Source organism: Eubalaena glacialis, chromosome 2 (assembly GCF_028564815.1).
Source record: "Eubalaena glacialis isolate mEubGla1 chromosome 2, mEubGla1.1.hap2.+ XY, whole genome shotgun sequence".
Taxonomy (NCBI): Eukaryota; Metazoa; Chordata; class Mammalia; order Artiodactyla; family Balaenidae; genus Eubalaena; species Eubalaena glacialis.
Window position 1 is genome coordinate 188873205 of NC_083717.1, and position 72089 is coordinate 188945293.

Consider the following 72089-nt stretch of genomic DNA (forward strand, 5'->3'; position numbering starts at 1 on the left):
GGGGTTGTTGTTTGAGGATTCCCACCCCTGCCCCTACCAGTATTTCTTTTTATGATATTCATGGCAGGTGACAATTTATTTTCTTTTTCTTTTTCCTTTTTTCTTTCTTAACTCTAACTGAAAGAACACCAGGCCTGGGTTGCTTATTCGTAATGTTTGATGCCAATGGCAGATAAGTGACCATCTATTAGAAAGAGCCTCAGAAGATCCCAGGTCCAAAAGACAAATGTTCTGTCCAGCTCCAGTCATGGATTTTTCCTGTGTGAACTTTACCCCTAGCAAGAAATCAGTTCTGAGAACAAACAGACAAGCGGACAGGCTAAGGAATCACGCCGGTTCACCTGCATCTCTGGGACTTAGTCAATGGAGCATCATGACCAAGCGGGCTTTACCTTATTTACCTGCTCGGCTTGACACACAAGAATGGTGCTTCTGTGTGGCTGGCAGTGTGCAGAGGGGCCACAGGGGAGTGGGCGGAGTCTGCACTCCTAGGGATGAGGCAGGTGGGATAAGAGCTATAATAGAGGGACCGGCGACACAATATGCTGTGGGCAAAGGAGGGCAGAGCAGATTCCTTCTCTCTGAGAGAGTCTGGGGTGCCTGCCTGGAGGAGGTGCCACTTGAACTGCTCAAAAGCAGGTAACTTACATTTTAGTTGGATCAGGTCACTTATCTTTTGCTATGACTCTCCCAGGCAAATGAAACCTGGAGGATGGTAATAGCTCACATACAGGGAAGGTCAACTATACACCAGGTGCTTTCCCAATGATTGCATTTCCTATACATCACCTTGCTTCATCCCCATGACCTTGGAGTGGTTGATTTCTAAACGAGGACGCTGAGGCACAGAAAGGGTTGAAACATACCCAAGGATTCTCAGGGAGAGGGGGGCAAGGTCAGGATTTGAACCCTGACAGTTTTGCCATGGAGGCCCCGCTCTACCAGATAACTGGGTTGGAGGGTGTAGTCACCACCGCAGACCCTGACACCCTGACAGGGAGTAGAGAGAGAAATGCACTTCAAAGCTTCATTCAAGGAGCGATTGCATCACAGGACATCCTCCGCCGGGACTGAAATGCCTCCTTCACAGCAGTTTGCAGTCAACTTTGGTTTACTTCCATGCAGTCCAAGAGCCGAGCACAACTTTGGTTAGGTGCTTAAACTCAAACCAGGTTGCTGAAAAAAAAGAAATCTTAATGCAACTTAAGGGCATGTTTCCCCTTTATTGCATGAACTAGGGGACTTCCGCTCTAATGAGTGAAATGTCACCTCATCTTTAATTCTTAGAGTTCCCGGAACCCTGTGTGTCTGGACCGGTGTGCGTGCGTGTGTGCGCACAAGCGTGAGCTCACTCTTCCAGTGGTATGTTTCTGTGAACTCTAAGAATTAAAGATGATATATGTTATCTTTATATATATACACATCATACACATATACAGGAGAGAGAGAACCAAACTGTGATGTCAGATCAACTTCAGAGGGTTGAGCTTGTTCTGAAATTTGTTCTGACTTGTCCCTGGCATTTGCCGTATTGTCACATGCTTGGAAATCTCCTCGTGGGCATTTCTGAGTTTTTAGCCAATGTGGTTGCATAGGGTGCTTTGTGTTCAAATGGACAGACTAAAAAAAAAAAAAATTGAATAAAAACTACGTACTGAAGCTCTCTAGAAGGGAGAGAAAAGACAGTTCTGGAGTGTTCTGAAGCATGTCTTTCCTCCTTCTGGGTCCAGAAAGGCTGGGAGCCTCGGCAGACACAGTTCCTCGGAATAAAAAGGATGGCTTGGAGTTGGCACCATTTCACGTATAAATCTTGAACTATTCATCAGAAGTCCTGTTTAGAATCTTGTTCTCTTATATTGATATTTCAACGTACTTTGTTATTTCAGGGAAGAACAACATTTAGACCCCATGAGAGGGTACATACCATGCCACAGAAAAAGCCAGTCATGAAATGAAGAACCAGCTTCCGATTTGTGAAATCCTGTCTTGGTGTGCCAAAGAAACTGTGTGCCTCCACTTAGTGGAGCTTTATCATGAATGACAAGACAACCCTATAGGACAGGATGGGGGCTTCATTGATGATAGTCTGGTACCTGAGAGCTTGGTTATCAAGAGTTCATTTCCTTGAGCCTGTTTCTGTTTCGCAAATCAATTCATTTGTATCATTTCGTTAAGATTCCACATAAAAGTGGTATCACATATTTGTCTTTGTCTGACTTACTTGCGGGGTAAATGTGAGTGTGGGAGATAAATTAGGAGTTGGGGATTAACATCCACACACTACTATATATATATATATATACACATATATAAAATAGATAATCAACAGGAACCTACTGTATAGCACAGGGAACTCTACTCAATATTCTGTAATAACCTATATGGGAAAAGAATCTGGAAAAGAATGGATATACGTATATATACAATTGAATCACTTTGCTGTACACCTGAACCTAACACAACATTGTAAATCAACTATATTCCAATATAAAATAAAAATTAAATTAAAGAAAGAGTTCATTTCTTACACTAGGTGTTAATTATTCAAACAATGTTGGCTTCCTTGTATATCATGGTGTTTAAAGATAGGAGTGACTGATGGCTCTAGATATGAGCTCTTTGCAAAGGAGCTCTGTTTGTCAGACACGAATGTAAAAGGGTGCAGTGGAGACTATGAAATAATTTCTAACAACCTCTCCTTTAAAACAGAATGAACAACCAGAGCTGTTTGCTGATATTTAATGAACCCTCATGACATCTCCTTTTGCCCTCTCCACTTGGCCTGGGAAGCATGGCTACGCAGAAAATATTCATTCAAAAGACTGTCCCAAGGTCTGTCCTTGCTGTAAAATACTGCCCTCTATGGCAAAGTCCAGGGCTCCCACCTGCTCCCAGGAAAGGCTGCTGCCTGGCTCCTGGGAGATTTCTTCTGGAATCGTTTCCTACAAACCCCAAGCATATTGAATACGCTCTGTGGGTCTGTGACTTTCCCCACCCATCTCATAGGAAGGTGAACAAAGGTTAAAGCCATGTGTGGTCACAAAACCAGACGTATTTCCTGCCACCTGCTCTTCTCCTCTGCCACCTTGGATGGATTTTCACACAACTTTGATGACAATATCAAGAAGAGCAAAAGCTGGGAAGATCCTCTTTACAAAGTCCAAAATTACCCGTACAGCTGAGGACCCCAGAATTCTTGGTGGACACACCTGCCCGCGAGGCCACCAAGATGGGACCAAAGTGCTCGGCATGTGGTGAGGACTGAGTGAGTTACTGTGTCTAAGTGCTTTGGGAAGAGTTCAGAGCACAGCGGAAACATATAGTAAGCGTCACTATTATTATTATTATTTGAAAGGATGCGAAGAGATATTCTTTGTCACTCTGCCTTAGAATTCACTCTTCTTTTATCATTTCCTTTACCATAAAAAGCGTTCTCTTTTTTCAAAAATACCTTTTTTTTTTTTTCACACGCCTTGAAGTTGAATCATAGAAAACCAAAGCAGTTGCTATGAACAGCTACATAAACACCAGATCACAGATCAACTCCTTCACTTTTCTTTCAGAAGGGAACTGGCTACTGAAATCCAGACCCTGTGATTTGTCCACCTGGACATTTTCAGTGAACAACAGGGAAAATCAAGGAATCTACCAAAACCAAACACGTCTATTCTTGGGTTATCAGCCTGTTGCTCTGGCTTCCCAATCAATAAAAAAAGACCTTATTGCATATGTGAAAAACTCTTCTTAAGATGAAAACGGTGTCACCCCAGCAAAAAGTCTGCCTTTATCCACTGTGATGGGAAGTCCAACACACTAGACATTCTTTGTAACGGTCTCCAAGCATCGTGAGAGCAGGGAATTTATCTTCTTAATCAATGCGTCCCAGCACAGTGGGAAGTTTCAACTGTTGATAAAAATAGCATCCTAAGCTGGGAGGCGTAAGTGGTTGTTTAAAGGGTAAAATGATTTAAAGAGCAAGACCCAGGTTCCAGCTTAGTTTTCATCTTTACCAGTGTTTCCAAGGGTCTGTCCCCTGTTGGACCTTCTTGGAAATTCTTACTGAACTTGGAGGTACACTGTCGTAGATTCTTTCAGAAGTCTAAATTTGCTCACTACAAGGATTGGCCTTCTTTCTGATATTATCTCCTTTGGAGTTAACATTGATGGGTTCCTGTAGCCTTGATTTTTCACTATCCTAGACCTGAGCTGCCCTTATTTTGTTGTCCACTTATGTTAATTCTTAACCTTGAATCATAATGGCAAAGAACATTTTCCTTCTTGTTCATATTGTAATTCTGGTGCTTAGCCAAGGGCTTAATAGTTATTGACTGGTAGAGAAAAAGAAGGAAGGAAGGGATGGAGGGAAGGAAGGGAGGAAAGAAGGAAAGAAAGAAAGATCTTTAATTTGTGTCAGGAGAGAATTTCCCAGCAATTTCTCTAATGATGCTTTAGATAACTTTGCCATGTGAGAATAGAACAAAGGGCACTGGTTAGAGGGTTTGAAGACATGGGTTTGAGTCTACAATCTGAACATTCTCAACAAACTTTATTTAGGGGGCTGCAAGCTTAACCCCTGTGCCAAGTGCTAGAGAAACAGCATCAGTTACTACTCTTGACACTGAGGACCCAGGAGTTCAGGATGCAGCTTCCTCTCGCATACATCAAGGAGCTGCCTGCGTGAGAAAACACTGATATGTATATACAGGAGGGAGAGATGCCAGCTGACTGGCCTTGAGCAAGACTCAAACTCTAAGGCCATGTATGACTGTGTGAAAACACTGGCTGAAGGGCTAAGTCTTTGTAATTAAGAAGAAATTATTATGTAGCATATGTTATGATTGCATTTATTAACATTATGTATTATAAGTTCTTACATCTACATTTTCACCTGGTCCAGAGACTCTCTCTTGAAATGCAACAGAAAAGATTCCCTAGCCTTGTTTGAATGTCTCCAGACAGCTTGCTACCTTCTGGGGCAGCCTTTCTGAGCAATGGATGGCCCTAGAGAGAAGTCCTTTCTTTGACTGAGTTTGTAATGACCTCCTTCTCATTCTCCTCCTGTTCTCTGTGACTACAGGAGCCACACATTACAGATCTTTGCGTCTTTGACAGGAGGAAATCTTTGCATGTTCTCCCTGGTGGACTGGTTACAAGTCACCTGTCCCATTGATCTTGACTGGGGAGATGGGCCTTAGCAACCTGAAGGTTAGCATGTTTAGGGGGCTCTGGTGATGGGAAGTGGCAAAAAGACACCATTTCTGACATTGATTTCATGGGTACTGTAGATTACACATATGGCCGGGAGCCCGGATATAACTTGAAACTGATGCCCACTTATGATTTGTAGTCCAAGGAAGAGCTGCCCAGCCTATGAAGGTAGGGAGAGTCGAGAAATTCTTTGGTCACATCCTGCTTCTACCAATTAGCACCTGTGCTCCTGGTCAGTGTAACTTCACAGCCAAAAGGAGAGTAGTGACCTCCTTGGAAGATCATTAAAACTGCAACAATTAAATAAAGTGAAGTATGAGAAAATGCCACCGATGAAGCTGGCATTTAAGAATCTTCCCTATGTAAGAGTGTTAGCTCACTCTTCTTCCTTTCCCAATTAGACTGTAGTATCCTTAGTCTGGGGGTTTTGCAGCATACACAGCAAATGTAGGACCACTCCTCACCATATAAGATGACAGGCTCTGTAGTTGGAACAGCACTTCACAGTTTACAAAGAAGTTTCATACAAATTACATTATCACGCGGCAGCCTTATAGCTGCCTGGGGCTGGGGGCTGGCAGTAGAGAGTGGGCACTGTTATTATCTTCGTCTTATTTTTATAAAAGACGGAAATGAGTCTCAGGGGGAATTCAGGAGTGTCCCCAGGCTACAGTGCTAGTAAATGGTACCTAGATGTTCTGCATCTTCACTTTTCATTGGAAAAATATCTTTCTGCAGCTGGTCTAGCCAGCCACATACTCCTTCCATGCTGGGGGTGAAGTTTTGCTACCTCCTGCCACTGCCAGGGTGGGACGTGCATTCTCTGATTCTTCATCCACCCTCCTGGCCCCTGACTTGGACATCCAACTTTGTCCTGGCCACACTCCGGAGTCTGAGCTTAGCTTCCTTGTCTGGAGGCTCAGTGGAGCTGTAGTGAGTTCCCAGCTAAACTCTCAGGACCCTTCTCTCATTAAGCCATAGGGTCGTTCCTCCTTGACATGCACCCTGCAGACTCAATACTGCTACCATCACCAACAACCTGCATGTGATTTTTCTCCCCATAAGCACAGTCTGTCCAGCTCCTTATGGCTTATTGACCTTTGAAGACAAGTCAGTACATTCTCAGTTAAGTGGTTGCTAACAGGACTGCCTTGATCAAGGCATTGTGTAGGCAAATAAACAGAGGACAGAGACCAAGTTCTATCCATGGCGTCTGTCTTTCTTAGGAGATTCTCAGATGCACTTTAGCAATCTCGCATATTTGATTCCTGAACCCATAGGTCACTAATTAATCTCTTGTTCTTTCAGGCAGGACCGAGTTTTCAAACTGGACAAAACACCAGAGCCCTTCTGGCCTTGGGGGAATTATTTGTCTTGTTAGGGATCCTCAGTCTTGGAGGCTGGGTTATAAGGATCAGTGTGATTAAGACTTGGCACCTTGGTCTGTTGAACTATTTCCTGGGACCCCCTCACTCACAGTACTTCCTGACCTGCTTCTGGTCTTACAATCTCAATCCATATTTGCTGAGGGCTGACAGTTTGGGGGTTGGAGTAGAATAAGGCACAATCTCTGCCATGGATGGATGTGAGGGAGTGTCTACGGGGCAGCTTGAAACCTATTTTGGTAAATAGCTGCAGGAATACTCTCCACTTCTGGGTGACAGGTGTCTTGCACCTAAGAAGACCCAGGCTTTGGAAAATGTAAGGAGTCATGTATGGAAAAAAAAAAAAAAAATGCTCCAAGTATATATTTTCTTTTAAGAGTGTGATAACAAAAATAGAGTCACGCATAAAAGGAAGAAGACGAAATGAAAACATGCAGTGAAAGACAACATCCGTTCTCATTTCAGTTTCCTGGAAGCGGAATGTGGTTGTGCAGATGGTGTTCTTTTGTTTCACTAGAAGAAACGATAAGATGTAAATATGCAGGGCCATATTCAGCAGGGCAGGATGGAGAAGAGGCGCATTTCCCTGTGCTCGCTGATTTCTAGGCTTGTCAGGGTTTTTCTTCTTTGAGTTGATCATCCCTGCTGAGTTCCAAAGATGCTGCCTTAGATCAACAGCTCTCAATGAGGGCTTAAGAGTTCTCCAGCATTCCATAAATGGGCCACCAAGAGGCCTGTGAACTCCCTGACATTGTTTGAAAAATGTTGCTGGTTTGTTCGTTTCCTACAGTGGCTTCTATATTTTTCAAGAGATTAGTAGACGATTCAATGTCCATTGCCTTCTTGCCTGTTCACTCCACACTGTTCACAATTTGCATAAAGTTCCACGTAGCTTTGCAGAGTTGTTTCATACCATCACCCCACATTTGCATGGTGTTGGAGACTTTTCAAACCTCTTTCACATAAAACTAACTCTTTTGATTCAGCGACAGGAGCAGTTACCAATAGCCCCATTTCACAGCCCAGGAACTGAAACTGAGAGCCACAACCTGGTTGGCTTGTGGACCCACATATGTCGGGCAGGGGTAGGGCAGACACTCCTCATCACCCCTGATGTTTCCTAGTTCAGTGATCCTTCCAGCCCTGCTTTTGTCCTCATTTTGGGTATTTGGGCAAAAGAAAATTGCCACTGGTAGTTGATATCATTGAGGATTGGGGGCATTTGAGTCTAAGACATATACGAAATGAGAAAGGGAAACATAAGAAAAGAAGTCACGTGCTTCTCATTCTAGGTAATTATATACATGCTTGACTCCCCCACAAAGTTGTTTTGAAGCCAAAATTTTATTTTACTCTGTATTTTCAGTGCCAAAACAGTATATTCTTGTACATAATAGATGCTCAAATATTTGAGGTATGTGTGAGCGATTGTTAAGTATGAATAAAGAACTGGAGCTAGGAGTACAAGGAATAAATTGCCTGGTTTCCAGAAACCTACCAGAATTCTATCGTGTGTTCTCAGAAGGGCCTTTGCTAAAGCTTTTGAGATGGTCATACATAAGTACAGGAAGATGGCAAGGTTTGCTAGAAGACTTTTGGTCAGTGAATAGTAAAATTCACTGACAGAATGGTTCCCATTTCCCATGTCCCTAGATCAGAGGTATCCATGCCATCCCATCTGGATGCCACTATTAAACTAGCTCTCTAGGTTATTAAGCCTAGTGAGTTGTGCTCTTAGTTAAATAAGCTATTCTTAAGCCAGTCACACACCCCTAGGTGCGAGAGACAGAAAGATCTCTTGTCTCAAAAAGAGAAACTAAAAGCCAACTACCAAATTCCAACAAGCAAAAACTGGATGAGATGGAGCTGTGAAAGCATGCCACAAAGAGCACTTGAGAGGGTGAGGTGGGGGATGGGAAGAGGCCACAATGAGATTGTATATAAGTCCAGATTCCAAATGAAACAGGTGTCAGATGAATGGCACACAGAGTCTCAAGGAGTGTGGTACTAACCCCAGTCTAACCCCTGGATACAGCAGGAATCCCATTTGGGCTGCCTTTTTTCACACAGTTGGAAGAGTCAGTCTTACACATTTAAATGTGTTTGTGAAAAACAAATCATTTATTTTTATAATGAATCTTGGCATTATATGGTATGGGATACATTTCTAAAAATGGAACCCCCATTGAGAGTCTTGTACATCTTAAAAGTAAAAATTTTTCTTCCACCATTGATGAGCACAGACCTTTCACCCCAGCACCAATTATTCATCAAGATGGGCTCACCTATATTAACTCTGGGGCAAAAATCCTTGGGAATGGGACAGACTGTTTTAAATCTTTAAATGTGAGAAGGTAGTTAAAAGACATGGTTAGGCAAAAGCAAAGTTTGTTGAAAAATACGTCACATTACAAAAGGGAAACTTTCATAGTTGTAGGTCTGCCCTCCATCGCCTCAGAGGTGTTGGCACCTGAAAGTAGCATGTCAATAGATGTATATAGTTACTTGTTACCAGTAAGCATTGACATTAGTACAACATGTAAGTCTCAACTTTCTTCTCTTTCTGAGGGACAACATTTTTTTTTTTCCTTAACAAATAGATTGCCAAGATAATACTAAAGACAAATCTAATGCACCTTGCCCATGCTCTGGTCAATAAACTTAAAAGGAGAGAGACTGGGAACAAATGAAAATAAACATAATGAACTAGAATTTTCAGAGACCTAGCATTGAACATCCTGGCTGTGGTTGGGGGCGTAGACAGGAGTTCTTGAATTATTTCTCCTACAGAAATAATGTTACAAGAGCAGAAGTCTTAGAAAGCATCTTTTCTAAAACATTTGCTACTGAGCTTTTAGCCAAACCCCAAGGATTTACCAGAGATACAGTGAAGGGGCACCAAAAATGAGGATGTCATGGAGACAAATCCTCATCATTTGACTCAGAGACAGGCTCCCCAAATCTTGTACCCTCGATATTGTATTTGCTCCTGAGAACAACCCAATGAGCTAGCAAGTCACATTTGCTCCCACCGTACAGAAAGGGAACTAAGGCATTGCCATTCATGCTTATCGCCTGTATATTCTTGCCTCGATACTCAAGGCTCTCGAAAAGCACCTAGGTAAGCAATGACTGGTTTTCCTAAATTTATTCTTTAAAATGAACCTTAATGACCACCAACTCTTCATTCTACAGACAATGTCTCCCAAACATTTCTCTGGTCTTCCCCAACAACGCACATATTTTTTTTGAAAAATATTGCTAAGAATTAGAAAACATAGGTTCTAGAGCTTTGACTTGATCTCACTCACCAGCCCAGAACTTGTTTCCTCATCTGTACATTCAGATAATAAGATCTATTTTGCATAACTTAAAAGGTCTTTGTGGTCATGAAACAAAATACTGAATCCCGTTTCCACTATAAAATATATATTACACACCTACTCTGGGCTAGGTATGGTATACTAAGTTCTGAGAGGACAATGGTGAACAAGACTTAGTCACTCACTCCTCCTAATGAAGTCTACAGTCTAATGATGAACACAGACATTAAACATATGCCCACATGCTTAAAGAAAGCAATGGAAAGGTAGGTGTGGGATAGTCTGGGGATCATGAAAGAAAGTGCAAAGGGCATTAATAATATTGAGAAGAGGAAGCTGGGAAGCTTTCCATGAGGAGACTGAGGGAAATGAAATCTGAGCTGAAACATTCAAGTACAGGAACATAAAGCCATATTCTTAGCATGTGCTAGCATTGACCTTAGAGTCAGCCTTGACATTCTGTTAGTATGAAGATCTGTATCATCTCAGTATCCAGTTCTGGCAGTGCTCCAAGCATCTTCCAATACGGGCATGGGAGCAAGCAGCACATCGTCTGATCATCTCAACCCCACATCAACATAGATGTTTAAGATTTAGAGAACTTAGGGTGGTCGGTTGGATGGCATGGCTGGAACCACCCACTCCTCACTGGCATTGTGTGGAATGGAGGAAGAAAAGAGAGTGTTGCAGCACCCACACTTCCAAAAGGAAGAAACATGTCACCTGTATCCACTCATGTCCTATCTACTTGGTGACAGCAGAAGAACGCCCACTCCTGGTGGCCCAGACTCCAGAAGGAAAGGGATGCTAGAGCTGCCCACACTCTCAAGGACAGCCTGGGAGATGGGTCAAGGCACCTCCTTACATCTCCAAGGGCTGAGGAAAAAGGAAGTGTTTAAGTCAAGTATAATGAGCCAATGTCCATATCTTTTTCTGAACTAGGGGATCCTTGAGATCAGAGAGGATCAGGAAGTAATCACCTCTGAAACACCAACATGAGACACAGGGCCCGGCGCAAAGCAGAATTTTAATGCAGATACAACAACTACAACAAAAAAAAATGTGGTTATCATTGTTGAACTGAATCTGACACATGGTGAGTAAAGAGATAGATGAGAAACAGATCCAGGAGGGACATTTTATTTAGAATCATAACTAATTTTATTTTAGAATAGTAACTTTATTATTTCAATGAAACTGATTCATGTCCATTACCAAAGTTCTAAGCAACGTCAGAAGTTTGTGGAAGAAGGCAGACAAAAAAACAAGGAAACCCTAAATCCAAATACATGCAAACTCATGAGAGCAGCAGATGAGGACTTGGGGACAGAACAGGCAGGCATGGCTCCTGTTAGGAAGACCAAGCTGGCCCGTAAGTGTCCCCAAGGTCACCCTGGCAATGCCAATGTGGCTCTCCAAGGCTGGCAAAGGCTTTTCAACTTCCAAATTGGCTAAAGATATTTATGTCTGTCGTTTGGTTACCAGGGGCATGTTGAGGGTCAGGGCATCTTCCTAATCAGAACTGGACCGAAAGCTAAAGGCAACATGGGAGGTTGAGACACTGATGGAGGAGGATGTGTCTGTAGGAATCATCGAGAATAAGCAGAAAAGCCCTCTGTGACAGAAGGGCTTCCCCGTGGACTGATCCGGCAGAAATGCCACAGGACCCAACGGACGAGAGGAAAAGTCCTGTTCTGTGGTTAAATTCAGCACTGGAGCCTCTTGCTTATTTGAAGAATCACAGATAGTCTGAACTCTCTATGAAAAGCCACCTTTATTATAAAGAGTTCAACCTCTCACCTGCCCAAAACACCATTAAAGATCAAATCACTGGGTATTCCTTTATGTGTCATTCAGAATTCCACAAAAAGTCCCTGGAATTCTACTTATAGACCTACCACACCTGACTGGCCCAAGAATGAGTGAGTACAGAAAATAAGGAACCAGGGACTTCCCTGGCAGCTAGTGGTTAGGACTCCGCACTTCCACTGCAAGGGGCACAGGTTCCATCCCTGAACGGGGAACTAAGATCCTGCAAGCCGCTTGGCCAAAATAATTTTTAAAAAAGGGAACCCATCCAGTGACTCCAGTGCCATGTTTGCAAGCAACAAGTATCTCTTCAAAATCTTGAACTAGTAACTCAAGGCTAAGAACATCTAGAAAACCAGTACAGATCCTGGTGGTATACACATTGTTCTGAGAAAATGGGCAGAGAAGAGAGGTGGCATTTAGAATAGCATGGAGCTAAAAGAAGTTAATGATTGATTTTCACTTTTATTTGTAAATATTGTGAGTTTTTAGAGAATAACTGAATCATGTAACATATGGTCTATGCATATAGGTAAGGCTGGGGAGATGAATAATCACTTATAAGGGATCCTTGCAGTTAAATTTCTTGTTATTGTAAACTAGGGAAAATATTTGAAGAGCAATGTCTTAACACTTGGGCTATTATCTAATAACCTAGGTTAGGAGCCTATGAAAACAGGGAAGTGAATTTGTAACCTAAGCATTCTAGAGCCAAACGAATGTTGCTTTGTATTTGCCTCTGTTGAGTTCCACCTATTCAACATAACATTATCTAAAGCTACAGATTCGATGATAGTCATAATTTCATTTACAAAATGGAGTCCAACTTGCCATATTCAACAAAGTGGACCTAAAAGAATGGTTCAACCGAAGAGGCATTTAAGGCTATTGCAAGTGAAGTAAAAACAAGAGCTGAGTCGAGAGCACACTGGCTTCCTTCCACCTCGTGGGCCAAAAGCAAGTCTTCTTGGAGGAAGTGACGTTTGAGCTGGGCCTTCCAACTCAGGCAGACTTTTACTTAAAATACAATAGAAGGATACTGAAAGTGGGAAAACAGTGATAGCAATAGAATTTAGTGTGGAAAAATGGGGGCCCATGCTAGAACATCTCATGGTCTAGTTGACCTGGTGAGGTATGCAGGCCCCTGGACCCCTTGGAAGCCAGGTCAAAACAGTTGAACTTCTGTAAATGGCAGGGAGCCCTGGAGTGTTTTCAGTGGAGAAATGACATGTTTAGAGATATATATCCTTTGCGAAGATCAAGCTGTTAGTGCGGTGGGGAACGCCAGAAGGAGCCAATCCCAAGACAGGGCAGTAATGAGGCTCTCACAACAGGACTGGGGAAAGATAAGGAGGAGACTCCATGGCTTTTGGAGGTGAAAATTCCAGGCTGGTTAGACCCCAGACTCCTGATTCCTAGACACCCAAGGGGAGAAATTAGTGTGTCTATGTTTGACTCCTTTTGTGATTTTCCTTATGTTAACTTTATCCTTTCTTCTTGGCTAGAAAGAGGTACCAGTAAATTTGGAATGCCAGAATGAGCTGCTTTCTTGGCCCCTGTAAACCACTTTGATTGTTAAGCTATTCCTAGACCCCCCAGTTGACAGTCATGGGTTTTAGTCTGATGTCTTGGTTCAGAAAGTAAGCTCTGGAGTTGGAGAGAGAGAGAGCAGACCTCACCCTACTAGTTGTTACCCATGTGACCCTCGCTAAGCCTTGGCTTCCCTCTTACAACTTGGGGGTGAAAGCAACACCAGCCTTGCATGGCACTTGGGAAGCAGTGACTGGGCACACTTGGCACAGAGGCTGGCACTGGTTATGCAATCAATGCTGGTTATTATCATAGGTCTGCAGCTCCTTATCTACAATTCTGAAAGTTCAAACACTCTGAAAACCTAAATTTTGGAACTAACTTGGCTGTAACACCTGACCTGAGCTGAACTCATCTGGCAGCAAAGTTTGACCTGGGCTGACAGGAGGCTATTTATAGTCCTTATTGATCCCAGTTCGTGCTCATATTCATACATTTTCCTGCAGAAATACTCATGTGTTTGATGGCAGGGTGCTGCCCCAGGCCCCACTGGGCATGTTAAATAAAACTGAGCATGCAACATACTACCATCTGAAATCTGAAACTTTCAGAACACCAAAGTGCATGTGGTCCCAAGGCTTTTAATACGGCACGTGGATTCACATTGCAAAATTCACTTCTTTTCAAGGAGTGGTTGATGGCCTCCGCCTTTAGATGAAAAGAAGAAACTGCCAATGTTGATTTTCTTTTTTTAATTCTTCAGATGCTTGCGGAGGGAAATAAGAAGTGGGCTACTAAAATACCTATGGGTAGTGATGGAAGCACAGAGTGTGAAGCCCACCTCCTACCTAAGGAGTTTCAGTTTCAAAAACCTGTCTCTGTGTTACTCCTTCTATCATATCAGCTTCCTGTTGAGAGAACATGAATGGGGAGGAGTGATTATTCTTTTTTATTTTTATTCTTTTTTTATTTTTTATTGAAGTATATTTAATTTACAATGTTGTGTTAGTTCACAGCAAAGTGATTCATGAAAGAATATGAAAAAGAATATATATATTTATACATGTATATTCTTTTTCATATTCTTTCATGAATCACTTTCAAGAATAACAACAAAGTCCTACTATGTAGCACAGGGAACTGTATTCGGTATCCTATAATAAATTCTTTTTCATATTTTTTTCCATTATGGTTTATTATAGGATACCGAATACAGTTCCCTGTGCTACATAGTAGGATTTTTTTGTTTATCTATTTTATATACAGTATTGTGTATCTGTTAATCCCAAACTCCTAATTTATCCTTCCCCCACCACTTTCGCCTTCGGCAACCATAAGTTCGTTTTCTATGTCTGTGAATCTGTTTCTGTTTTGTAAATAAGTTCAGTTGTATCATATTTAAATTCTACATGTAAGTGATATCATATAATATTTGTCTTTGTCTGGCTTACTTCACTTAATATGATCATCTCTAGGTCTATCCATGTTGCTGCCAATGGTAATATTTCATTCGTTTTTATAACTGGGTAGTATTCCATTGTATACGTGTACCACATCTTCCTTATTTATTCTTAAGGTGATTATTGATAGATATGTATTTATTGCCATTTTAAACCTTATTGTCCAGTTGATTTTGTTATTTCTTCTCTGTTCCTTCCTAAAGATGGGAAACAGAGGCTCAGGGAATGACTTTCCAGAGATGGGACCCACAGGTAAGGGAGCAGTCCTAGGCAGTCCTAACTGCCTTGGAGTCTTATACCCGACTGGAGAGGCATGAGGCCAGGAGCTACAAGTGAGGAGGTGGTCCCAGGACCTTCTCCTTTTATGCCCTGAGTCGGGCACAGCACATAGTAGGTGCTCAATAAGCATGCACAAGATTGGAGTGAGTCTTTCTGACATTTTTTCCTCTGTCGTTCTTCTCCCCTCCCTTTCTACTTTCTTCAGCAGCAGGAGGGGGCACACTGAGCAGTACAGAGAAGCCCAGCTCCCTTTCATCTCTTGAAAGCGGCTGGCAGAAGTTTGACGGGGGTGATTTGCCTTGTACAATCGGCACTTCAGCAAAGTCTGTTCGTTGGCTGTTCTGTTTTGTTCTGTGTCCTGAAAAATTGGTCAAGGTTTGCCTCTCCAGGTTTCCACCCTGCAGGATGGGACTTCCATGAGACTCTTGGGACTAGAGGTTTTGACTTCTAAGTGGGGATGTCAGGAAACAAACCACCTGAAGTGAAACATGTCTTCAAATTGAAGACAACCATGCTTTCTGGGTGAAAGTCCATGTGGTGGACCAGGTAGAAAGGATCCGGGCCCAAGTTTCCTTTAGCTCAAGTATCATCAAAGGCTCATGAAACAGGGGACATTTCAGAAATGTTGTGGGTTCCTGGAATCTTCTTCTTTTTTCTTTCTACATAAGCTACGTTTGAGAATAAGCATGCACCATTGTTCCAGGAATGCCTCAAGTCCCGCCTCATCCGTAAAGCCCCTGTCCCTTCCTCCGTCATTGTTTGGCCACCTACAATTTCCCCCAGTTCTCTACTCCCTGGAACTACTCTCCGGGTCTACATTGCCCTACACTGTCACTGGTCTGTACGTTGAAATTCCCCACAGTCCAGTCCTTGGTGGGACCTGATTGGTGCCTCTTACTTTTCCTGGGACGTTGCCATTCAGATACCTTGCTGTCCACCCACATTTCTGGGTCTTCACCTGTTTAAACAGAAGTCCTCATTCCTCCCCCACGCCCACCCCCCACCCCCACCAGCAGGGCCACCACATTTCCCGAGGAGGACAGGCCCCAATCATTGGAGTCCTTATCAACCCCCCATCTTTCCACCTCTGTGTCCTGGTTCTAAGTTCTTTGGGGGTCAGAGGTCTCTCTGGGACTCTATGACACCCACCTCAAACACACACAGGTGATAATACCCTTTTTACTCTTTCCAGTGGTCACTGATCCTCTGAACGTCACCTGTGGACCCCCTAATGCAAGGCTTTTCAGTGTGGTCCTTGGACTAGTGCCTGAGCCACCCCCTGGGTGGGTTTGTTTGTCTGAATGCATATTCTCAGACCACCCCCAGACCTCCTGAAACAATGGACAGTCAGGGAGGTCAGATGAGCCGCCCAAACCACACAGCCACCACACGGCGACAGTGCCATTCCAACCCAGGGTATTGACTCTCAAGGTCGTGTTCTGATTAACTAAGCAATCTGACCTCGCTAGTTTTCCAAGAAGAAAATTAACAAGATAATGGGGTGTGTGTGTATGTGTGTTGGGGGAGGGGAGGGGCAGAATTAGGGTAACAAAATTTGGGGAGATGATTGTGTGTGTGTAATAGCGGGAAGGGAGGAACAGAGTTAGGGTGACTTAAGATTTGGGGAGGAAATGGGTGGTATCAAAATATTCCTGGGCTCCATTCCAAATTGTCCGAGCCCAAGGTGGGGAAGACACAGCTAAGACACCCCCTCAGGGGATGCACTTTCCACCATGTGGTTTGTCCCAGCTTCCCTTCTGCCCTTTTAAAGCTGCCCAAGAAAAAGCAATGACAACCACTTGTCTGAAAGACCTACACCCTTGAAACCTGAAGTCACTGAAACTCTTTAAAACATTAAAGATTCAAGGTCTGCAGCCCCCAAGAGAAGCTCCCTGCACATGGGGAGGGGGACGGGAGCCAGAGTCCTCAGCCAGGTGGGACTTTCCAGGCCCGTCTCTGTGAGAACCTGATAACCAGGCCGGCTGCCCCGGGCAAGATGCCTGGAGCCACGAAGTGCTGTATCACCCTTTTCTCCCGCGGTTCGGCTGCAGGCTCCTGGGCTGGGCTCCAAAGGAACTGGTGGTTAGTTTGTGGTCACCCAGCAGTTTTATGAAGGCCCTTGAGGTGTTTCAAGTACCAGGTGGCCCCTGTGTGGTTTAACTGTCTGGGGGCCCGAACTCTCTCAGTGGCCACCTAAGTAGCACAGACAACCTTGCTGTGAGAATTGTTCAGTTGGCCGTGACAATTACATAATGCACCAGAGGAGCCAGTTTCACCTTAGCTAGAGAGTAATATATTATAAATGCATATTTTAAGAATTAATAAATTAACACCTCTGCCGTACCTGGCTGTCTATAAAGCACTCGGGTGTGGGGGGGGGGACATTGTCTCATTTGAGGAGTTACAATAACCCCCTTTGGTGCCTCATTGGTCCCATTTTGCAGATGTGGATACTGAGGGTCATCAAGGTCAAGGACCCTTCCTATGAACAGACCAGAAAACTGGCTGAGAGACTCTCACAGATGATGTCAGATTGTTCGTCAATAACCCCTCAAGGCTGCGAGTGTCCCCATTTTGCAGACAATGACACCTCCCATCTTCCAGCCCAGCCTTGTTTCCCAGCCAGCGCCTCCTTCTCCCTGGGACGTCTCTGAGAGCCACAGCTCACAGCTCTCCAGCAGGTAGGAACAAGATGGCTATATTTTCTCTTGGTCTTGTTCCCAGATGCTCTGACAGCGAGCAATTCTTCGAACAAATGCAGAATACAAAATAACTCATACTGCCTTTCAAAAGCCCTCAGGAAGCTTTGGGGTGACATTTTAACTGCCTCTTGTCTTATCTTGGCCCTTGCTTTTCTTTCATTAGGCATCCATCGTAGTCTGGGTACCAAGGATATGACTGGGTGTGGACCAGGAACCCTTGGAAGGCAGAAGATTGAAGACACACACAAGCACGCAGACACACACGCACATGTGTTCACGCGCACGTACACACACACATACGCACACCTTCCACCTCTGGAAAGAATGGTCTACCAGGAAGCCAAACCAACCAGCTCACTGAATGTTTATTACACACACACCAAACGTGGTGTAAGGGACTTCACTTTTTTGCACACGTAACTTCATGAATCCCCATTACGGTAATTCCTTCTACTATCATCTGTTGTACAACTGACCATCCCAGTGTGTATGGATTTGTTTATAGTTCCATTTTCCTTACCAGGCTATTCACAAGGTTTGGACAGAAGAGCCCTGTCTTCTTTTTTTTTTTTTTTTTTTTTTTAAAGATCAAATTTATAAAGAGAATGTTTTGTTTTCTCTTTTAAATTTTATTTATTTATTTATGGCTGTGTTGGGTCTTCATTTCTGTGCGAGGGCTTTCTCCAGTTGCGGCGAGCGGGGGCCACTCTTCATCGCGGTGCGCGGGCCTCTCACTAGCGCGGCATCTCTTGTTGCGGAGCGCAGGCTCCAGACGCGCAGGCTCAGTAGTTGTGGCTCACAGGCCCAGCTGCTCCGCGGCATGTGGGATCTTCCGGGACCAGGGCTCGAACCCATGTCCCCTGCATTGGCAGGCGGATTCTTAACCACTGCGCCACCAGGGAAGCCCGAGCCCTGTCTTCTTAATCATGACGTTTTTGTTCATTTCACCCAGTCAATGTTTATTGAGTGTCTAGTATATACCAGGTTGATGCCAATCACAGGAGAAGAGCCAGCTTGGGGACATGCTTTTGTATGAATAAATAAGTGAATGAAGAAATGAATGGTTTTTTGGATGCTGCGGAGACCAGGGGACGACTGTGGGTGGGGGAAGCTGCCGCTTGGCATTGCTGAGAGAGGATGCAGAGAGGCAGTAAGAGGGGGTGATGGAGGCGGTTTAATACTATGTGCAGGGTTACAAGGAGTCCAGCTCTCTGCCAGGAGCCCTGGGACCATCAGCAGGCCTATCCCCTTCCTCCACCATCAGTACTCACAACTGTAAACTGATGGGGATAAGACCCCCATGGAGGTCATTTCAACATTAAATAAGCTCATGCATGTGAAACACCCTAGTGCCTAGAAGGTCTCCACTAAAATCTAGTAATTATTCAGAGTGTAAGTAGACCCAGAGCAGACCAAGCAAGCATTTGGAAATACAGGCATATGCATAAACATTTTGGTAATTAAACACAAAAGCAAGAAACAGGAGAGAATGATGTAATCAAATCTGGCCTTTCATGATTGCCACTCTCTCCTGTCTTCTGGAAGAAGTCCTTGTAAATTCTGCAAGAGGCCCCTGGCCCATTATGAGAAGCCAGGTTTCTGGAATCATTTGGGTGTCCCTGTGTTCCCTGTCCCTGCCTGCAGCATCCCCTGTAGGGGCAGCATCTTCTCTCCTTTAGGGCTGGTAGCCGGAGCCATCTAGCTCCAGGTCCCCTGAGCTGGAGGGTAATCCAACCTGCCAATTATTGGAAATTAAAGCCAGGTAGTTTGAACCCATCTGCTGGGCACCTGACCACAAACCACCTCTTAGCTAACCCCGAGCTGGATCTTGTTACTCCGCCTGTGCCTGCCCGGCTTCGTTACCATGGCCATGGGAAGGAAGGAAACCAAGAGGTTACTGGGGTCTTCGGTTAGAGCTTCATCATTAGTGTGGTTATGACCCAAGTCCTCTCTCTCTGGAGACTTCAAGATACGAGCACTCAGAGGGCGATTTGGTAACAGAACCCAGAGGCTCCCAGATCTCACCTGATGGAGTCAGGGGGCCTCATCAGATGAGCCAGCAAGTTGTGGGGCGGGTGTCACCTGATGGGGGTGGGCAGATTCCAGGAGGTCAGTCCACAGTTCTGTTGGCAGCTCAGTGACTCTGGCTTGGATGCGACACAGACGGCTCCTGGGGCAATTATGGTGACTGGGCAAAGCTTGGACATTGGCATCAAACAAGCTTGGGTTTGAAAAATAAATCTGCTCCTTGCTAGATCTTGGGGAAGTTTCTTAAACCCCAAAGCCTCAAGTTCCCTGACAATACAATGAAGAAAAAAATCTCCGTCTCAGCCAACTTTCACCACCGTTAGCTTGTACTACCTTTCTAGAACCAGAGTAGGATCAGAAACCTCCATCAAGGCTGAATGGACCTAGGCAGTATCATAGAAGCCAAGAGAGAGAGTTTCAACCATCTGATGAATCCTGGGCCTCGGGGGCCACCGAGCCCAGCTGTGGTCTTTCTAAATCCCACATCCTTTCTCTGAGGGTGGGGAGCATCTTTGTCCCTGTTCTGCAGATTGGGAATCCAGGCTCGCAGAGGTTGTGTGCCCTGCTCAAGGAAGCACATGCGCTGGATGGAAAATTCGCTGCATAGATGCAGATGTATCCACACCGGGTACCAGTGCTGTGAAAGCAAATACACACCTGAGTCCGGAAATGTAGCTGAGAATGATGTGGCCCAATGTACCTGCTTGTATTTCATCCCCTGAGTGTGAGAGGGGCAGACGGGCCCTCAACCCTGTGGTCCCATTCTTGGTAGCAGAGTTTTCTTGGGGAAATCTTCAATACTAAGTTAAGTATGAAGACTCCTCTCCCCAAAGTGATGAATTATTCAACCACATTCTCCATTTTTTTCTCTAGAAAACTGAGCACCTTGTGCTGAAAACTAAGTCCATTTGACTTCGCTAGGGCAGAACTAAGAGAGTTTGAAAATGGAGATTAAATTGATGTGTCAGTAGCTGCGGTCATGGTGATACAACATCAGGACAATCGTCAAGTAGTGGCTCTGACTACCAGCATCTTACCAAAGTTCTAGTCTAGTGCAGAGGGCTTTTTGATACATCAAAGAGATCGTGCTGCCTTTCAAACTGTGTTCATATTCTAATGTCCTATCATCAGCGTAGAATCAGGGCAGGCCTAACATAAAATCATTTTAATTTACTGATTTATCTTTTAATGGTTTTAGTAATCATTGGGAGGGTGGCCATTAGCTATAAATGAGGCACGTCGTATGCTCCACCGACGTCCACCGCATCTGCTGGACCCCATCCTGGCCTCTCCTTGGTTGGTATTTGCACTGAAACCCACTCCCCCACCACCATAGTAAGCGTGCCTCAATATTGGCAAAGTGTCCAATCAGATCTGCTAGGAGAGGAAACTTCAGATGTCTCCAGTCCCAGAAAAGTGAACATTTTTATGTCAAATATGGATCAGGCTTTCAGCCATTGCTCTTGTATGTCTTCCTCAGCCTCCCACATCTAATATTCAAGCCCCTCTTCGACATGCCTGAAACATGATCATTCTCTCTTTGCATTCTTCCGTTGACGGGAAGCTCACCACATCTCAGACAGCTCATTAGGTCCACTCTCCTTAAGCTTAGATGTTGACTTGTGCAGCATCTCCTTAAGCTTAGGTGCTGCACAAGTCAACATTTGCCCATCTTTCTAACTTCACTTCTCATCACTTCCATAAGCACCTTGATCTCCAGCCATGTTAACCTTGTCTTCAGCAATGCTAAGATTTGTCCAGACTCAATGAGGGTGAATGGAGACTCCCCTGGCTGAGGGGGAGCTCTAGGCATCGCTGTTCATCGCTGCTCTTTGGTCTCAGCTCAGGTGACATGTCTTCAGGGACACCTTCCCTGACCACCCTGTCTACAATGTTTCCTCACTGCCCCATCACCTCCACTCACCCCCCATCCTGTTACCACACCTTATTCATTCCTTTCATGGCACTGCCCACTGTGTGAATGGATCTGACTAATGAACATATGTGTTTACCTCTGTGTGATTACCTACCACTTACGTACATGTTTATCTGTGTGCTATTACGCACTGTTTATGTACACGTTTACCTGCGTACAGTTACCTACTGCCTATAAACATGCTTATGGGTGTGATTATGTACTATTGATGCATGAATTTACCTATATTATCATGTACTATTTCTGTACCCACTTACCTGTATGTGATCATGTACTGCTGTTGCATGTGTTTACTTGTGTACCATTATGCATAATTTATGTACACACTCTCCTGTGTGATTATGTACTGTTTAGATATGTGTTTACCTGTGCATTATTATGTACAACTGATATGCACGTGTTTACCTGTGTATTCTTATATACTTTTTATGTCCATTAGTACCTGTGCGTGATTATATACTATTCATGTATACACTTACCTGCCTGTGATCATGTAATGTTTACGTACACACTTACCTGTGTGTGATGATGTTACATTTATGCACACAGTTACCTGTGTACTATTATGTATTGTTTCTGCACGTGTTTACCTGGGCACCGTTATGAACGTGCTTCCTGTATGATTATGAACTATGTAAGCACATATTTACCTGTGTCCTATTATGCATCTCTTCCTCCAGAACACATGACTGGGAGAGAAGAGGTGTGTCCACTTTGGCCACTGCTGCTTCCTCAGGACCAGGCAGATTGGGTCCTGCAGGAACACCTGCTCAATGAACAAATGTCCGGCTGAGCCTGCTGTAAAGTGCCCCTTACTGAGACTAAATATGTGCCTCACAGCAATGCCCACCACTGCTCATGGCTGTGACCTTGGCATTAAGTCTGGTTCCTTTTGTCCCTGAGAGCCAGTCTGATATCACAAGCCTGGGATCTGTGACTTTTGAAGGCAGAAGTCAAGTCATCCCCATGTCTCCCCTGCTACAGCTGGAACATCTTCAATTTCTTCATAGGAAAAATGTCATTTCAGACTCAGCTCAGCTATCATCTCTTCTAAGAGGAAAATCTACTCAAATGTAGTTCATCATTCCAGTTTCTTGGCATCTTTTTAGGACTGGATCACATCTACCATCTTCCTCTCCCTCTGGGCTATGCACACACTGGGTGGGATTGTCCTTGTCTTTATCTAGGCCATCGACAGAAACTTTGAATGGAACCTACCTAAGGATTAATTCCTAAAGGTCCCATGAGACCGATTTTATTAGGAGTTTGGGAATAACAGATACACACTACTGTATATAAAATAGATAACCAACAAGGACCTACTATATAGCAAGGACCTACTATATAGGGAATTATACTCAATATCTTGTAATAACCTATAATGGAAAAGAATCTGAGAAAAGAATATATATGAAAAAAGAATATATGTATATAACTGAATCACTTTGCTGTACACCTGAAACTAACACAACATTGTAAATCAACTATGCTTCAATGAAAAAATTTTTAAAAATCAAGAAAAAAAGAACACAATAAATAAAAGACAGTCTTTGAGTCTTGAACCTTTCTGAGGTCACTTGGAGAGAAGATATCCCGAATATTCAGTCATTAAAAAAGATGTAATAGAAGCAGGAGGGGCCCTTACAAGCATGAGGCTCAACAACATCATTTTCGAAATGAGAAAACACTGTGGTCCAGTAGGAAGCTGATCACGTGCAGAGGAGCAGGGCCAGGAGTATGGGCAGGTGACGGATTACTGGGATCAAGCTCGGAAGTCCAGGTCACACACCACAGAGAAGAGGGGCTGACCCTGACTTTGGGGGCCCGAAGGTGCCAGGGTAGAAAGTGAGAGCCCTGTCCCTCTTGCTGCAAGCCTGTGGGATCAGGAGCCCAAGTCCACTTCAAACACGCTGAGCTTTAAAGCTGGAGAAGCATGCCTTGTGCGCCAAAACATCAGTGATTGCCTGGGTTTGGTAGAGGCAGCTGAGGTGCAAAGCCAAGGGTCAGAGGTCAGAGGGCCTGAATGGATGAAATGCCTGCACTGAGGGGTGAATAGCAGAGACGGAAGCTGCGGCCAGCTCTGGCCAATACTAGCAGAGTCTGGGACAGAGCATTAGAGCCAGACAAAACCACGAACCAAACTGCTGAGTCTTAACCACCGAGGGGACCCTGGCCAACCTTTTGGAGATCCCTGGAGACCTGTGGAGAGAGGTCAGAAGCTCAATTGCATTAAGTCAACGGAGTGCCATTTAGGAGGTTGGGAGTGGGGAGACGTGGGTGTGGAGCGGCTGGTGGATCCAGGGAAGGTGAAGTTAGAGAGGATGCTTGAAGGACGAAGAGGTGTAGACCAGCTGATACGTAAGGAGGGAGACCACCAAGTCAGAGGAACAGCATAAGCAAAGACACAAAAATAAGATGGAAGGGGAGGTACGGACGGGGGCAGGGAGTGGAGCATGGCAGGGGGTGTTGGAATCTTTGTGCTTTACCTTTCCTGCCTCGGCCACTCAGATGCAGAAAATTAACTTACAAATTCTCCTCTTCCCTATTGTGATCACAGCTTGAAACCTCAGCCAAGAATTGAAGGAAAAATTTGGGAGAGAAAGACATTCATTCGTATAGACATGGAGGGAAAGATTATTGGATTTTTCTTCATCTTTACAAGGCAAACTGAAAAAGAAGGGGATCATTGGTCAGCCTCCTGCTTCCCCCTCCCCTCACCCTGCTGCCAATCACCTAAGTACAGTCTGGAGTGGGCATGGCATGTCCTCAATGTCTGTGGCCTTGGCTCTTAATCCACAGAACCCAGACTGGACCTCTCGTACAAGGTGGGGCATCTGTGAGCAACAATGCTGCTGGACAGTCCACGGACCCACCTGGGCAGGCTTGACAAGTCATGAAAGCCAACCAGACCTCAGTTTCTAGATCTGTAAAATGGGTGTAATACCTTCTCACTGAGATTGTTGTAAATGTTACATGAGATTACATTTGTTTAAGGGTTCCAAAAACTGGGACGTGCTCCATGACAGTGAGGGCCAATCCGCCCATCTTTTCCCCCTACCTTCCTCTTCATCACTATTATTGAAAATTAGTTCTGGGAAAAACAAGAGAGGATAAGCACTTCTAAAATCAACTTCTGTTTTCCAAAAGTGCCAGACCTTGGGATGCAGTAGTAGCTCATTTCATGCTCACCATTATCCTGAGAGGCAGGTATTATTTTCTCTGGAAATGAGAAAATCAATGCTCTAGAACATTCTTAGCTTTGCGCTGTGTCTGCCCCTCTGTGCACGGAGAGCCAAGAGCAGGAGCCACATCTGCCTATCCGTGTCCACCCCGTTCCAGTCTGCTCTGCGCTGGATGTTTGATAGAGCATCTTCCTTGTGCTCCAGTGAGCAGAGTCTGTGCCTTGGAGGGGGAGCTCCCTTCCCCTGTTAGAGCCAGGACCTGTGCTGGTGCCGTCAATTTCCACGGTGGAGATATTGAAGCCCATGGGGAAGACGAGAAAGCCAAGGGCAGAAGGCTTTACTAGCTTGGCCAATGTCACTTAGCTAGGACACAGCAGAGCCAGGAATTGGTTTCGAGCCAAAGCTCTGTCTCTCTTTCCAACATTCCCTTGGGACTTCGATACAGCTGAGGGGACACTAGTGACAGAAGGCAGTGAGAACAGCCAGTGATGAAACACCACGTACATCCAGGGAGAGAGAAGAGACCCTGCCCTTGGGATGGCTTTTAAGAGAAGGCAGGGGTGGGATTGACCCTTGAAGGATAGGTCATCCTTGGAGAGGATGACCAGGATAAGCAGAGTAACTCAGTGATGTCTATTTGACAAGCAAGATATGGACACATCTCAAAATAACATGTTTTAAGATTCAGCATTCCGATTCGTGGGAGCAAAAAACTGAAGATAAATCAGTGCCCTGTCAACACACCTAGTCCCACACCTTAGCAGACCTCATTTAGGAAACTTGGGCTAAGACAGAGTGGACAAGCTGTAGTGCGCTGTTGTCATAATTATAGCAGTAATAATTCGTATCACCACTAAGTAGTAATAGAATTATTCCTATTATTATATTTTAGTGTTAATGCTAATTATAAATAATCATAACCTTAGCAAAAAAATCTCTGAACAGATCTTTCGAGGTGGTAATCATCCGGATATATTTTATCGCTCCTGAGCCTCACAACAAGCAACTCCCTTGATTATGGTAAGGACTTTGGTTCTTCGTATCCCAGCTCGGCCGCATCCTATCGGCGTGTCCTTCTTTGAGTCAGTAATCCCCACAGAGACTCAGTTTCCTCGTCTGTGAAATGGGGATGATGATGCCTAGGGTACAGGATTCTCTGGAGAATAAAATGAGGCAGGAAGCAGTCGGTACAGAGCACTTAGTGAGCACTGACTAAGCCACAGCCACTACTGTGATTCCGTCATTGTCACTGTCAGCATTGTGGTCACCGCCCCTTCTATGTAATAAGGAGCCAGGGATTTCTAGGCTGTCTTCAGGGGGCCAGGCTTTGGCAGTCGAATCCCCCCACCCCACCTGCAAGTCCCCTCAGCTTCCTCCTGACCCTTCAAGGCACTGAGGGCTGGACCAAACCCCAACCCTACCAGTCAGCCTGCTGGGACGGGGCAGTGCCCGCACCGAGGACTGCAGCCACGGAGCAGCTGAGAGTAGCCCCATTCGGCTGTGGACACCTTACCAACACCACACTTCACAGTAATGACAGCTGGTGACATGCCGTGTTTCCCTTCAGACAGTGTTATCTGCCTATCTGATGAATCCTGTGGGCAAGTTTTCCATAATTCCCCTTTAGGAAATAAAGATGCTGAGGTCCTGGGAGGATCACTGTTATTGACATGAAACGCAGGAGCCAGGGCGTCCACCCAGCTCGTAGGTCTTCCCCATTTGTGTTCTTTCAACCAACCCAGTGACATGTGGCCAGACTAGGCAAGGCATCGGGGGGGGTCGTTCTGTTATCCAAAAGCCTGTAGTTAGCGACTCTGTCTTGTCCTGCTCCTTCCCCTGAAACCACGTCCAGCAGCTTGGTCTCCAGGCTGGCTGGCTCACAGGTTTCATCTCCCTGAGAAAGCCCGATGGTTCAGCTCCACTGCTGGGCTCCTCTTCCATCCCAAGGTTTCCCACTGAACACAGTTACCAGCTGCCAGATGGGCTGCCAGGGTCACGTGGTGGGGGAGAGAACAAGCAGAAACCTTGGCTCTCCCAGAGTGTGAGAGGACATTGGGATTGATTTGAACAGGACGCGCTGTAAATTCTGGGTGTGTGCTGGAGAGGAACTCAGTAAGAAGCAATGACGGGAAAGAGAGAGAGAGAGAAAAAGAGGAGAAATAGAGAAAAAGAGAGGGAGAGAGGGGAAGCAAGAGACAGAGAGAGAGAAAGAGAGGAGAAGGAAGAGGAGGAGGAGAAGGAAAAGGAGGGGAGGGGGAGGGGGAGGAGGGGGAGGGGGAGGAGGGAGAAGAGAAGCCTCTCATTCCCACTGCATTGTGCCAGCTTGACTTCATTTAGAGAATAGGAGCAAAGGGCCTGGGGTCAGAGGGAAACAAGGCAGTAGGTCAGCTCTAGCAACATGGTGAGACATTCTCCCAAAGCTACTTCCTCCTCTGGTCGTGTGTATCTGAGGGTGTGTCTGTGTGTCTGTGTCTGAGTGTGTGTCTGTGTCTGAGTGTGTCTGTGTGGCTGTGAGAAATGATTCACTGGTCATCTCCTGACTCACCTGGTGTCTTAGCCGACACACCTGCTCTGTGCAGCAGCCTGAGGGTAAATTTGGTCACTCTGTCTGCTGATGGTACCCGTGGTCAGAACTCCTTATCCTCTGTATGGGCTTGAAGGAACCAAACTGCCTGCAAAAGCTCCCTTTCTTGGCTCTGCCATCGAGATGGACATTGGGCTCCCCTTTCCCCCTCTAGAGATGTCCAGGGCTTCTAATGCTCGGGGGCTGCCCACTGGACAGGGCACCAAGGCCACTTCAAATCAGATCTTGTGAAAGCTTAAAACGCCTTTCCTGGCTAAAATGTCCTTTGGCGTCTATAAAAGAAACAGGGCAGGGTGCGCCCCACCCCATCTGAGCCCTGTCCCATGTCACAAAGATTTGCTCAAGTGCTCCGCATTCAATAAAATCCCCAAGTCCATTATGCCAAGTCCCCATTCCCTGATTTTAAAAGTCACGTGCATTTTGATAGAAATTTAATCCCCATGTTCCTGATTTATTTACAGTTAAATCATCAAAATATTATTTTAAGGGTTGTTTGATGTCTATGAAACCTTCTGAGGTCTTTATAATACGATTTTCAAAGCCTCTTTCCTTAAAAGCCAGAAACTTTGCTGCATGTAAATAAACCCACTGGAGATGAGTGACTTTAGTCTAGAAATGTCAAGGCATCTGACAGAGGTTTGGAAGCAGCTGAAGTCCTCACTGCACTCAATAAGAACTGCAGTCAGACCCACAGAACTTTCCTTTGTAATGTTCCCTGTAGCCCTTAGTCAGGTATTCAAAGGCTATCATTCATGCTAAATGTTTCATCAAAAATCAACGGTTGTTTTCCGTTGTTCCCCTTCCAGGGAAGGGCAGGGAATGACATTTCCTGGGTGCCCTGGGCCCTGTGTTTGGCACTTCAAACACAGACCCTCTTATCATTGCTACTGGCAGCCTGATGCCATGAGCGTTCATGATTCTGTTTCACAAAAAGGAAGCAAGCTCTCCAGGAGGTGAAGGATCTTGTCCATCTGATTCTATGTCATCTGATTCCATGAACTTGAAACTCAGGTTGTTCAGACACCAAAAAAAGTGCTTCTCCACCCACATTACCTTGCCAGTACCTCTCCCCAGGGGTGGTCCAAAAATGGGGATAGGCATGAGATGCCAGTTGTGGCCATGAGTCCTGCATTTGTTTGGAGATCTGCAAGTGTACAAATGTCTTAAACAGTCATCAGGGGAGTTCCAGGGGAGAGAAGTGCACATAGAACACACTGCAGAATCCTAACAAAGTAGTGATGCTTATTTTAAGGCTGATTACCATTATTCTCAATTATTTTATTGATTACTGTTGTTACTATCAATTATTTCATTGGATTCTCCCAACACATTTTGAAGAAGGTAAGCTGAAGATTATTAAATGTAGTTTGCAGATGGGGAAACTAAGTAATGCATTAAGAGCAAACAGACCCAAAACTGCTCTTAGCGTTAGCAGGGGGTCAGAAGGGAGATGCGAGCAGACCCACAGGGGTGTACCTTCCATGAGGGCACCCTGCAGCAGATTCTCTAATTTGGTAGCTACTAGCAGCAAGTGGTTATTTCTTTGTTAATTAATTAAAAAAGTTAAAAATGTCATTTCTTGGTCACACGGACTGCATTTCAAGTGCCCGTTATCCACACATGGCGGATGGCTACTCTATTGGGTAGCACCAGTGTGGAAGATTTCCACGACAGCAGAAAGTTCTATTGGGTGGCCCCAGTCTGAAGGCTCTGCACAGTGGCCACTTGTGCCAGGCATTTTAAATTAGTCTTGTTGTGACCTAGAGAACAGACTTGTGATTGCCAAGGGGCTGGGGAGTGGGGGCAGGGAGGCATGAAGTGGGAGTTCAGGATTAGCAGATGCAAAGTGTTATACAGAGAAGGGGTAAACAACAGGTCCTACTGTAGCGCGCAGGGAACTATATTCAATATCCCGTGATAAACCATAATGGAAAAGAATATGAAAAAGAAAGTATATATATATAGTATATATATATATGTGTATATATATATATATATATGTATGTATAACTGAATCACTTTGCTGTACAGCAGAAACTAACACAACATTGTAAATCAACTCTGCTTCAATAAAATAAAATTTTAAATAAATAAATAAAAATAAGCAAATAAATAAATGAGCCCTGCTGCGAGTAGCGTCCCTCTTTTCCTTGACACCCTTCCGTGAGCTGCCCTCCTGACTACCGTCAGGGGTTCCCGTGACCTCCCCTCCAGTCGCTCCCCAATCCGTGGCCCAGCGGTAAGCTGTGTCTAAACTGGGGCGGGAGGACCCGCAAGGGCCGTCTTCCCCAACAGCTTAAACGCTCCCGGGTGGAGCCCCTCGCTCTGCCCGGCTGTGTTTCAGCTAATCTTCTGCAACAGGGGAGGAGGGGCTCCGGGGGAGGAGGAAGAAGGCTTCTGGAAGGTGAGGCACAGCAGGGAGATGAGGCATCTGCCACGGAGGCAGACATCTGTGCCCAGACAGATGAGTTCCACCGATACGATCTCTCACTATCCCTGTGAGAGATAAACAACTTGCCCGAGCAGCCCTCAGGAGGAAGTGCCCCACCGTGAAAGTGGTGCTCGGAGGCCAGACTCTCAGCCCCTGCGGTCGGAGACCCAGGGCGAGGAAGGCGGGGGAGGGGAAGGAGGCAGCCTGGCTCGGAGCAGGTGACAGGAGTCACAGGGCCCAGTGCCACAGATGTCACGAGAGAGAAATGTGTGAGCGTTGGCACATGAGGGGAGAGAGGTTCTGTGAGAAAGGAAAAAAAAAAAAAAAAAAAAACAGCAAAAGGAGAGAAGCTGGTGGTGTGAATGTCTAGCTCTGTCTCTTGTATGAAAATGGGGTGTATTTTGAGACTGAAATTGGGATTTATATCCTGAACCAGCTTCTTATCAGTTCTGCAGGGCTGAGTAACTTCTCTAGACTCAGCTTTACCATCCATAAAATGGGATATCTGTTTTAAAAATGCATCACAAGGGTGTAGCAAGATTTCTTCTGGAAGCAGAATCAACCAGTTCTTTTTCCGTGGATAAGCTTAAGATGGAGGGTGGATGGATGGATGGTCAGATGGATGATGGTTGGATGGATGGATGAGTGGATAGATGGATGGATGGGTGGATGGACACATGGGTGGATGGATGGATGAATACATGGATGAATGGATCGATGGATGCATGGATGGATGATGGGAAGATGGCTGGATGAAGAGTTAGATATGACTTATCTTAAAGTATTTCTTTATGACATGCCTTTCTCTTCTGAGAGCTTTCCCAGGAGAGGGGCAGGGTCTGTTTTCAGTTGTTCACCCTGAAGCAGCTGGTGTAGAACAGATCCCGGCACATCTACTCATTAAAACTGGAAAGAAGGAAAAGAGGGAGAGAGACAGGAAAGGAGAGAGGGAAGGCAATGGGAGCATACAATTTAAACCTGAGTTATTTGTATAAGGCCCTTTCTTTAATATATTGTCTATTTGAAACAAGTTTAGAAGATGATGCTATCTGGAGATTTGAGCTTGGCTTTAGGGTAGTGTTGCAAATAAAAACACAGGACACCAAGTTAAATTAGAATTTCAGGAAACTAAGGGATATCTTTTTTAGCATGTTTTGTACAATGTTTGAGAGACACTTATACTTAAAAACATGTTGCTAATCTGAAATTCAAATGCAACTGGGCGACTTGTGTTTTATACTGGAATCTTAGCTTAGGGAAAAGGAAAAAATAACAGGCCTTTTGGGCTAGTGATTAATCTATGCATATTGGAGCACATTTTACCAAAAAGCTACCCAATGGGATTCAGGGCAAGAACTTAGTTAATAATAAAGGCACACCTTTTCCCAGAGCTCATTGTACAGACATCTTCCCCAAGGAGACCCCAATCACTTAGTCAAATACGTGTAATATCACCCTAAATGTAGCCAATGGTTACTAACACTTGTGACTCGAAACTTCCGGAAGGACTTGGAGCTTGCAGTATGAAGGCGGATGTCAGAGTGAATGGGCATTTTCAGAGGGAATGGAAATGTTTAACCCACAGGAGAACAGACAGGATGAACCCAACGCTAAACATTTAGGGACTGACCAAGTCTCAGCCATCCCAGTCCTCACTTTCGATAGTGTTCCCACCTAGAAGCAAAAGTGGCTCAACAGACTTAGCGGAAACAGCGGAGAGTTCCAAAAACATCTGTTTTGATTTAGTTACAGCATTTCTTCACCAATCAACCCTTTGTCACACAGTGGTACTTGGCAGTATTATTTCTCCTTCTCTCACATATTTACCTTAAGTCTGCATTTCTCTATCACATTCCCTCTCGAATACAAGCAGTTATTTCTGAGTCGGTCTTTCCTTTCTGTTATTACCCACTAAAGACTGCCCTAGCAGCATGGAGTCCTAATTTTTCATGATAATCCAGCCAATCTAAGTACACCATTTATTTCTCCCCTTTATTCTTTGCTATTTTCTCCAAGTTCCCATTTGTGAAGAGATGTTCATCAGAGAATTCCCCCAATATAAGGAACAATTAAAGGTACAACTTTCTTTTGAAAAATTAGCAACAGCAAAAGCATTTTTTACAATATAATATATGTGTGTGGAGGTATTCACATCCTTTGCCAACTCCCTTATGTTGTATCACTTTTTCTGGCAATATTTGATCCCATAAAGCCCTTTTGTCAAGACACCTCTCCTTCCCGTTCTGAAATGATCTTTTCAGAGAGTGGCAGTGATGGTACAATACACTGGAGTTGCTATTATTAAAAATTACTACTTTTTTTTTTTACTCTGTTGCTTTTGTGACCCAGTGGGATTTTGATTCCAGACATTCTACTTGCTTGACATCCACTGGGGAAGTGATGAAACCATTCATTATTTAAAAGTTTGGAAGCCACAAGAACTACAGTATCTAACCAGATTGGATTGACTTTTTAGCTCTTTTGATTAATAATTCATGAACCTGAGGATATGTGAATTGGGTGATGACTAACCTGCTAACAAAAGGAGAGTAAGCAGTGAATGTTAACATGGCTTTGTGTTATTCTACTTAATACTTCGGACCAACAAAACAAACCCATGTGTCATGGAACCTGTTTCATAGTTTCAATCCACAATCAATATTTCATGATTAATGGGCCCATATGTTCACACAGGGCCCCTGCCATAAAAAATTTGCACACGTATCTCCCATGTGATGATTTACAAAATGCCTTCTCTGGAAAGAAAGGGTTTTGCTTTCTCTAGTGAGAACTCCTGCTCACCTCGTTTTCCAAATTGTTTTGCTTTTAACATTTCCTTTCTGGATTTCATAAAAGGTAGACGCCTCTGTTGTATCAAAGAAGCGTTTGGACCTCCAAGTGGCAATTTACTCTGGAAAGCCATTGGAAATTTCTGCAAGTGGTGAAACATATAAGAGAGGGTTATACAATTTGCAAATGACACATATCTTTTTAAACCTGGCTAATATGATGCACTGTAAACATTATTTCAACTGGCATCTGAGGACCTGATTTTTTATTCTGCTTCTGTCGTTTATTAGGTGTGTGACCTGGGTGGAGCAACTAACTGCTTTATCTCTCTGAACTTCATTTTCTTAATCTATTACGTGATGAATAAAACCAACCTTTTGGTATTGCTGTGAAAAATGGAGCAAGATTATCTAAAGAACCTATGCAACATGGGTTTTATAGCCGTTCCCTCGTCATTTATGATTTGAATATGTGTTGTTATTATTATTAAATATTATTAATGTTATTTAAAATATGTTATGAGTCAATAAAACAATATTAAGCCACACTGCTGGTAGGATGTACAGTGTATGAAAAGCACTTTATAAACTATAATGTTTTAAAGCAACTGTCAGGAATTATCATTAGGTTTTGTCTAACATTTAAAGTGGTCTTTCATGTGTAACAGATGTAAATCTTTTGCTTCTAGGAAGTTCATCATAAGAAGAGAATTAGCTTAGTAATTTATCAATGCAGGGCATTCTAAAAAAATAAGGCATAAGAAAATTCATTCTACCAGTTTTCTCAGAAAACTCCCACCTTCTGATTGTGTGAGGTCAATTTTAGCTAATCCTTAGGAAGACTTCACATCAAAGTCCCTACTTAGGAGACTCTGATAAACTGACCCCAAGATGTACATTGGTTCCGCCACTATGGAAGACAATATGGAGGTTCCTTAAAACTAAAAATAGTTACCATATGATCTAGCAATTCCACTCCTGGGCATATGTCCAGGGGAAATTTTAATTTGAAAAGATTCATGCACCCCAATGTTCATAGAAGCCCTATTCACAATAGTCAAAATGTGGAAGCAACCTACATGCCCATCAACAGATGAATGGACAAAGAAGATGTGGTAATTATATACAATGGAATAGTACTCACTCATAAAAAAGAAATAATGCCATTTGCAGCAACATGGATGGACCTAGAGATTGTCATACTACGTGAGGTAAGTCAGACAGAGAAAGACATATACCATATGATATCCTTATATGTGGAATCTAAAATGACACAAATGAACTTATTTTCAAAACAGAAACAGACTCACAGACATAGAAAATAAACTTATGGTTACCAAAGGGGAAAGGTAGGGGAGGGATAACTTAGGAGTTTGGGATTAGCAGATACAAACCACTATATATAAAATAGATAACTAACAAGGTTCTACTGTATAGCACAGGGACCTATACTCAATATCTTGTAATAACCTATAAAGGAAAAGATTCTAAAAATTATATATATGAATATATATCTGAATCATTTTGCTGTGCACCAGACACTAATGCAACATTGTGAATCAACTACATTTCAATAAACACTTAAAAATAAATAAATAAATAAATTTAAAGCATATTTAAATTTCACAGATTTCAAATAAAGCAACAGCCACCACCTGCCAAACATCCTGATATACTGAGACTCATATCCTGAGTCCTTCCTTCAGAAGACCTCTGACTTGTGAAACTAGTCACCCTGCCTGCCTTCTGCCCAGTGACAACCCTCAGGTATCATGAGAAGGAGAACTGCATTCAGCCCATTTAGCTCATCAGAACTGGAAATGGACTGGCTTTTTCTTTGAGGAGAAGTTAAGGCCGTACAGGAAGACACCCTGGTATGGTATCTGTTGTCACTGTTTACAAGTGCATACACTGAACTATGAACATACACAACTCGAACTTTCCTTCCGTCAAACCTGAAAAACAGTAATTGACTTCCAATTTCCACATCCAGTGTCCTCAAAATTAAAGGTAGAAGAAGGTTTACATTCTGGTCCCTTTTAGTGAACTAGACGGGGAAGCAAGATTACTAAGTAAGCCTCCCTCAATTTTCCAGAATATTTTATTACCTAGGACTTCCATTCTTAGAACTCGGAGGTGAGGGATGGTTTCACCATGGTCCTTTGGCTATGTGATTCCTAAGCCCCTAAAAAAACCCCACAGAGTTTGTTTTTTTGGGGGAGGGAAGATGGGATCTTCCCAGATATGTAGCCTTTTTCTTGCCAATGGACCCAATCTTTTCTCCTTTCCCTGAGATTAGAGACTGGGGGCAGGGAAGCAAGGGCAGTCCTACACCCTCACATTTCTGACACCTACTGTGCAGAATAATGAGGATGAAAAGAAGCATGGATGGAAAGTTTCGAATCCAGTTCCCAGCAAAGAGAAGGATCTCAGTTCCCCTCTGTTCTATGCGTTAGTGTTGATGGCATTTGTTGCCAGTATCAATGCAGTGCCTTCCACCCTCAACTGTCAGGTGCAGAGACAGAAGCCTGGAGAGGGACAGAGTGCCATTTGCCCAAAGTCACACACACTGTGGTCCAACCCTGGCCTTCCTCTGGCATCCCCAGGCTGCTTGTCCCCAGCAGGGAGAGAAAAAGAAAAGATAAACATGCTTGGAGCCCCTACTAGGTGCCAGGTGATGCGCCAGGGACACTCCTGCACTTTCTGACTCCACATATTCTGCAGGGGACTCTCCCTCTATCCTTTTGTTGGGCTAGGGTCCTGCCTCCCCTTCTGGACCTATTTTGGGCATTATCTCCCAGCCCTTCTGCCCCAGCGTGGTGAGCTGCCTGCCATGGAAGGAGGTCATCCATGACTCTCAAGCAGGTTTCTGTCACTGCAAATTCCAAACAGCATTTAACAGAAATTACCAACATTTGTCTTGGTGCGTTTTCCCCACCCCCCCATCAGGGATTAGGAAGAGCAATCATCTCCTGCCTCTCATCAATTACTTTCCCCCATATCTTTTGCATTTTCCTGCAGAACCATTTTGCAGGTATAACAGAGTGATCTTTAGAGATAATCTGGTGATTATTACAAATTCAGCCTCTTACGCTACAGGCATTAAGAGATGAAAATTGCCTGAAGTCCACTGTTGTACACCCAATCTGTACCTCTGGACTCCTGTCCCAACGTGAAAATGCAAACAGAGGAAAGATTTAGAATCGTTTTGACAGTTCATAAAATTAAGCAGGGATTAGGGATTCGCTTTTTTAAAATAATGCCAGAGGGTGCACACAATGGTAATCATATCATCCTGCAACAGGTCCAGTCAAAGTTGAGTGGACTATCTAGGAAAAAAGAGGGAAAATGTCAGGTTATTAAATCTGCCATGTATCAGCTGCTAAAAATCTATTTTTTAAACTCTAAATGAACTGTCTGCCTAATGGAGATGCTATCCCCAGCTCCCAAAACCAATCCGTCCTTCTCTTGTGTCTGTTTTGTTCAGACAATACATGATTTAGCTCCGATGCCTGTGCACATGACTACATCTAGTCAGAGGGGATGATTGTATAAATATGCATGTAGTACAAATAGTTTAATTTTAATTGGGACAGAGTAGCTGATGTTGAAACTATTTGCATAATTTTGAATATTGAATGTGATATCAAGCATTTGACTGGCTCTATTAAATACCAAAAAAATGCACTCATTTTAATTGCATTGTGGGACAGGACTCTAAGTACCAAATTATGTGCTTCTGTTCCTTCTCCTAAGTGCTATATAATTGTGACCGGTAGAGTCCCTTCCCAGAGAGTTACTTTCTCTTATTGCCATTGGAGGATTTTTAGACCAAAATGATCTTTAAAGTGTTGTTTTGAAAGATCAGTGGTCAGATTCTCCTTCATGGGCCAAAGAAGAGCTCTTGATTCTCAATGCATTAGTCAGTAAAATCTAGGATAGGCTGCAGTAACAAACACTCCCAAATCTTGATGGCATAACATAATGACAGCTTATGGTTTGATCAAGCTCCATGTCCCATGCAGCTCAGTATGGGATCTCATCCAGAGATCTATACTTACACAGATTCCACCATCTTGTAAGTGCTTTACCTGAACACAGCACCTTCTCATTTGCATAGTAAGGACAGAGATTGCTGGAAGGTTGCACATGGAGTCTTCTACATTTTTTCCAGAAGTCTCAAATGTCAATTCTATGCACAACCCCTGTCCAGAAGTAACCTCATGGCCCTGCCTAATTGCAAGGGTGCTGCGATGTATGGCAAAGCACGTGCAATCAAGTCTGCCATAATAAAGTCATAAAATGTTCTCTTCTCTTTGATAAAAGAAGATGAAAGTAACAAGTTAAAACTTTAAATAGGGACAGCATGAGCCTTGAGTGACCCCCCAAATATATAATTTTACACTTGAAAAGGGGTGAAACAGTGGGTGTTCTTCACTGTTTAAAGTTCTGACTCAACTTCCCACCCAGCCCGTAACGAGGTGACTGAATCAGTGTTGCATCACTGCTGTTCACAGATACCCAGAGAAGATGATGGGAATCATGAGAACACCTATTCTCTTAGGTGTTGAAACCTGGTTGTGAGAAGTATCATCTGAAAGAGGTGAGATGGGACTTTACTGCAAAGAATAAAACGGTAGAAGCTCACAGAGAGTAGAAACCTGCCCAAAGTCTTGAAGTTCTTTCTCTTCTCAATCTAGGGTCACATTTCCAACACCCACAGTCTCCACCAGCACCATGTTCAGTGCCTGGCAGGATCTCAAGGGTCATGTCAATGTCCAAAGGAAAATCTGGAATCATGAAAAATTCAATTTAAGGTAGGAGAGAAGGGCGTTAGAGTTTGTTATCTCCAACCTTGCAAATAAGCTTGAACTTGCTGTTTTAATTATACTTCTAAACACACACCCAACACCTATATAAATTATCTACATGAGCATTCTGGATCAAAACACTACAAAAAATTGAACTCCTCGTTCCACACCTCTGACACCAGCTCCAAATCCATGCCTCTCTCTCTGAAGCCCTGGAGAATGATGAATTGGAAGGTCCACCCAGGGAGGAGAACCTGGACTTAATCAAAGACATTCCCCATCCCTAAAGTAGAGAATCTGAGAATCCTCTTCATATCTGGCCAGTGGAATTTCAGAATTGGTAAGGACTAATGTAATGGGTGCTTCTTACTCTTCCCTTCTTTAATAGGAGTATTATTGCTCTTTCCCTGACCCTTTCCTTCTAACACATTTGTATTGGCCATGGTGGTGGGTTTACAACTAACTCATATTTTTATTCAGTAAAAGTCATCCTCAGACTTCACTTATTGACAAATATGATATCCTGGATTTTGATCCCTAACAAAGAGATTTAGCTAAGACTTTTGAAGAAGGGATGAATCCATTATGAAGGACTGAAGAAGGAAGGTGAATACTTGTGACCAATGGGGCAGATGGTGAAAGACTACATAATTGTGAAAACATTTTCTGTCCCTCCTAAAAGAGCAGTCCTTGTGGAAATATAATTCTTTCTGCCACAGTGATGCCAGTCTCAGTCACATAGCTTGTGGCCAAGAAAATGTGAGTGGGAGTGACATGTGAGGTTCTGAAGGGAAGTGTTTGGAATCGTCGTATGGCTCTGCTCTCATTCTTTTCCCTCATCCACAAGATCAGTATGTCTCAGATGAAGAGGGGGTGCTGCAGAGTCACAGAATTTCTGTGATTCCTGATATGAACATAAATATGAGCTACAAATAAACTTTTGTTGCTGTGAACCACTGTGGCTTTAGGATTTTTTTGTTACTCTGGCATAGCTGACTGATACAAGTAGCTAATTCCTATGGAGACCACCACATATTTCCCTGTCATCAAACCCTTCCTTTCCATCCAAACTGCCATTGCTTTGGTTCAGGTCACCATCATATTTCTTCTTGAGTTTTGCAGAAGTATTTTACATAATTTCTCTTCCTCTGTTCTTGCTCCCCTCTGCTCCATTATCCACATGTAGCTGGAGTAATCTCTGAAAAATGCAATACCTGTCTCCTCCCTTTTCTCCTTAAACCCCTTCAATGGCTCATGTGGGCTTCACAATGGAACCCAAACTGCTTTCTGTTTCTCCAAAGTCCCTCCTTATCTGGTCCCTGACACTGGAGCAGCAGTCCTCTCTCTCTTTCACTGGCTCCATTCCAGCTCTCACATATGTGCTACAGTTCTGCTCATTTCAGTCTTTACACATGCTTCTCTCTTCCTCATTTTCTCTCTTTGGTTAACTCTTCCTCATGCATTAAGTGTCAGCTCATGCTTCACTTCCTTTATATGTCCTTCTCTGACCAGCCTTCCCTTATGGACAAAGCATACTGCCCCTTTCTGTGGTTCCATGGCATCCTGTGCTTGCTGCCATTCTTCCCTGTTCCATTGTCCTCTGCTTCTTCCAGGCTTATCTCAGAGCATGGGAGATACTCAATAAAGTAGATGAATGAATGAATGGAGTAGGGATGAGTGAACTATGAACCATCTTTTCTGATGTACACAAGATCCTAGCATGCCGATAATGTTAATGTCAGAGGGATACAAAGGGAAGAGTGATGGTCATACTCAAAGGGGTGAGAAAAAATCCCAGGTCTGTACTGTACTGTCCTGACTTTGAATTCACTCTCCCCCAAGTCTCAACTAATGATGTAGGGAGTAACCTGAACAGAGACGTTCCCTTCCCTCTTTCTCCTCTCCTCTCTCACTGTTGCCTGTTGCCTTTTGTCTGATGCATGTCCTTCTAAGAAAGGAGGAGTGGCAGACAAGATAAAAGGATTGAACAGGGGCCTCTGGGAACTCAGTGCCCTGGGACCATGTGTTCTAAGGAAGAGAATGCAGGTGGGTGAATTCATGAGTCTTCAACTATTTATAAGGTCACAACGATGCTTATCTGCAAGCAGCTTCCTCTCCCCTCAGCAAGGCCAGGGCTTGGGCAGAAAGGCTTACTATGCCTCACACAAGAGCTATAAATGACCAGACCGACTGATCCAATATTACCCCTCCAGGTTCCACCAGGTACCTAAGAGAGCTGACCCCAGACATGCTGTCGAGGTGTCCTCTCATAAATGCCCTGGAGCAGGGGTGAGCCAGGAAGAAGAGATCCTCCAAACAGTGGCCCAAAGACACAAACCACGTGCACATTTGGTCATGATGTCTTATGCTTATGTCTCTGAAGTTTGTACCTGTAGCTTGGGTCCTGCCACGTCTGCCCTTTGGGGGAAGTTGTGCCTCTTCTCTGGCTCTCAGTCTCCTCACTGCAACACAGGGATGCTGATACTAATAAGCCAACACATTGAATGAACACTTAGTGCGCGCCAGGTACCTCTCTTAGTTAGCTGTCCCTGAGACTCTACGGGAAGCACTATGATTATCTTATGAGGAAGCACTATTTTCTCTCATTTCATAGATGAGGAAACTTAGAGATGTTAAGCAGTTTGTCTATGGGCATATCACTAGAGCCAAGACTGAAAAGTCAGGAACTCCATGATCATTGCCCAAGCCCTAAACATCGAACTCTCAACACCTGACTGCTCCTCTCAATCTTCCTTGGCTGAAGTCATTCACGCCCATCCACATCCACACCCAGAACCTCCCGGGCCAGCACACCTATTTCTGTTTTCATTAGTTCTTCCCCCATTTGAATTCTTGCATGTACTTTTTCTGGTATTATTCTTTATCTCTCTCTTCTCTAGCATGTAACCTCCCCAAGGGCAGGGACCTGTACCAATTTTGCTTGCTAATATATTCTGAATACCTAAGAAGAGCCTGAGACTTGATAGGTGCTCATGACTACCGAATGAATGAAGGATGATGATGAATTGGAAGTATGACCCAAGGTAAGGGATTCCATACAAGGGCTCAGAATCCCACCAGAGTCTCAGAATGTTACCTGCTTTACAGTTTATTATGCTAGAGCTGCCACCAAAGGTCACAAGCTCTTCTTCCACCTGGAAATCTTCTCCCTTCAGCAGGTCACTCCAAGGAACTGTGTATGAAAACCTTTGAGGGTAAACAGCCAAGAAAATGATGATGATGATGATGATGATGATGATGATGATGATTTTCCTTAGGGCTCATTGGGGGATGGGCATTGGTAAGGCCACTAGATGCTAGACTCCAGCCGTGTCTGACCCCACTGAGCCTCTTATAAGGTACGATACTGGGAAGATGTCTCTCACATTGAGATAGGCAGACCCTCTAAGACTCCCCTTGGCCCACACGTGAAACCCCATACTACCAGCTACACAGGCACCCTCCTCTCACTTGAGAACAAATGACAGAATGTTCTGCAGTGTTTGATGGGACCAGAGGGAGGAAGCAAGTGTAAATTTCAGTATGAATTGATAACACTTAGTCATCCAACTTCTAAAGCAAGGGGTTTGTGAGCTTTCCCTTAGAACAAGCCTGGGAAACGCATTGACCTGCTCTCACACAGGGTCAGATCTGGGAGGAGAGGATGGGCGTCCTCAGCAGCTACCAGAGAATTGACGGGGCTGTAGCTTTGGTCATCCCAAGGATGCTGAGTGTTATCACCCACTACACTTTTGTAGAGACAGGCTCCTGCAATGGTTGTCAGGTCAGTGGAAGGTCTGTGTTGAAGTTTGGAGAAGTGATCCAGAGCGAGGCGCAATATGTTTTACACATCGAAGTTGAGGTCACAAAGCTCAATGCCTATAGCAGTCTGGTAATATAAAAAGAGTGGGGACCAAAGCATACCTAGAACACCTGTCGTCTCTAAATGGGGCAGCGGTTTCTCTGCTCCAACCTGTCTTTGCCAGGAGAAGGAAAAACTCTACTTACTGTTTGTTTCTAATGATTATTAATTTATGAGACAGTTTCCAATCTGTAAATGTGACCAACTAGCAAGAGTTCAATTCAGAGGAAGGTAGTGAGGAGAGGGCAAGTGATGCTTTACGGGTACCTGCTAAGCTGTACTGACACTATACCCTTGTTATCTTGTTTCATCTCCCCAGATTTTCTCAGAGCAATCTCTCTCTGTCTTCATTTTACAGTTGAGAAAGCTGTAGCCCAGGTTGGAAAAATTACTTGCCAAAGATGACATGACCAGTTGAGTGACTGAGACCAGTTAATGTGCAGATCTTCCTGACAATTGCATTCCTCCCAATTCTCAATTGAACACTTTCTAATAGACTTGCCTCACAATGGACTGACCATTCTTGTAAAGTAACGAACTCCCTGTTACTTTGGGCAGTCAAACAGGGTCTAGATAACCTCCTTCCAAGAATGTTGGAAGAGGCAGTCTTGCTTTGGTAGTGAAATGAGACCAGATTATACGTAAGATCCCTTTCAGCATTATGAGTCGATTTTTTTACAACACCCTGTAGCTTTTGGCACAGTAATCTTTGCTCCATGGATTCACTTTGAGTAGAATTTAATATGAAAAGTCTACCTTGAACACAGAATTTTTATATCCAGGGACATGATGGAAGTTTTGGTGTAGAGGTAGTATATTAACCCCTGATGATTTGTTGTTTTCAACGTAGACTTTCTTGCTATTCTAAATCTTTTGAAGTATGCGTCTAAATGCATAGAGGGTTCATCTTACAGTTTGCAGTCTTGTAAATTCATGTTAGTGGCAGCAATTAAACCTACAAGTACATGACAGCCTCTTAGAAGGAAACCAACAATACATGTATACTGTATTTTATACTGAAATCACTATAATTATTATTTCTAGAAAATAATGTGTCTGAATAGGGTTGACTAGAAAATGAATCATAAAACAAGATAATAATATTAAATAGACCACATTAAATTATTTCTGGAACAAGATGGGAGATAGATAACTAGCTTGCTACATAGACAGATAGAAATAGCTATGATAAAAAGTAAATATATACAGCAATTTTCAGTATGCATTGCATGTTTTTTTTTACATTTGCTAGTTCAATTAATCAATGCAACAAATCTGGGCTTTGCCTTTGCCTAATCTATTCGGAGCCTGGTATTGTGTTAAGGATTTTAGCAGCAGGATCTTAATACTCAAACAAATATGTGAGAGAGGCATTATTACTATTTTTATTTCTATTATTATCATTACTTTACTATTAGTATTATTGTCATTCCCTTTTAAAGATGACTGTCTATAGCCTCAAAAATGTGTAATGCCTTAATCAAAGATGCTAGGCTGATTCGTGGTTGAACTAGCCCTAGGAGCAAAATCTTCTAATAAGTCTAATCTCTCTTTTTTCAATAACATCATGCACTACTAGGAAAGAAAAAACATTTTGTATTGAATTGCTAGTAGTTGTACATGGATTTTAAGGCTAAACAAGTATACTGAATAACAACTAGACCACTACAATGAGAATTAGGAAAATTGACATGACTTATTTTCTTGGGCAATGCCCCCTGCCAAGTATGGAATCAAATGTCTCAGATACTGAAAAATGATCAAGCATCTCTTAAAATTTCCAGTTGATCATTTTACTTGACTCTAAGATGTGTTAATTTTGAGATATTAGGCATTCAATAAACATTTGTCAAATGAATAAAATAAAGGAAAAGAATCACCCTTCCATTCTGAGTGTTTAGAAAAATCTATTTTCCCAGTATAAAGGAAACAAACCCAGTCTTCCTGTTCCTGCATGTCTGTCCTTTACTCTCACATGAGTACCACATTCATAACCCTTCTGACATCAGATGTACGGGGGTTTTTTCCCACACCAAGCAATTCTGCGACACCAGCTGGGCGTCCTATAATTTAACTCAATTCTAACACTATCTACCTGGAGATAGTGTCAGATCTCACAGTTAAGGGCTCAGTCTCACAAAACCGCCCCCCACCCTTCAGATGTCAGTCATAAGTAGTAGGTCCCCAGATTACCCACAGCTTCTGTCTGAAGTGGCTGTAAATCTGAGGTGTCCACGACCAGCTCCCCACTGGATTCGATTATTTGCTAGAACACCTCACAGAACTCTGGAAACAGTTACATATACCAGTTTATTAAAGGATATGATAATAGATGTAGATGAACAACCAGTTGCAGAGATAGATAGAGTTAAGTCTGGAAAGGCCCCAAGCACAAGAGCTTCTGTCCCCATGGAGTTGGGATGTGTCACCATCCTGGTAAGTAGATGTGTTCATCCACCTGGAAGTTCTCCAAACCCCATACTATTGGGATGTTATGGAGGCCTCCCCAAGTAGGCATGATCAATTATTAACTCCATTCCCAACTCCTCTCTTCTCTCTGGAGAATGGGAGGTAAAGCTAAAAATTCTAGGTTTCTAATCATGGCTTGGTCTTTTTGGTGACCAGCCGCTATCCAGGAGCCCACCCAGAGTCACCTCATTAGAACAAAGAAACATTCCTATCACCCAGGAAATTATAAGGGCTTTAGGAATGGCAAATTATTCCAACTCAGTTGAGGAACTAATGCAGGCTCAATCCATTTGCTAGTTTCTCAAATGTGACAGAAGAGAAGAAAAAATAGGATACTAAAATAAATGAGAGGGTATTTTAGAGATCATCACATTAAACACTTTTAGTGGGAAAATTTGCCAACTCGTGACAACACCTTTGCTCAAAACTTTATCTAAAACCCACTAGCTGCTGGGCTTATCTGGTTAGATGCAAAGTCCTTGAATCAGAAAGATACATGTTTTCTAAGATTCAATAGGTCCAATTTTATTTCGTATACAAAAATACCTTTGATTTTATTCATTAATTTTGCCTCTACTAAAGACATCACTACATAAAAAATAACTAAATATCTCAGGACAGAATAATATAAAAATAACAAAATTGATTAAAAAATGTATGAAAAAAAGTATTTCAATGTACAACTACCTTTTACTTAATAAATATTATGGAAAAAACTCAAATTATTTTTGAAAGGGTATTAGAAAACACTGGGGTTTGATAATATCCCATCATAGTTTAGTAGTCATAAGTAGAGGACAAATACAATTAACTGAAGAAAAAATAAACAGTAATTGTAGAAATTGCATTGCATAGTCAAGGGAACATCAGCATAATATTATTAAGAGTGACACTTTTTGAAAACACTTTTAGAATTTACACATGTACTTTCACAGTCAGTGGCCCATCCATTCCTCAAAATCAACTTTTGTGGCTGGACTATATTTGATTTAGTTCTGCCAAAAAACAAATGGGTGCTTAATGAAGTTAAGTGATTTGCCAAGAGTCTCTCAGCTAAATGTGGTAATGCTGTATATAAAGTTCAGTCTCACAGATACAGAGAACAGATTGATGCTTGCCAGAGGTGCTGGGTCGAGGGTGGGCAAAATGGGTGAAGGGGGTCAAAAGGTACAAACTTCCAGTTATAAATTAAATAAGTCATGGGGATATGATTCACATCATGGTGACTATAGTTAATAATACTGTATTTCGTAGTTGTAAGTTGCTAAGACAGTAATCTTAAAAGCTCTTATCACAAGAAAAATATGTGTATGGTGATGAATGCTAACTAGACTTATTGTGGTGATCATTTCACAATACAAATATTGAATTATTTATTGTACACCTGAAGATAATGTAAATGTTATATGTCAATTATACCTCAATTTAAAAAATGACTTTGAGGCAAGAATATACAATGGAGAAAAGATAGTCTCTTCAGCAAGTGGTGTTGAAAAAGCTGGACAGCCGCATGTAAATCAATGAAGTTAGAACACACCCACACACCATACACAAAAGTAAACTCAAAATGGTTTAAAGACTTAAATATAAGATAAGACACCATAAAACTCCTAGAAGAGAGCATAGGTAAAATATTCTCTGACATAAATCATAGCAATGTTTTCTGAGGTCAGTCTCCCAAGGCAACAGAAATAAAAGCAAAAATAAACAAATAGGACCTAATCAAACTTATAAGCTTTTGCACAGCAAAGGAAACAAAGAAAATGAAAAGACAACCCACGGACTGGGAGAAAATGTTTGCAAATGATGCAACTGGTAAGGTCTTAATTTCCAAAATATACAAACAGCTCATACAACTCAATAACAACAACAACAAAAAAAAAAATCCAAAAATGGGCAGAAGACCTAAATAGACATTTCTCCAAAGAAGACTTACGGATGGCCAATAGATGCACGAAAGGATGCTCAACATCGCTAATTATCAGAGAAATGCAAATCAAAACTACAATGAGGTATCACCTCACTCTGGCCAGAATGGCCATCATTAAAAAGTCTACAAATAATAAATGCTGGAGAGGGAGTGGAGAAAAGGGAACCCTCCTACACTGTTGGTAAGAATGTAAATTGGTGCAGCCACTACGGAGAACAGTATGGAGGTTCCTTAAACAACTAAAACTAGAGTTACCATATGATCCAGCAATCCCAATCTTGGACATGTATCCATAGAAAACTCTAACTCGAAAAGATACATGCACCCCAATGTTCATAGCAACACTATTTACAATAGCTAAGACACAGAAGCAACCTAAATGTCCAACAACAAATGAATGTATAAATATATATATATATATATATATATATACACACACACACAGACACAATGGAATACTACTCAGCCATAAAAAAAGAATGAAATAATGCCGTTTGCAGGAACATGGATGGACGTAGAAATTATCATACTAAGTGAAGTAAGTCAGAAGGAGAAAGACAAATATCGTATATCACTTATATGTAGAATCTAAATATGATACAAATGAACTTATTTACAAAATGGAAACAGACTCACAGACATAGAAAACAAACTTAGGGTTACCAAAGGGGAACGGGGGTAGGGGAGGGATAAATTAGGAGTTTGGGATTAGCTGATACTATACATAAAATAGATAAACCACAAGGTCCTACTGTATATAGCACAGAAAACTATATTCAATACGTTGTAATAACCTACAATGGAAGAGAATCTGAAAAAGAATATATATATGTATATATGTGTATATATGTGTATATATATATATATATATATATATAACTGAATCACTTTGCTGTACATCAGACACTAACACAACATTGTAAATCAACTACACTTCAATTTAAAAAAATGCCTCTCAGCCATATATTGGTTTTAAGTCTAGAATTTGATGGGTTTTTCTCCTGATGTTTGCTTTTAAACTGCATAGTGGTTGAATTAGTACTTGGGAACTAGAAATTTGGTTCTGCTGAGGAGCTCTATTTATGCCACCAGATCAGAAAGCCAATGTTTTCCCAGGAATCCCATTGACCAGAACTGTGTCACATGACCACACCTGCTGCAGAGGAGGCTGGGAAAGTGTATCTCTGACAAAGTAAAATCAGTTGACCCAACTGGCCTATTACCAATCAAGATTCATCTCCTGAGACTGGGTATTCTGCCATCTCAAAAAAATTGGAGTCTTTTAATTTTAAAAAGAGGGGGCCAGGTGGTGGTTGGGTAGACAACTACCAGTGACTTCCACAGATGCTTTTGTTTATTGTTTTACTATCCCTAAACTCCTGACACAGTGCTTTCCATGTGGTTCATACTCAATATATGGGAATTAATTTAATTTAAACCACAGGAAAAATTATACCAAGGGGCTCATCATGTCCAAGGGCCCCTCTTGTCTAACAGATAAATTGGCAAAAGTTACAGCAAATATTTTGGGCACACTATGGTGGGTGTTTTACATGGGATTTCTCATTTCTCCAAAGTCACTCACGGAACTGGGTCTGGCTGATCCCTCCCTTCTTTACTAGCTAACCCCTACTCGCAGGTTGAGAATCAGCTCAGATATTCATGAACCACCACTGAGCCATCCCTGGCCCTCACTCGTGTCTCCTAGGGTTAGATGCTTCTTCTCTGTTCCCCACATGTTCCCAAGTTTTTCTCCCCTCTCCCTCCCTCCCTCTGTGATCTCTCTACCTCCTCTCTTTCCTTTAAAAGTATCAAGAAACTTCATTTTCTTATGTCTGCCCTTCTCCTCTTCCTGCCTAACTAGATAATGATCAGCTAGAAGAAAGGGATGCAGTCCGCTTTTGCTCTCTCAGCCTCTAGCCCCTGGCACAGCACGTAGTGTGCCAGGGGCTGGGTGCCTATGTCTGCTGTGTTGAGTAATTTTCCTAAGAAGTTTGCATCAGAAGCCACATGTTGGATTGGTCTGTCCGTTGCAGAACAGGGCTTCATCATCACTAAAGGTGCTCGGACCAGAAGAGGTCATGGAGATTAAAAACCAACACAGGGTGTCCAGACACAGAGCAGAACAACTGACCCCAGGCTGAGAGAGGTCACTGAGCAGCTCGGCTTATCTTCATTCCAGGACCATCATCATCACAATTCCCCCCACATAGCACTTCATGTTATTTTTATTTTTATTTTTATTGGCCATGCTGCATGGCATGTGGGATCTTAGTTCCCCCACCAGGGATCGAACCCATACCTCCCAAAGTGGAAGCATGGAGTCTTAACCACTGGACCGCGAGGGAAGTCCCAGAACTGCATGTTAAACTCCATCTCTCTCCCCTTCCTCCTTGTCACTGGGCTCCCTTCGCACAGATGTCAAGTTATCTCCTCCCCAGCCACTGCAGTGTGCTCCCCCTCTGTTCCGATTACCCATGCTCCACTGGCTTGAGATTGAGTGGCAGCTCGGCTCCGGAAAGCAGGTGTTGTGGAAGTGAAGCGAGCCCAGCAGACAGCGCATTAGGTAGCATCCGTCCCGGGGGAGCCCCAAGGCTCCAAGCTTTCACGGTCCCAACTGTTCCTCAGAGGGGCGGGAGGGCCAGGCCCTGACCAGATGTTGGGGAAAGTTGCCAGGCTGCAGCAAAGAAAATTGCTGTTGATTTATCTAAGGTGTAATAAGTATTAATGAAACCCCTTTCTCACGTTTTTGTTTACAAGAAAGGCTCAAATCGAAGGTGACATGGGGGCATTCACATGTACTACGGGATGTGACTCGGATGGAACTCTGGTCTAGGAGCCCCTAGAGGTGGGTTCTAGCCCCTGTTCTGCCACTAACTTCCTCCATAGCCTGGAAAAATCCTTTAGCATTTCTGGGTTTTTCTTCCTCGATTGTAAAATGGGAGAAGGAAATTAGAAAAATCTTGAAAGTCTGTTTCAGGTCTCTAAAATGATGGAAAGAGTAAAACCTGGGAATCGACTTTCTACTCATTCTTAAAGACGTAGCCTTAGAACAGGCCTCATAGATCATTAGGACTCAAAGACCTGGGTGGTCCTAGTTCAACCCCTTACTTTACAGAACGGAGGCTGGAAGAGGCTTGCTGAGGCCCAGACAGGCCATGATTTAGGGGCAGGCCCTGGGCTGCTTGCTTTCAGACCCAGGTCTGGTCCTCTCTCCACCGTTCAAACCAGAGTTCCTCACCTAGGACAGCTGACTTCTCAGCCTGCATTTCACAGCCAAGACCAGCTCGCAGAAAAAGGGAGAAAAGGTTCTGTGTGAACCACTCAAGAGCGAAACTGGAAAGGAGGTGAGCCGAAACTTGAAACGAGATGAACTGACTGCATTCTGGCCCAGAGGAAGCTGTGGGCTGGCTGGCCTTAGACCCAGGGCTGGAAGCCCCGGCCAGCGCCTGTGATGGGGCCCAGCAACTGGGCCCAGCTCAGCAGTTTCTGATAGCTTCACCCCCGACCAAGCGAAACTCAGGCCAGATTTCACGCGAAATGCAGAGCTCCCATGAACACCCAGCTCAAAGTGAAACACAGGGCAGTGAGAATTCACACAGCCCGAAACCAAATAGGGGAAAAAGAGACATTCAATGAATTCCCTCCAGCTCACCAAAACTGCCTCCTGTCCCTACAGCTCACGTCCACCTTTCAGTCTAACCTGGCTTTGCAAGTCACAGTGATCTCAAAGGCAAGCCCTTGTGCAGGAAGGAGCACTGGGGTCTCAGAGACCAGGGCTAGAATTCTTGACCGAGCATGTAGTGCTGTGCATCCTTGGCCTGGTGACTTAGCTTCTCTGAACCTTACTGTATGGACATGTGAAGATAATGAGACTTGCTTTCCAGGCTGTTCATCATAGTATTAGCAGCAGAGACTGTCACTCTTCTCTCTGTGTGCCAATCTGCTATGTGGTTTTTATTCCGTATCCTTTTTACCTCTTTCTATAGCATTACCATGACCATACCATTGGCATCTGCATTTTTAAAAGCTTTATTGAGATATAATTTCACCTGCCCCAAGTGTGCTTAGGTCTTCATTTTATAGATGAGAAAACTGATGCTCAAAGAGATTGAGTTCCCCAAGTCCCACTTCCTGTACACTTATTCTGTAAAGGGCCAGATGGTAAATATCTTTGGCTTTGGGGCCACATGGTCTCTGTCACAGTTACTCAACTCTGCCCTTGTAGCTCCACAGAACCACAGATAATATGCCAACCAATAAGTGTGGCCGTGTGCCAATAAAACTTTATTTAAAAAAAAACACGCACTGGGTTGAATTTACTGGCCCTTGCTGTATGGTATGCCCCTGCTGAAAACACTACAATTATTACCGAAGGCATTCAGAATTAAATCTGACCTCTTTATCCTGTTGTACAAAGCCCCCTACCACCCAGCCCCTCCCTTCCTGGGGCACCAAGACCCCCTTGTTGTAGCTCAGTCCTATGCACTTCCCCTTTGCCCAGGTCGGGGCAAGCCCTTCTCTAGTCCTGCGAGGTTCTCTCCTCTTCTTGCATGGCTGGCCTCCTTTTTTCCCTTAGGTCTCAGGTTAAATACAGCTTCTTCATAGAGCCCTTCTCAACCAATCCTCAAAGGATGGTTCACCTCGCTTTCCTTGCTTGTCCCCTTCAAAGCACTTGACCCTTCCCGCAATCCTTTGATGAATTTGTGCCTTTAATAGTTTGCCATCCGTCTCCCTCACCAGTGTGGAAAGTTCATGAAGATAGGGGTCATGTGTATCTTGTTCTATAGGCTCCAGTGTCTGGCACGCAGGGGGGCACCATATGCATTTGTGAAATGAATGTAAGGGATAACAGCCCTTCTTTTGGGTTTCACGGTCATGGCCTGAGCCATCTTCCTGCTGCCCATCCATGGGATCCTGTGGTCGGGACAGAACAGGTGCCGGAGCATCTCTTACCTCCTCACTCCTTTCTTCCCCTGAAACTGGTAGACATCTTGCTTAGCAAGTGAAGACACATATCTTCAAATGATATCGATTTTTAAAGAGATTGAGAGATGGTCTGAAATATAGGATTGGAGCTATGACAAGAGGAGTTGCCTTCCAAAGATCCAGGCACATGCAGACATGGGTGCTCTCACACTTAGGGACCTGGGGAGAAATTCCTTGGTTCCAGCATAGCCTCTGTGCCCTCCTCGCCAGCACAGGAGAAAAGTAAGGGTACCACTCTTGCCTTTATATTCATTTATTTCCAAATAATGTCTGAACGACCATTTTCGTCCTGGAAACATTTAGAAATTGTGCACGTGCTCATTGTTTTCGACCCTTTCTTTCCTTTTTGCTCATTGAAACGTGCTTGAAAGACTAAGGGCAGGCTGCCAATTTCTCTAACCGTGAACAAAAAAGAAGAGAAAAACACACACACACACACACAAACCTCAGACAAACGTGTTTAAAATGCAGACAGTCGTTCAGTCCATTTTTGTCTTGAGTATCAGGCAGTAGCGATCAGGATCTGGGCTTGTTGGGGTTTCATGCGAGCTCTTGATCTGCAATTATGAGAGTCACTTTACTCAACATCATGAAACAAATGCAGATCCTGCTCCAAGGATGAAAGCGTAGCTCTGGTCAAACTCTACCCTTGAGGATGTGTTTAACGGAGTAGCGGAAGATGATTAAATAAATCAGAGAATGGTCCTGTCTCATCATGGATGTTCTGTAAACTCTTGGCTTCTGAATATGCCCTGTGGATCCAAAATTGGAAACAGCCTGGGAGAGTGGAAAGAGTTCTGTTTGGAATCACATCTACTTGGGTTTAAATCCTGGCTTCATGGCTTACTCTCAATCGCAGGCTAGTTCAGTTTTTAATCTTTTGGATCTTTAGCTTTTCCTTAAGCTAAGTGGAAATAACAGTACCAGTCCCACAGGCTGACTTTGGTAAATAGAGGTATAGTCCTTTATGGGGTCAGTATGTCCATCTCATATAAGGTCTTCAATACAAGGAAACTAATGTTATTATTATAGCATTTTCTCTAGTTGGTGGCCTTGGCTGTGTAGAGTTTGCCTGAACATTGTGCATAAAAAATACCCCATATGTTTGACGTGAGCTCCAGGGTCTGTGACCAACCATGATTTAAAAAAGCAGATGTTATTAATCTTCTAAATTCTGCACACCAGCCATGGTGTCATTTAGGACTGACAATGGATGGGCTGCCTCATTCCCTCTTGGAGATAATTATTTTGAAGCACTAGGCGAGGCTGTTTGTTTTTAAGAGTTGGGGCCAATTTGCCTTATGAGAACCCAGTGGCAGCCTGTAATGAAAACAGGAAAATAAGCATGGGCCCCAAAGCTCAGTGCTGAAAAGACATTCAAGGTAGGAAGGCTGCGAATCAGAGCAAAGCTCACTGGGGACCCAGGAGTGCCTGCCTGTAAACTACTACAGAGTCGGAGGGAAGGTGATGGAGAAACTGGGTCCCAGGAGAGTTTCCCAGTAGGAGGGCATGCATAATAGTGTCAGAGAATATGTCTCCCAGAGTCCATGCTTTGGAATCATGAGGGAACTATTTCCAAGTTCCATTCACCTCAGAATGAGGTTCTATTACTACCAACCAGGTTAGGACGCCTCCTGCCTCTGAAAGAAACACAAGAACTTAATTCAACTCAACAAATGTTAATTATGCACCTGCCATGTGCCAGCTACTGGCAAGAAAAAGATGACCACACATTCCTGGGGTCCTACCTGCAAGTTGCACAGAAACAAGTGTAAACTGACATGAATAGCACATTCGTAAGGGGCATGGCAGGCATCAGTCATCTAAGCTTCCTCTCATTATACCACTAAGTAGGGAATAAAAAAATACATAAGTCCACAAAGACAAGGGAGGCCAGAGAGGTGGAAACAACAGGTCAATGGTGTCAGACATTTGGACTTTGGAGAAGAGGTGGAAGGGTAGCAACTTACTTGACCAAACAGCTAGCGTGACACCAAAGGGCCTGCAAGAAGGAAGCCAGAAGGACATGGAGATGTGCACTGGGGAGCCCTGGGACGCTGACAATCAGGCCATCAATAGCTTTGAATGCCAGATTCAAGTTTGGACTTAAAACAGGAAGAAAACTAGTTAAAAGCTTGAGTAAGGAAAAGTTGGATCTCAGTGTTTCTTTTACTTGATTCTGCCAGAGACAAGAGACCTGGAATTTAGTCTCTGGACAGTGGAACCAGGAAGGTTTCAGATCCAAGGTATTCCAGTGAAACCAAGAAGATTTGGTGAAAGTCTACTGACCATAGGGTGAGACCGTCACCACTCCTACCCCTCAAGTCACACCCACTGCTTGTCCACCAGGACTACGTCAGGATGATAGACACCAGGCCAAGGGTCAGAGGCTTCATCATTGCTGAAAACACTGACCAGCCCACGGTCAAAGACCTACAGATATTGACAGTTGGAGTTGGGCCAATGAAAGAGCCAAGCATTTGACAGACTCCACCCATCCTACGAAGATTCCACTCAAGTTTTGGGCATCACATTACTAGTTATCAATGGAATATTTTTGCAGCCAAAAAAAAAAAAAAAATGGGGGCTTCCCTGGTGGCGCAGTGGTTGAGAATCTGCCTGCCAATGCAGGGGACACGGGTTCGAGCCCTGGTCTCGGAAGATCCCACATGCCATGGAGCAACTAGGCCCGTGAGCCACAACTACTGAGCCTGTGCGTCTGGAGCCTGTGCTCTGCAACAAGAGAGGCCACGACAGTGAGAGGGCCGCGCACCGCGATGAAGAGTGGCCCCCGCTCGCCACAACTAGAGAAAGCCCTCGCGCAGAAACGAAGACCCAACACAGTCAAACATAAATAAATAAATTCAAATAGCTAACCTTTAAAAAAAAAAAAAAGCCTCAAAGATTAAGATTGTGTTAACAGTTTTATAAAGTGTATATATATGTATAATATATTACATATATTCTAGGATATAAAATAAACCCTACAAATCAAAGGCAAATAATCCAATGAAAATGGACAGCAGACATTTAATAAAAGAATATAGACAAACAGCTAATAAGCATGCGAAAAAGTATTCAACACTGTTCGTTATCAGGGAAATACAAATGAAAACCATGATGAGATACCACTATATACTCACAAAAATAGCTAAAATTTAAAAAACAGATGATGTAAATGTTGTCAAGGAGGTAGAACAACTAGAACTCACATATACTGCTAAGAGCAGTGAAAAATGTTACAGCCATAACGGCAAAAAACTAAGTGTACACCTACCTTATGATCCAGAAATTCTACTCCTAGGTATTTACCCGGTACAAATGGAAAAAATAAAACACACAAAAAAAATTGTAAAAATATGTTCAAATCACCTTTATTTATAATAGCCCCAAACTGGAAACAGACCAGGGGTCCATGAAGAGGACAATGGATAAACAGATGATGCTGTGTTTGTACAATGGAATACTGAGAAACAAAAAGAAACACGCTACCTAGAGTCTGTCATACAGAGTGAAGTAAGTCAGAAAGAGAAAATCAAATATCGTATATTAACACATATATGTGGAATCTAGAAAAATGGTACTGATGAACCTATTTGCAGGGCAGGAATAGAGACGCAGACGTAGGGAAGGAACATGTGGACACAGTACGCAAAGGGGAGGGTGGGACGAATTGAGAGATTAGGATTGACATATATACACTACCATGTGTAAAACAGATAGCTAGTGGGAACCTGCTGTATAGCGCAGGGAGCTCAGCTCAGTGCTCTGTGATGACCTAGGTGGGTGGGATTGGGGAGGAGGGGTTGGAGGGAGGTCCAAGAGGGAGGGGATATATGTATACATATAGCTGATTCACTTTGTTGTACAGCAGAAACTAAAACAACATTGTAAAGCAACTGTACTACATTAAAAGAAAAAGAAACCCTACTGACACGTGCAACAACATATAAATCTCAAAAATATGTTGAGGTAACTAGGAAAACATATTACATGATTTTGTTAGATATACAGTTTAAGAACAGGTCAAACTAGCATGTGGTGGAAAAAACCGGAATAGTAGTTGCCTCGGGGATAGATGTGAAGGTGGGGAGTCACTAGGAAGGGTCACGAGGGAACTTTCTGGGGTGCTGGCAGTGTTCTACATCGTGATAGGACTTTTGGTTACATGGGTGTATAAGCTGATTAAAACTCATCAAATACTGCTGAAGATTTGTGCATTTCATTGAATGTAAATCTTACCTCAAAAGAAAAAAGAAGAGCCATAAACAAATAAAAATAAATAACAAAACAAAAACTAAGACAAATATACACTTTTTACAAAGCAAAGCTTTAATGCATTATGAAATGTCCACACTTAAGAAAGAGATAGAGAATATGTTAATAATTCAGATTAATCTTAAAAGTGTGATTTCTATGTCCATTATACTGGGCACAGCACAAAAAAAAATTGGTTAAAAAATATGAAATATTTCTTAGTATTGAAAATAATTATTCCATAAATCAATCACTTACCTTCAGGAATAAAAGATTCTCAAAAAACAACTTTAAAAAAGTGTTCTGAGTGCCCTGAACAGTGGATGCAAGAAACAAGCAAACAAACAAACAAACAACAAAACAAAACAAAAACAGCAAGGACTGCCACTTTTAGAACAGCAGAGATAAGGGGAAGACCTTTAAAGTTCCCAAAAGCACCAACAGGCGGGTGACAGTCCCATCACGGAGATGCCACGGGGCATGAGCTTCTCAGCAGCCACCCTGGGAGCTAGAAGACGGAGATCAGTGTCGTCAGAATTCCATAGGAAGATTGGTCTAATCTAGAATTCTGTACCTGGCTGCTGAACTATAAGCCAAGTGGGAAGGTTGGATATGGATATTATGGAAAATGACCCTTCTGCCCTTTCTTCAGAAATGACTGGAGAGTGTTTATCCAAAACAAGGACCATAAAACCGAGGACAAGGGAGACCTGGAATGCAGGGAGACGGGATCCCACCACAGGAGAGAAGTAAGGGAATTCCCGGGTCAGGAAGAAAGGAGGCTGCAGGACGACATGTGTGGTTTACAGAAAAAAGGTGGTCCAGAGCAAAGCAGGAGCATAGAAATTTCCAGAAAAGATGCTTCCTAGAGCAAAATAGGACTCAGAGATGGCCTGATTCTCAGACTGCATTAGGAGGAGGAGCATATACAGGAGAGAGTTTAGAGACAAATAGGTATGCAGAGAAACATGTAAACAAATAGATGAGGCCGTGATTAGCTCAGTGACACTGCAGGAGAAGGAGACACAACCATCACACTCTCGGTGACTCAGCGAGGACAACATTGACACACACCTCGTGGCACGATGTCAAACATCGATTCAAACAAAAATTGAACAGCATTGAGAGAATGGAGAAACGTGAAATGTGTGCATTTGTGAATGTGGATGGGAGAGAGCATAAAGTCGCAGTCTTCTTTTATACGGTGGGAACTAATGGAGAACGCCAAAAATAAACAGTATAATATACGTAGCTGTGTGAGCAGGTTATTGTCAGTGTATAGAGGTCAACAGAAGACAAAACAGCTAAACATTTGAAAGTATTTGCCCCTGGGGGGGTAGGTATTGGTGTGGGGATGCGTGAGGCAGAATTTTTCTTTTTTTCTATTAAAATTCTTCTAGTCTTGAGTGTTAAACCATGTATTGGTGCATTTATTGTATGTGTATCATGATAGATGATAGATAGATAGATAGATAGATAGATAGATAGATAGATAGATAGATAGATAGATAGATAGATAGATTGACATAGAGAGGTAAAGATAGATGTCTGACCTTTTTCAACACCTTTAGTTTAGGTGAAGTGCATGGTGACATGGAACCATCACCAGGCCACTGAACCTCAACTCTTGAGGTTAAAGAGACTTCCCAGATGGACTTTTGGCTGAGCCAAGGTCTGAAGGGAAAAAATGAAAGGTGTTAGCTGGGGCAGGATAGGAAAGGAAGGTGCAGAGAAAGATAGGGTGAGTGAGACAGAGGTGTTACAAACGGAGAGAAACTATTCTTTAGCCAAAGTGCTGTCATTCCATAGGGGGAACATTCTAGAGGAACTATGCTCCCTTACAAATGTATTTCATAGAGACAGTCCTTCCTGTGTGAAATAGAGAATTCCAAAGAAAGAGAGAATTCTCAGTACTGATATTCAAGGGTCTGGTGCAAAGAAAATGTGGTCCAGGGAGGGACGCAGCAGAGCATCAGCCAACCTCACAGAACCTAGACATCAACAGAAAACGAAAATCCAGATGGAACCAGAAGGATCTATCTTCCTGAATGTCATCTGCCAGGAGGTTACCTGGATGGTAGTGAGAAGAAATTGGAGCCCAACACAAAACCACAACGTGCAATCATGTTAACACAGTTTTCCCACGTACCCATGCACCTCTACATTGTAGGAACATCATTCTGTAGGGTGGGTTCCATCATTTTCAGTTAATCCCTTTGTGGCTAAGTCACTCCCCCAGACATTGAAATAAGCCTCTGTGTGACCAGATAGAACTGATAATAGAAAAGCATCCAGGTCTTAGTAACCAGGCCAGCAGCTCTTGAGAAGGTTACAGGCAGGGTGTTATTTCCGTTTGGAAGGTGAGGTCCAAGGGATTAAATGGCATGCTGTGTCTGAGGTCACACAATGTGAAATGGGGTGGTGGAAATTTTACCCAAACACTCTGATTCCAAATCAAGCAGTTCCCAACCTTCCCCCACCTACCCCATCGCTGAAGGGACGGCTGATGTTGAATACCTTCCCCAGGAAGCCTGCAACATCCTGGCGGTTTCACATATAGGATATTTTAGGTGCATAATAATATTTTCGGGTGGTGAGAATTATGCTTATTTTATAGATAAAGAAACTGAGAGTCAGTGACCCAAAGTGACTTCCAAAGGTCTCAAGGCCAGGCCTGTTGGTTCCACATCCAAGCTCTACATCTAAGACACAGTTATTCCTAGGCCTCTGCCCCCTGCGAATGCCCTCACTGCCCCCATGACTCACATCTCCCTTGTCTCCACTGAACCGAGCTGAACCCCTACCGTGGTTTCCTTCCACCTCCTCCCGCTATCACTTCCTTCCTCCTTGGCCACTCAGTCGCTTCAGCCAGCTAAGGGTCAGGCACACAAAAGGGCTGAGCTGCAAAGCGGCCAGGGGAGGAGCAGGAGGGGAAGTGATAGGATAGGGAGGAGGGGAGCAGAGAGACAGCGAAGTACCCAGCGCTTCCGGAGTGACATGGGTGAATCCGCTTCTGGAGTGTGATGGTGGTCCAGTCCCCAGATAAGAACAACCCTTGCAGCTTTGAAAACCTACTGCCTTATCCCCCATGAGGTCAGAGCGGTGGCTCCGCGGTGCTGTCAGCACACAAAATCCTAAGCCCTACTATATATAAAACAGATAACTAGGGCTTCCCTGGTGGCGCAGTGGTTGAGAATCTGCCTGCCAATGCAGGGGACACGGGTTCGAGCCCTGGTCTCGGAAGATCCCACATGCCACGGAGCAACTAGGCCCGTGAGCCACAACTACTGAGCCTGCGCGTCTGGAGCCTGTGCTCCGCAACAGGAGAGGCCGCGACAGTGAGATGCCCGTGCATCGCGATGAAGAGTGGCCCCCGCTTGCCGCAACTAGAGAAAGCCCTCGCACAGAAACGAAGACCCAACACAGCTAAAAATAAAATTAATTAATTAATTAATTAAAGGGCTTTCCTTTATTCTGAGATTATGCTCTTAAAAAAAAACACAAAACAGATAACTAATAAGAACCTACTGTATAGCACAGAGAACTCTACTCAATGCTTTGTAATGACCTACATGGGAAAAGAATCTTAAAAAGATTGGAGATATGTATATGTATAACTGATTCACTTTGCTGTACAGCAGAAACTAACACAATATTGTAAATCAACTCTTCTCCAATAAAAATTTAAAAAAAAAAGAATCCCAAGCCTCTCTCTCCTTTGGAGGACAGCACGTTCCTCTGCAGTCAGGTAGCTGTGCAGACAGGTTAATAACCTGAGAGGCAACTCACCCCTTCAGCTTTTAGATAACCCTTTGCCTAATTTCACCTCCCCCCTAGGAACAGTTATCCTCTAAAATGTGCTCCTGTTCATAAACGGCCTTTCAGATGGCCAGGGACTCTTTACGGAAGGTGACGGCAACTGGATCACCAGAGGCTGGGAGCATCCACACATGACCACAGCCAGGCTTGCCAAAGATCGAGGGTGCTATTTGGCACGTGGGCTGTAATCTACTGTTGGCATTTGATTATTATAATGCATCATTGGCACTAATAAATACAGATATATACTATAAAGTCATTCAATAACAACTATGGCATATATACAGTATCCTACACTTGAAGCGATTTTAATACAATGCTATTCCTGGTGGCTGGAGAATCAGTGGGCCGGACATGCACACATTGTCACGCAGAGACAGTGGGATTATGATCTATGGTACCTGCGGTCTGTGGCCCTCAAATCAATTAGACAGAGGCGTCCACCTATGTTACCACATTTCAACCTTACCTGAATGCCATTAAGTAGTTCTATTTTCTTTCATTTAGAGAGAGGTAACCAAAGGCCAGAGAAATTAAATAAATGGCTCTTTATTTTAGCTGAGCTATGACTTGAATCTGACCCCATGGATTCTGTTCTGTCCACATTCCAGAAGTTTCAAACCTTTTTCTTGTTCTTCCCCCAACTAAATGCTTAGGCTAAACTGCAATTTCTAAAGTAGATTTAAGTAGAGGTCAAAATGTGTAAGTATCGGCTGTGTACCAGACGCTGTGTTAGTACTTACCTACATTAACTCAGTCCTCACACAGCGCCTGACATCAGTATTGTGATTACCCTATTTCTTAGTTTAGGGAACTGAGGTCCAGAGAGGTTGGGTAGCTTTCCCAAGGCCATACAGATAGTTAGTGACACCGCTTGGATTAGAACCCAGGTAGCCTGGCTCCCAAGCTCTCCAGAGGGCTACTCAGCAAATTGAATTTGACACAGCACCATCTCCATCTGACCCCCCCTTCCTGGAAAAGAATCGTTTTAGGATTACAAACTCTTCTGCATTCTACCCATACTGTTTCCTGATCTAAGGCACAGAGAGCATTTCCTATACTTTCTTCCAGATGATGAATGTAGCTCTATTAGTTTCCTAGGGCTGCTGTAACAAATTACCATGAACTTGGTGGCTTAAACCACATATATTTATTATCTTACAGTTCTATAGGTCAAAAGCCCAATACAGTTTTCATTGGGCTAAAAGCAAGAAGTAAGGCTGCATTTCTTCCCAGAGGTTTTAGGGTAGTATTTGTTTCCTTGCCTTTTCCAGCTTCTGGAGGATGTCCACATTCCTGGTTCATGGATTCCCTCTATCTTCAAAGCCAGCAAGGCTGCATCTCTCTGATCCATCCTCCACATTCACATCTTTCTCTCTACTAAGGCAGGGAAATGTTCTCTACTTTTAAGGATGTAAGTGATTAGATCGTGTCTGCCTGGATAATCCAGGATCATCTCTCATTTCAAAGTCCATATCCTCAATCACGTCTGCAAAGTCCCTTTTGCCACGTGAGTTGACACGGTCACAGCTTTCAGGGCTTACACGTGGACTTCTTGAGGGGTCTGCTAATTTTCCTACAATACTGGTCAAAACACAAAGTCACCCTGGACATTGCACACATCACTGATTTTTACTTTGTATTAAGGCAACTCTCACAGGATCTTGATGTGAGAATTCATCCTCTAAAAATAAAAGTTTTTATGTTCATTATTTCCATAAACTATTGAATACCTGACCCATCAGGCTTAATATTCTCACTACTCTCAATTTCACATGATTATCCACATTAATGCTATGACCATATTCACCAGCCTCTGTACATCAATGCAAACATTTTTCACATTTATCATTCGATGGAATAAAGTGAGGCTGCATGTGTAAAAGGACTTTGTAAGCCCTAAATTTCTATGCAAATATCAATTTCGATGAGAGACTAGCTGATGGAGGGATAGGAGAAAGTACTGGGTCCCGCTAGATGCCCATCCATACGTGTGGAAGGGAACAGAGAGCATCCCTTTTGCTGTTACTTAAATGGAATAGAAGGATCTGAATTTAATTTAAGCTTAAGAAAAGTTGATGATTTTGTTGCTCTCCAGATTTATAAAGCTACTAGAGATTCTTGCAGAATGAATTACTGTGGATGAAATCGTTGCCCAAGCACAGCTGAGCAGAGGAGAGCACTGTTGGGTCAGGGAAGGCACCTTCACTCTGGAGCAGGGGAGGTGATTTTGAGCAGCTCTGTGCTCAATACACATATTTTCTCCTCTATGTAGCCCTGAGCACACAGGGCAAGTGTTATGGGGAACAGAGGAGTAAGCAAGTAAGAACAGAGGAGAAAGTAAGCTGGCTCAAGTTGATGGTGTGATGGGAAGAAGGACGCCTCTTCTCCGGGCTCTGCACACGTAACTGGCTTTGAGATTTCCAGAGCTTCACTCGGCTTCCCTGGGCCTCAGTATTCCCATCCATAAAGTGAGCCTAGTGTACACTGTGATATCTAAGGGTCCTTGTATCCCAAAACCACACCACTTTCTCTCAACAACAAGCACCCAGAGAGAAGCTGGGTCTTAGCTTCTCATTCCCCTGGCTGCACTGATTTATACCACTGCATTACCAGTTCATTTTATTTTCATTTAGATAAGTGCTTCTCTCATATTAATGTTGTATGAATCTCTTGCAGAGCCCGTGAAAATGCAGATTCTGGTTCTGTAGGTGTGGGGTTCTGCATTTCTGGGAAGTCCTCAGGTGGTGCTAAAACTGCTGGGTGTATATGCCTAGAGATGACCATACTAAGTGAAGTAACCCAGAAAGAGAAAGACAAATATCATACAACATCGCTTATATGTGGACTCTAAAAACATGATAAAAATGAACATATTTGCAAAACGGAAACAGGCCCACAGACATAGAAAACAAACTTGTGGTTACCGAAGGGGAAAGGGAGGGGATAAATTAGGAGTTTGAGATTAACATATACACACTACTATATATAAAATAAACAACAAGGACCTACTGTATAACACAGGGAACTCTACTCAATATTTTGTAACAACCTATAGGGGAAGAGAATCGGAAAAAGTATATGTATGTATATATGTATATAACTGAATCACTTCGCAGTACACCTGAAACTAATACAACATTGTACATCAACTATACTTCAATAAAAATAAATAAATAAAATAATAAGAAATAAAACCAATGGCTGGTGGACCACACTTTGAGTAGTGACAACGTCCACCCCATTGGATCCTGCAGTTCCGTCCACATACCTGACCCCCTGCTCTGCTACCCCTCACCTCCCATGCCCTCACTGGCATCAGCCGGGTACAGGCTGTTGGACTCATAGTCTTTGGAACCATTTTAATTGCTAGTGATGGGAAGACAGTGAGACGTAGCCTAAGCAAAGAGGGGAGTGGGCACAGGCTCACACTGCGTGGAAATCTAGAGAGGAATGGGGAAGGATAGAGCCAGAGACCTCAGGCAGAGCACTCAGTCTCCTACCTCCCACTCTGAGGCTCCCTCTTTTTTGGCTGCTCTCTCTTCGACTGAAATCATCAGACAGGGCAGCAAGCAGCTCCAGGCTTACCGACCTCCTGCCCCAGGTGAGAAATCCTGAGTAAGGTTCCTAACAGGCCTAGGTTAGATCATGGGCCTGGAACAATCATTGGGAGGTTGCGTGTCTATGGGGAGTGGGTGCTGGATTAAGCCCTGTGCCCATCAGGCAGCTCCCATTCTGTTAACAAGGTTGGGGCTCAGGGAAAGGAGGGCTCCCCAAAGAAGGGTGAGGCAGAGATATGGCCCCAGTGAACCACTGTGCATGTGCCAGCCCCTGCCCCCTACTTGGTGCCTGTTACAAAATCTGAGAACCCCATCCGGGAACCATTTCCTTCCATGTGGGGTGGTGCTTATGATTCTGGGCAAAGTGTTCTTCAGACCTCTTCCTTTCCCCTGGTCTGTCCTTCTGCTACCTGGGGTGATGGGACCTAGCGGCAAGGCAGGCAGCTTGCCTGGGGCAGTTCTCACTTAGCTCTGTTGTCCTGGTCTAATTATTCCTAGCATCTACCTTCCACCCTCCCAAGGCTTCTGCTTTGGTGGGCAAGTTCATGATCTCATAGCTGGTAGGCATCAAACTCTAAGGAAGTGACATCGTTAAGAAATCTTAAGCCTGGGTTTTGGCATCAGACACGTCGGAGATCACCTTGACACTGTGAGATCCTGGCAAAGTCACCAAAGTTGCCCCAGACTCATCCCCCCTCTGAAAAATGGGGTGCTGAGAGAACAAAATAACACATTTAGCCTAGCATTAGGCACAGGAGTGATACCTCCTTTCTATTTTTCCAGAGCTTTGATTTTGACCCTTACCTCCAGCCCCCAAGCTCAAATTCTGACAAGCTTGGGAAGCTCATCCTGGTGTATTTTGCCCATTTCTCTCTATCAACTCCGTGACTAAAAGACTTCAGTCCTCGGGGCTATGTCAGGTGGATGCCGTCCATTCTCATTTAAGGCAGGAAACGATTTGACTATCTTTGTTGTTGCTACTATAAATCCTACTGGAGTCACATCAAATGGGACAAATTTCAAATTTCACCCATGAGACCTTTATCAGGTTTGCATCCCATTTAGAGACCCACAGTGGAAAATGGATTTCAAAATTGTGTGCACTGCATTTTGAGGCTGAATATTTAAAAACCTGAATGCATAACCAAAAATTGGCTGAGGGCGAATAAACCGTACTGACCCATATCAATGAAGGAGATCAACTCCACTTCTACTGGGAGTGAGTGGAATTGCTTAGCAAACAGCTCACTTCCCATATTCTCATAAATTACAACAACAGGCGGAAGAGATCGGACTCCTTTCTTCTGTTTCTTCCTGTGTTTTCTCTGTGCAGTTTTCTGGCACTCTAGCCTACAAAATAAGATTACGGGAATTTGGAAATCTTCAGAAACTTACCAACTGTGTATCTGTGACTTAAAAACTGGCAAATTAGAGAAAAAGGCATCATTTTATATTGACAAAGTTCAAAACGGACACCATCAGGGTAGGTTTAAAATAGGTAATAAAACACATTTTCCGCCTCAAACCTACAGGTAATCTTCTCGCAGTTGAAATGGTTCGTATAACACTAGAAACATCACAAAATAGCCTATTATGGCACGTGGACTTACCGTCATGCCTTTTACAATCTGCAGAATTGCTGAATCTCATTTTTGTTAAACGTTATCATGTTGTCAATTTTCTAACCTCATTCCTAATCTTGAAAATGTGCCCCTGATTTCTATTTCACTCAAGCCAGTAATAAGATATTGTTTTCCTCTTTTATCATCTATTTTCTATGGTTATCATGGTGTCGTCATTTATTATTATTTATGGCCCCTAATATACATCTTGACATTCAGGGTAAATATTGTAAAGCTCAGTGAAAATGTGTTGAATAAGGGCTAGAGTGTGGTGGAGTTGTGTTATCCTGTGTCATCTCTTCATAAAGCATCGATAGCATATGATAATGCAATGACTTCTTGTTCTTCAGATATTTCTTCTTTGGTGGCTCTGTGTCAGGCCTGACGTCTTAGGTTCCAGGGTTTCAGCAGCAAAGGGCACCCAGTCCTCACCAGGAACAGGCAAGCGCAATATTGAGTGGTTACAGCTAATCCTTATAATTGTGTATGACTCTTTGAGATGACAAAAGGCTTTCACATTTGTTATCCCATTTGATCTTTACAGTAGCTCTGGGAGATAAGATAGGCACTTATTATTAACCCTATTCACCAGACAAGGAAGCTGTTAGGAATCAAGGTGGCATTTTGTGGTATTCCACGATGTTCAGACCAGGGACCTGTTAATGACAGGATCCTAGCAGATAGGTTGCATCTCCCTCTGGCAGATGTGGAAGAGGAATGAGAAGCAGGCAGAGTCCCCCGCTGGATAGATGACGATGGTCCAAGCGGCTCTCTGGATGGGGCCAAGCAGAGCCGATGGCAGAGACTCCAGACGTGGGAAGAGCATCTGATTGCCCAGGACATCTAAATCTTCACCCCCATCTGGGCCAGGCCACATGGGTAAAAAACATCCAGGAGAGATGGAGCTGACCAAGACCTTTATCCTGGATGGAGCTCCCACATGTACCAGGCATGGGAAAAAGAAAAAATAAACACACACACACACACACACACACACACATTCCTTTATTTAATCCTTAAAAAAATTATATTTAGTTATCTTCATTTTACAGAGTAGTATTCTGAGATTTAGAGAGAATAAGCAATTTCTGAAGTATAGGATTAATGGATTTTATTGTAATAAAGAAAAACGTTAAGGGAATTCCCTGGTGGTCCAGTGGTTAGGACTCCATGCATCCACTGCAGGGGGCCGGGGTTCGGTCCCTAGTCAGGGAATTAAGATCCTCCAAGCCGTGTGGCATGGCCAAATTTAAAAAAAAAAAAAAAAAGTTAAAAAGTTTGACAATGGATTGTTTTCTTTCTATATAAATATAGATACAGATTATATACTTGTATATATATGTATACCTCATTTTATATATGCCTATATGTAGGTATGTAGATACAAGTATAGATATAGATATTAATATAGAGGTAGAGACAGAGGTGGCTAGATTTTTTACTTTTGTTGAGGTATACAGCACAGGTGCCGAGAAGCACAGATGTAAGTGTGCAGCTTAATGCATTTTCACAACCCAAACGCGTCCATGTGGCTCTCACCCAGCTCGGGAAGCCTGGCAACTCCACTCCCCAAGAAACCTTCCACAGGCTCCCCTCCATCCCTACCCACCATCCCTACTTCTCACAGCCTACATTAGCTCTACTTAGCTCTCGTCCTGCATATCGATGAAACGTTCTGTATCATGTCTAGATTCTTTCACTCAATATTTTGTTTGTGAGATTGAGCCTCATTATGTATTTTTCCTGGAGGATTCAATTGTGCTAACCCATAAGTGAGCTTTTAACTTAAGAGAGACCAGCCTACTTGGTTTCTTGCTCTGTATCCATGGCCTGATATTTCATGAAACTAAAACTGCATAAAAGCATTAGAAGGTGTAGGGGATAGGAGCTAATGGAAGGCTTGGGTTTGTACCTAAGGCAGATCCATAACTAGCTGTGTGACCTTAGACAAAGCCCTTAACCTCTCTGTGCCCAGAGTCTCTTGTGACTTGGCAGGGTTTCTCTCCAATATCCATTTGATACAACATGTATAAATTTTGCGTCCTATAGAAGGAATCAGGACATCCCCCAAAAGCCAGACGTGTTTATTTTGTCCAATTATCTTTTTAGACTGGGAGGATTATTCAAATCCATTTAATAACCCGTTATAGTTTCTATTCAATACGCTTCTGTAAATTTAAGAACTCATTCTGGCAAGTTCCTTCCCCTGGACTAGACTGGCAACGCCCTTACTGGTTTTTCTGCTGCTGACATCTCTCCTTCCAGCCTCTTCTCCAGACAGAATGGGCAGTGATCACCAGCGTGATCTTTCTAAAACTAAAACCAACCCTGACATTCCCCTGCAGAATGTTCTCCATCAGCCCCTAGGTGTTGATTGAATAGACTCCTAGTTATTTAGCATGGTATGCAAAACCCTTTAAAATGTGGCCCAACCTGCCTCATATGCAGCCATTCCCCAAACAAACCTTACTGTCTGGCGTCTGACCACAGACTATGCCTCTGACCCAGCAGCTGCTTTTCTCTCTGATTGAGAGGGGAGGGGGACCCCCCAACAATTATGGGGAGGGCTGCGTCTCCTCTACAGCAGGGCTGGCAAACCACGGCCTCCCCAGGGCCAAATTCAGCCCCACTGTCTGGTTGTACAGCCCATGAGCTAAGGAAGGTTTATGGTTGAAAAAAAAAAAAAGAATATTTCATGACATGTGAAAATGATAGGAAATTCACATTTTAGTGTCTATAGGTAAGTTTTATTGGAACACAGCCATGCTTGTTCGTTTATGTATTGTTCGCAGCTGCTTTCACGAGACAACAGCAGAGTTACCTGACTGACAGAGCCTCTGTGGCTGGCAAAGCAGAAAATACCTACTAGTTGGATCTTTACAGATAGTCTGTTGACCTTTGATCCACATTTACAGTACTTCGTACTTTACTTTCCAAGTTGAGAATATACGTATATATATGTATATATGTGTGTGTATATATATGTACAGATACATTTGTCTGTGTGTATATAAATATATATATAATTTATATTTTTTTACTCTGTGTAGTAACGCTTTATTCAGTTTTGTATCCCAGCCTCTAATACAGAGCTTGACACAGCACTATACACACAAGTGTTAAATTGCCTTGGCTGCTTGGGTCCACAGTTTAAGTTAGTGACTCTGAGGTTTAACTAACTGGTGGTTAATGCATCTACCCAGAGGTTGCACGTAGATTTAAGTTTAGAACTCAGTATTTATGCTAGTGAATGGGAGGGGGTATATCTAGGTCAGGTGTACAGCTATTTACTTTGGCTATTGAATAATAAGCATTGTGTTAGGAATACCAAGTTCCTGACCATAAGAGGTGAAAAAGGTGTGAGTTCTCCCCTCAAGTTTACCTTTTAAGAGGTGAAGACAGATGATAATAGATCATTTGAACACTCTTTTAGTTAGCTCTGTGTTTTTGGAGAGAGAGGACATTCTTAGAAGTGGAAGGGAATCCAGAGACCCAGGGATGCAGTTCCTTCTTTGACCATCCCCAAGCAAATTGTTTGACTTCACTAACCTTGATTTTCACATTTGGAAAAGGGCTTGAGTGTAAAAGAGATCAAGCCTGAAGTCCCTTTCAGCTCTAAGTCTACAGATTTATTTATCTTTCAATTTTACTCTTTTATTTAACTTTTCAATAGACGTCTTTCTAACCAATGGCATCCAGGCATTTGGCTTGTTTTAATATGTATGAATATATCTATTCTAAAGGCATTATTCAGAGGTTCTTCATCACAAAACCCAAGGGAGACCTCTCTATCTTAAAAAGTACTAGAATATATAAACAAAAGAGTCTCCATATCTAGGAGAAGATAAGGCTGTATTTCGAAGTTCATTTTTTTAATTACCAAATCACTTCAAACGGTTTCCAAACGTAATAGGAACAATATGGTATAGCTCTTGATGTTGGCTTCCACAATTAGTGTGTTATTAATTAAACTCTTGAGTAATACAATAACTTGACGGTTAAAGCCCCTTTTTGCATTTAAAGTGCATGCAAACTGTGGCTCCAATTATAAATAAACTCTACTGCTATGGGCTTAAAACTGCAAATTTAATTATTCAGAGTAAATTGTTCAATCGATGCTTTATTCTGGAGAAATGGTTCCTGAACATTCTAGCAGGTTCAATACGAATGGGTGTCTAAAAGAGAGTTCTATAGGATAGGCTTCCCTGTACATCGTTCTGCCCCCATCCTCCCTGCCCTCTCTACTTCTGCTCCAGACAGAAAATCCAGATGGGTTCTCCCAGACTCCTGGTTCTTCCCACCCAATCTACCACCCTCTCACTCCATGGCTCCTGGAATAAACTCCACACGAAACATGATTTGAGCATGCCCTTCCATCACTTAAACGTTGTCGAGTATTTCCATAAGTTTCAGAATGAAGCTTAAACCCCATAGCTTCGTACACCCATCCCTGCAAGGATACACATCACCCGCCATGTCTAGCTCCTTAGCATCTGTCCCACACTCACCTATTGGTCCATCTCGTTGAACCCACAGACGCGACTTCAATGAGCAAAACTGTTTTGTGCCTCCAGTCCTTTGCACAAGCAATTCCTTTCTCCTGGAATGCCTTCCCTCTGTGATGAATTCCTCTTTGTACTGTGTTACCCATTTTAGTGCTGGAGAGAGGATGCTTCCTGGAGACAAGGCTGAGTCAGGGTGTGGACTGGCCCGAGAGAGCAGGAAGTCATTGCAATTTCTAGGACCATCTCAGAAAAGGCCTCAAGAACCCTAGACCAGGCAAGTTATTGATACCACTTAGGGATTCCAGAAACCTAGTCATTGCCCCCAAGCAATTGGCTTTTGTGACTTCTATTTGCTTCCCATCAGAGAAAGACTTCAGTCCAAAGCAAGCTCTGTGATGAGCATCTGAGGTGTCATTGCCTCTCTACCTAAAGGCCTGTAGAGGACCATCTCCGGGAAAGAATGGCACTGATTCAGGAGGTCAGGCACATAACTTTCCCCAAGAAGACCATCGAAGTAAATGAAGACCGCACATAAATAACTTGCAAAAAGGCAAAGCAGTCCAGTAGCCCTAAGAATGGGTACAGACAAATCGTTCTGGAGATTTAAAAAAGAGGATGACCGGACCTGGTTGGGGAAATGGTCAAATCCTTCATGAAGGAAGTGGCACTTGTAATAAAGGTATGGAGACCAGTTAGTCTAGCCGGGACCTGTAGATATCACGGGCTAATCTCCACGCATCAGGTAGGACTCACTTCCTGTCCATGGGCTCTCTACCTTTTATTCATATCAAAGATTTTGTGGTCTTTTGAGTTTGTTGTTGGTGCTCTTGATACAAAGCAGTGACTTCCAAACTTCCATTGCTAAGCTAGACAACTTACCTGACTTTTGCTGTGTCTGATCTGTCATTGATGCTATTGTCTCATTATTGCTCCCTTTAATGGAGTCTTTATTTTTAACTTGGATGAATCTTCTTCTGTACAACTCTATATTACATTTTTAAAGGGACAGCAGTATCCCACATCATCATTTAGAGCTGAAGGTAAAATAAAGACAATGAAAATAAAACATTGTTATGGAATTCTAGATAGATGCTCTTGCCTGCCAAGGTTTGAGCCTATGGCTTGCCATCTCTCTGTTAAGAAGAGAGATTAGGAGTCTGTGTAGAAAAGTGTTAAACATATACATGCATGTGGGCTCCAACCTGAAGCTTTCTCCCTGAAGCAATTGAAATAAGGTTGAAAACAATAGACATTTTTCATCATGAGATTTGGTGTTATCTGATGCTATTGCCATGCACTGCCTAAAATCATCTCGGGTCCCATCTGTGTGGAGTTGTGCACTCGGAGAAGCATTGATAGGAAGGAAAGAGCACTGGGCCCACATTCAGAGACCTGGTTCTATTGCCAGGTCAGACACACATGTCCTTCAGCAAGTAATTGAACCAGTGTGTCTACAATGAGGATAATAGCAGGCATTACATTTATTTCCATGGAGTCATTCATCCGTTAATGTTGCAAATACCCATTGTGCTCCTACTATGTGATAGGTCTTTTCCTGGGCTCTGGGCTCTTTTGAAAAACAGATGAGATATTAGATCTGGAAACACACTGGGATGGGATAAACAGCCATTATCGTTACCATAACAATAAGCTTTGAAAATGTGTCCTCCTCTGCTGGTGCTATTTCCAGCCTGCCCACATCATGCTTGGGAGAAGGCTTTCTTGGCCCAGGAGTCCAGAGATGCTTGAGTTAGACCCTCTGCAGGTCCCCTGAAGCCTGGTCCTGAAGTCCAGGATGCTGCGTTGTCTTTGATGCACTGTCTGTACATCAGGGCAGGTACTGTTACTTTAAATCTGTGCCTGCTGCAATTAAAAAGCCTGTGAGATAAGATCAGAAGCTAAAGAGAACAGCTGAAGGGCAGTCAAAATATTTTAATAATGTAACCATGCTTGAAATTTTAATTTGGTTTTACTTTGCATGCTTTATTATCTGAATGGGACAAATGGAAATGCAATAAATTTCAGAAGTTTGATCAGCTTGAGCCTTAAAATTCTTAATGATACTGAGAGTAAGACTCCCTGGTGCTTCTCAACACTTTAAGATCAGATTATAGAGCGCTCTGGATTTAGCGGGGGAAGGCTTGGGTCTGGTCTCACCTCTGACCCTGATGCTTGTGCCCTTGGGTAGGTCACCCCTCTACTCTCAGCTAGCTTCCTCTTCAGTCAAATGTGAACAGTGCTCCCTGCCCGGTCCATGTCTCCCGAGGGTCTCCATAGGCTTCAGTGATTATGTCCCAGAGACATACCTGGACAGCATACAGAGAAGACAAGCCAAGCCCAGCATTTCGAATATTCCGGAAACTTACCCCAATCCATCTTCCTATGTTGGCTCTTTCCAAAAGGGAAGACTTTACTGATACCTGCACATCTGCTTGCTTACCTCTATGTGTTCCCTTTGATTTATCTTATAAGGTTTCAAAGTTCGCCTTTTCCCTGTAGCCTTTTCAAATTCTATCATCTGGAAATGACCTGTCCCTCATCCCTCCACTGCAAACTCCATTCATCAGATAGTTAGCACAATCTACCTGTAAGAGAGTGGTTAGCTGCTCATTCTTTTCTCTTCTTCCCATGCATGTAGTCAGACTATATTTCCAAGACTCCCCTGCAGATATGTGTGGCCATGACTGAGCTCTAGCTGATGGGATACAAGCAGAAGTGATGTGCACCTCTTCCAGAACTGGTCCAGGAAAACCTCCCATGCCTCACCCCACACGTTCTTTTGTTCTTCTGGCTTAATGCAGCTGCACATGGGAATCTAAGAGACCAGGTTTTCAAGATGATGAAATCATGAGATAGGAGTCAAGAGCCTGAATCATCCCTTGGAGGAGCTGCTTGTCAGTGGGAATATCTGCTCTGGACTTTCCACGAATGAGAATTATGAGTCCATCATGTCTGAGCCATTGTATATTCCACGGTGTGGAATTGCCTTATGCATCTTTAATGAGGTGACATCCTCTGGGGCAGGGAGCTTGCTCAAAGCAGGCCCCACGCTGATACTGTGTGTAATTGTCCTCACTAAAATATGGGCTTGGGGGAGAGTTTGGTAACCTGAAGGGAATATACTCACCTTTTTACAGGAATGTTGCGACAAATTCATACCTTCTACACCATAAATTAGGTCTAGAGTCACAAACTCAGAGTTGCATTTCATATTTCCCAACATAGGTTATAGGCCCAGTTCAAAGGTGCATATGATAAAGAAATATCAGAGGGAAGGATATTTTCTATAATTGAGTACATAATAAGCATAAATATATACATATATCTCCTAATTTTGTAGATTATTGAAATATATTTTCTCACTTGTCTACCTTTCTTCCTTTAATTTCTTCATTAATTCACCAAATATCAATAATATTTGGACCCCTACTCTGTGCTAGATGTTTTCCTGGGCTTTGGAGATATATCCATTAAGAAAAGTATTTGCTTGCATAGGGCTTACAGTCTACTGCACACAGTAAACAATAAACGAGTGTATTTGTGTGATGCCAGATGGTGATAAGTGCTCTGGATAAAACGTAAGGAGGCAGAAGCTTCACAGACAAGATGACATTGAAGC